This window comes from Mus caroli, chromosome 8 (genome assembly GCF_900094665.2).
Source record: "Mus caroli chromosome 8, CAROLI_EIJ_v1.1, whole genome shotgun sequence".
Classification (NCBI taxonomy): Eukaryota; Metazoa; Chordata; class Mammalia; order Rodentia; family Muridae; genus Mus; species Mus caroli.
Genome location: NC_034577.1, coordinates 115,666,677 through 115,723,593, shown reverse-complemented (window position 1 = coordinate 115,723,593; position 56,917 = coordinate 115,666,677). Strand labels below are relative to the sequence as shown.

Genomic DNA, 56,917 nt, shown 5'->3' with positions numbered 1-56,917 from the left:
GGGGTACTGGTTAGTTCATAATGTTGTTCCACCTATAGGGTTGCAGATCCCTTTAACTCCGTGCACAGCTTTTCTTAAAGACAAAAAAGATATATGCCCACTTAGTTCCCATCTAGTGCAAGTCTCTCAACTGTACATGCACTGACCTTGGGATTCAGGAAGCTCCAACAGTTGAGCGCAGGAAGGCGTGTGAGCCCATGTGTTCGGAGCATGGGCTTGTGGTTTCATATACATAGTAAACTGCAGTGAGACCCTGGAGCTAGGAAAGCTGTGGTACCTGGCAGGCATGGTGTGGGGCAGGTGGCTGGCAGCTGTGAGGGGGCCACTGGGAACACAAGCCAAGGGATAATCCTACCCATGGATGGATGCAAGGCTTAGAGAAACTCCTGGTCATAAAGAGGTCGGGAAGACACCATGGAGGAATGGGAGAGACTTGGTGTGAGCTAGCACATGCTTGTGTGGCGGGGGAAGCCAGCCATGGAGACCCTTGGATGCAGACGGAGGAAGCTCTGCATCTCTCTCACACTCTTTCCTAGCGAGTGAAGGAGCAGGGGGGCTGTGGGGGACTTCAGGCCAGTCAGCTAACCCCCTCAGAGCAGGCGGAGTCCATACAGCCAGCCTGGCCCAAGAGCCCTGCTGTCTGACTTGCCGCTGCATGGGTACTTGCTCCAGGTGGAGTAAATGAGCCTGTTCTCCGTGTGGACTGGGATGGACTGATGACCAGCTAGTAAAGACTGCCACAGAGGAGGCTTGTGCTCAGACAGCTTTAGTAGCAAGGGTTAACCACGCTCAGTAGCCTTCATCTACTGAACATCTCACAGAGGACAAAAAAGATGTTCAGTGAGCTGAAGAATCCAGTCTCAGAGCCCGAGAGGAAAGATCTTTCTATCACTATATTCATGAGCTCTACTCTTGTGTCCTCAGCACAGGGCTCCCTGCTGAACCCCAAAGCTACTAAGGCATCCACACACTCCTCAGGGAAATCTGTGCACCACTGGCCTTTCCTGAGCTCTTACTCCCTGCATACCCCTTGGACTGCTGGCATCGTCTTCCTTAGTCCCGAGTGCAGACTGTCACGGCCACAGCAGCCCTGCCTTCTACAGCTTGTCTCCCACTGAGATCTCTGGTAGCTATTTTACGTCTGTGCCCAGAGAAGGTTGCTCTTCAGAGCCCATCTCAGACTCCATCAAGTCCTGCATGGTGCATTTGCCTTCTAAGCTAGCGACTGCTCTGCCCACTCTCCCTTTCCGCCTCTACTTTCCCATGCCACTTTTGGGTGAAGGCAGGTTGTGCCTGTGTCCACATGGCCAAGAGATTGCTTGAAGTTCTGGATTCGATGCAAGCTAGTCGCCACCCATGGTAGACTGCAGGTGGGACCGTCTGCCAGGCCTGCTCCTGCTGTCTTCTCAGATCTCACCCTTCCTTGGTGTCCACCAGTCTCATCCCCTAAACTTTCACAACCATTCTCCACCCTCAAGGGAGGCGCTCCAAAACCTCCAACCTCCAAAACTGCTGCTTTCCGTCCACGAGCCCAGAACATTTTGTTTCAATATGGCTCCACCACAGTCAGAATTTCCCAGCCTAATCAGATGTGCTAGAAGTTCCGGAAGGCGCTTCCTACTGGTGATGTGTGTCCTCAGCCTGCTGGAAGCCCCTGTACAGAACAGGCAACTAACGTAATCACAAATGTCCAAGGTTGTCCACCCTGAGAGCAGCTGATGACGTGAGGTTCAGCTCCTGAAGGTGAGCCCCCTTCCTGGCATGCCCAGAGAGGCTTACGAGTGCATCACGAGGGGGCTTTCATCCCCAGGTCTGCATGGCTGGCTTCAGGTTGTCACAACCCACTCAATCCTGTGACTGTGGTCCTGGCTCCAGGGAACTGGGGTAAATGTGTAACCCAACGCCAGCCCATTTTTGCATGAGGCTCATCTGCCAGTAGGGCTTCCTGGAAGGGGCCCAGAGGAACATCACCCTGGCCCTGATCCATCTTGGTGAAGCCTGGATTCCCATGGTCCCCCGACCTGGGTCCTCCCCCAGCCTCTGTACAGAGTAGCCCAGAAATAGATCCATCTCCACCCCTTGAGTATAAATAAGCCTGCTTGGCTCACCAGGGGATAGCTGTGCTTGTCTAGGTTGGCGCTGAAGGTAAGCAGAGCATCTTGTCTTGGTTCTTTCATGGGATCTGGCCAGGCAGGAGCTGAGCTGTGGGTGGGAAGAGGAGGCCGGGACTGGGCAGAGACACTGGGAAGGGCTGGATGGCATTTGTTCTGGAGTGAGAAGTCTGTGGTAGCAGGCGCTTCAGATGTGCGCACTGACTGCTTCTCCTATTCCGAAAGGCTAGATGTCCAGGTAAGCTGTTCCCTGCGGGTCACCAAACTGGGCTCACTGGGAACTGATGGTCTTTCATTAGGGGATGGCCAGGTTCTTTTGCCTACTGTGAGTCCAGATGGGTCCTCAAAAGCAGAGAGACTCTCCCAGGGTCAGCACTAGGGTGGCCAAGTCCACTGGACCTCCTCCAACCTGAAGGGAGAACAAGGCTTCATTGTTCAGACTGCAAGCAGCAAGAAGGGACATGTCACGTGGTCATCTCAAGTAACTTCTCTATCCAGGCTCAATGCTGAGGTCTGTGTCTTGTGGCTCCTCACCATGTCCTGTAGAGCCTCAACTTACCCTTCAGTGAACAGGCTTCCTCATGGTTCTAAGGTTCTCTAGGGCTGGGGATAAGTTAGGAGCACCCAGTAACATGGAAGTACTTTGAAAAGTTAGCTTCTTCTTTGTTCTTAGTGTGTGTGTGTGTGTGTGTGTGTGTGTGTGTGTGTGTGCCGTGTTGTGTATGTGCATATTATTTATTTATTTACTTCTGGTTTTTGAGACACGGTTTCTCTGTTGTAGCCTTTGCTGTCCTAGAACTCACTCTGTAGCTCGAGCAGGCCTCAGATTCAGAGATCTGTCTGCCTCTGCCTCCTGAGTGCTGGGATTAAAGGCCTTTTTTTTAAAAAATTTTTTATTTGGAGACAGGGTCTTACTGTGTAGCTCTGGTTGTCCTAGAACTCATAAAATTCTGTCTGCCTCAACCTCTTGATTGTATCACCATACCCAGCCCAAGGTATGTATGTATTTATGTGAATGTGACATATGTGTGTATGATGTGTGTATGTATGTATGTATGTATGTATGTATGTATGTATGTGTATATATGAAGTGTGGCGGAGGAGCATGGAGACACAGGAGCCATGAACACAGATAGAGACCAGAGGAGGATACCAGGTGTCCTGCCAGCTACTGCCCTCCTTAGTCCCTTGAGACAGGGTCCCTTCCTGAAGCTGGGGCTAGGCTGGCAGCCAGGAAGCCCTGGAGATTATCCTGTCTCCTCGCTCCACATCTCTGGAGTTAGGGGAGTGTGTGGTTATGACTGGTCTTTCCCAAGGGGTCAGGGGACGAGAACCCAGATTTTCATATTTATGCAACAAAGTGTTCTTGCGTGCTGAACCTGCCCTAGGCTTCTCAGTTCCTTATTTCTTTCAAGAGGCAATGTGCGTCATGTCTAGATGCCACTCATGGATTCAAGTGTTAGGGCTGAGTCCCAGCTGTGTGACCTGGTGCAGGTCACAAGACTTGTCTGTTGCTGTACAAATGGCATTGATGATTCTACAGCTGTCCCTGGATGACCTTAGGAAGGTGGGCTAACCTGTGGCACTCAGGTACCTGTGGGAGGCAGACCAGGGGGGCACATAGTAAATACATCGATACAGGATACAGGGTGCTTCTGGTGGCTATGAGGTAGAGAGGAGGTGAGAGAGAGGTGTGGGGAGCCTGAGATAGACTTTGAGTGGTGAAGATGAACTATAGACAGAAGACAGCACTGGAAATGCACCCTGATAATGACAGGACAGGCAACATAGCCCTGAGAAGCCACAAGACAGGGACACAGAGAGGCGGCTGGTGGGGAGGGAATGGAAGGGGGGAGATCTCCTATGTCCTCAAGATCTGCTGCAATCACACTTGGGTGAACTTGACTGACAGACAGCAGCTTACAGCTAAGAACAAACAGTCACTTGTGCCTAAGGACAGTAGTGACGCATTTCCTGGGACAGCAGCCATGGCACAACCTTCTGGACGGAGGCCGTTCATAGGAACAGCAATCTAGGAAGTATTGTGTCCACCCCCACAGCTCACCCGGCCGCCTGGGCACCTGAGGCAGGTCCTGACCCTACTGTGTCTTGGTTTATAAAGCAAGGAAAGGCCAGTGAGTACAGGCAGAGCTCTCTATTCTGCTTTCCCAAACCTCTAAACTTTCTTTAGGAATGATGGGTGGAGCCAGATGTGTGTGTCAAAAGGATGAAGCACTAGACAGTCAGAAGCCAAAGGTTCTCAGACCAGTGGGATGACCAGAGCAGAGCAAAGAGTACCTTGCCTGTCTGTGGAGGATATTCTATGTGCAGCCTAGGCAAGCACGGGAATATGGGAGACCAGGGTGACCTCAGAGCTTCGCAACACCATAGTGACATTCTGAGATCACTAACTTATGAAGAGAAAGGTTTGTCTTGGCTCATGGTACTGGAAATTCAGGTCAAATTCAGGTGGACTTGTTGCTCAGGACTTCTGGGGTGTTGGCTGACAATGGCAATGACATCTGGCTAAACGAACTGTTTCCAATGTAGCTAGGAAGCAAAAGCAACGAAGAAGGAAAGACACAGGTCCTGCGACCCCTCTTAATGGCATGCCCCCAGTGGCCTTGAGCCCCCACTAGAACCTACACCTTAAATGTCTACAGCACCTTCAACAGAACAATACGGACATTAAGATCCTCACCTAGGGACCTTGCGGGTGGTTTGGTGGAGGGTTGTACGTGGAAAGGTGAAGCAGCACAAAGGAAGGGTCAAGGTGACCTCCAGTCAGGGTTGAGGTGCCAAGGCTCAGCAGTGGTGGCCACAGTGAGGTAAGGGGTTGGAAGCTACATGTCAGGTTGGTTCCTTCTATAGAAGCAAGCGCACGTGGTCTACTTGGTCAGAACTGAAGGATGGATAGAACTCACCTTCCCACACTCGGATCAGAGGAGTAAGAGGTAGGTTTTGCAGCGTCAGCTCAGGAGCCTTCCTCTGGGATCCCAGGCTAAGTCTATATACTGTGGGTGGTAGCTGAGGCTGGAGCTAACTCTGTACTGTAGGTGGTAGCTGAGGCTGGAGCTAAGGTTCAAGGGAAAAGGCTATCCAGCTAAATGGACCACCCCATCCCCTGGTCCATGACTGGCCAGAACCCCAAGCCCTTCCTGTGCCTCATAGCCATCTGGGTGAATCAATCCCTCGCCTTACCATAGACCACTGAAACCAATCACCAGTGGGTGAGCAGGCTGGGCAGATGAACCAATTATAGTCTTCTTTAGCTGCTGTGTGGGATCCAGCCTGCCTGGAGCATGTAACAGGTCTGAAGGACCTGGGCTTGGGCAAGGCCTTTGGCTCCCAATTCTGGCTGCAGGCTAGGATCTCATGGACACTAAAATCAACCCTAGGGCACACCCACATGGGTACAGAGGCTCCACAAAACCCAGTGGGCCATCCACATGTCCTCCAGGAATAAACTCTTAGCCTTTGTCACTTTGTCTACCAGGACTGTGCCACAGCCTAGTGTGATAGATAACAAGAGAACCTCCAGAAACCCAAAGCAAGGCATGGTAAGAGCCAAGTTCTTCTGGGGCCTCTCTCTGCCTTTGGCTTGCAAATTCCCTCCTCTCCCTGTGACTCTAATAGATTTCTCTTCCTGTATCCTGATATCCTTGTGTGTGTGTGTGTGTGTGTGTGTGTGTGCGAATGTGTGTGCATATGTGTGTTCTCATGTGTATAGCGACTGGATGACAACCTTTCATGTCGTGTCAAAATGGTGTTCATCTCCTTTGAGACAGGCTAGAGAGAACCCTAGGGAGTCAAGCCCCAGGAATCTATCTGTCTCCAGTGCCTGAGCTCTGAGGCTATATGCATATGCTATCGCACCTAGTATTTTTTTTTAAGATTTATTTATTTATTTATTTATTTATTATATAAGTACACTGCTGCTGTCCTCAGACACACCAGAAGAGAGCATCAGATCTCATTACAGATGGTTGTGAACTACCATGTGATTGCTGGGATTTGAACTCAGGACCTCTGGAAGAGCAGTCAGTGCTCTTAATCACTGAGCCATCTCTCCAGCCCCCACACCTAGTGTTTTTACATGGGTTCTGAGGATCCAGGTCAGGTCCTCAAGCTTGCAATAGATACACTTCACCAACTGATCTGTAGCCCTGTCCCTTGCTGCTCTCTATGTATAAGAATGCCAGCCAATTTGCATCCGAGCCCACTGGGGAGGGCTCGTTTTACCTTGTCTTTAAAGATGCTATCGCCAAATACAGTCACATTCTGATGAATGTGGTGGAGCAGGCCTGGATTCCAGCTATGGCAGAGGCTGAAGCAGGAGGGTTACAAGCTCATAGCTGCCTATAATATAGAGTGATTTCAAGGTTAAGCAGGGCGACTTACTGGACCTGTCTTACAATAAAAAGTCAAAAGAGGACTAGAGATGTAACTCATTGGTAGAATGCCTTCCAAGCATGCACGAGAGCCTGGGTCAATCCCTAGCCCACTTAGAAACTACAAGTGGTGGGGTGCACCTGTAATGGGGGAGGTGGAGGCAGGAGGATTAGAACTCCAAGCCATCCTACTCTATACATGGTGAGTTCAAGACCAGCTGGGGCTGCATGAACCTTGTCTGGAGTGGGCTGTAATGGTACAGCACCTACATAGCAACTCAAGAAGCCTCGGACTCCATCGTCAGACATTCACACCCCAGGGCCCTGGAGGTGGGAATGTTAGCATGGAGATCTGGGAGCAGTTCAGTGGATGAGTGTGCTTTCCACCTGGATCATCCTGGGTTCCCACGGATCTCTGACTGCTCTCCTTCACCTGACTGGCTCCCGCTGTAGACGCCGTCTCCTGGGCTATCTACAGCAGCCGCGCTTTTGGCTTTGAGTGAGTTCTTAAGTACATCGCAAACAAAAGCAGAAACAGACAGCAAGGGATGGATAGAAGCGCCAGACACATGGCAAACATCAGATCAGGCTCTGAAGACACCCAGCAGAGACCGACTGTACAAACACACTTGCACACCCTGGAATGGGATGAAGAAAAGTCAGCCTGACTCCCAAAGCCAGTAGCTCAGAGAGTGGGAACAGCACATGGCTGTTTAACCACAGGATGTACATTATAGCCACTGGGAATACCAGGGTAACTAAAGGTTTGGCTTCAGGGCTCTAAATAATCTCTTGTCACTCTCGAAAAAATGTTTTTCCAGGACACACAGAAGCAAATGCACAGATCAGAGATGACTCCCACGGGGGCAGGCCTGAAGGCCACCATCTTCTGCATCTTGACCTGGGTCAGCCTGACGGCTGGGGACCGCGTATACATCCACCCCTTCCATCTCCTCTACCACAACAAGAGCACCTGCGCCCAGCTGGAGAACCCCAGTGTGGAGACACTCCCAGAGTCAACCTTTGAGCCTGTGCCCATTCAGGCCAAGACCTCCCCTGTGGATGAGAAGACCCTGCGTGATCAGATCGTGCTGGCCGCCGAGAAGCTAGAGGATGAGGACCGGCAGCGGGCTGCCCAGGTCGCAATGATCGCCAACTTCGTGGGCTTCCGCATGTACAAGATGCTGAATGAAGCAGGAAGTGGGGCCGGTGGGGCCATCCTCTCACCACCAGCTCTCTTTGGCACCCTGGTCTCTTTCTACCTTGGATCCTTAGATCCCACGGCCAGCCAGCTGCAGACGCTGCTGGGTGTCCCTGTGAAGGAGGGAGAATGCACCTCCCGACTAGATGGACACAAGGTCCTCACTGCCCTGCGGGCCGTTCAGGGCTTGCTGGTCACCCAGGGTGGGAGCAGCAGCCAGACACCCCTGCTACAGTCCACCGTGGTGGGGCTATTCACTGCCCCAGGCTTGCGTCTAAAGCACTCATTTGTTCAGAGTCTGGCTCTCTTTACCCCTGCCCTCTTCCCACGCTCTCTGGATTTATCCACTGACCCAGTTCTTGCCACTGAGAAAATCAACAGGTTCATAAAGGCTGTGACAGGGTGGAAGATGAACTTGCCACTGGAGGGGGTCAGCACAGACAGCACCCTACTTTTCAACACCTACGTTCACTTCCAAGGTGAGGCAAACACTTGGGTCACTGGTCCTGGCTGGGACCAGAGGCAGCACTGGGTTTCCATGACATCCCCATGGGTCATGTGTGAGATGGACAGAGGTGACTGGTTTCTGCCTCTGTGTTACTGGTGAAGCCCTGGAGGCTTAAAAAAAAAGCAAACTTGGCTCAAGATGGCACAGCCTCTGCCTCCCTACCCAACTGCCTCTCTGGGCTGTGTCATACTCCTGAGACTAGGGTGGTTGACCCCCACAGGAACACCCAGCTCACCCGCTCACAGGGGGAGCTGCCCATATATCCCTGTCCAGGAAGATGCTCATCCATTCGATGCTCATCTCTTACTACTTGTAAGACCAGGCAGGGGTCTTTGAGGGGCAGGAGATCCTGACCCTCCAGGTTTCTTATTAAACATCAGCAAGTATGGAGACCCCCAAGGGCGAATGCCTGAGGCAGCAACTGCAGGGAACAGCACTAACTGTGAGGTGGAAGGGAGTGAGCTGGAACAGGCTGGAGGAGGCCAAGGGCAAACATCCTTGCAAAGCCTTGGGAGGTCAGGGTGGGAGTGAGGGTGGAGGGGCTCGAGGTGGCACACCCTGTGAGGATGCTCTTTCTCCAGTGGGCTGAGCAGGGCAGTTTTATTTCTAGAAGGTCAGACTTTGGCCCCTGACAGCACTGCAGGTGTGTGTGTGTGGGGGGGGGGTCGATATACCACCCAAAGATGTGCAGTGGTCCAGGGACACTGTTCTGGGAACATATGCTAGGGTCCTAGATTTTCAAATTGAGGTTATTGGAGGAGGGGTGCATTGGTGGGGCCAGCAGGAAGACAACCCGGCATGGGGTAGAGGGATCAGGGATGACTGGCCACTGTGTCAATATCTTTGCAGTTTATAAATTCACATGGGGAAAGACCTTGGCCTGCCTTGAGACTGGGAAAGGGGGAGGCCAGAATGTCGAGGGAAAGAGACAGCCCTGAGACTGGTGAAGGGTGGCTACACCTGTGTAAGTTGGCGAGGAGCCTGGAACTGAGCCACAGTCCTCTTGAGAAACCCTGGGAAGACGATCGCTGAGAAAGGAGAACTTCTAAAGGGCAGCAGTGTCGGTGATGGCTTGCGTAGAGGATGCCTGTCTTCACCCAGACTGCAGAACCAGCCGGGAGGGAATAGAGAGAGGTGAAGGGAAGGGATGGAGGAGGAATGGGAGGAGGGAGGTAAGGAGGGAAGAGGAGAAGGGTGGGAGGAGGAATGGGAAGGAGGAGGAAAAAGGGGAGGAATGGTAGAATGGAGGAGGAGGAGGAAGGGGAGGAGGAAGAGAAGGAGAAAAGGGGGAGGAATGGGAAGGAGGAAAAAAAGAGGAGGAATGGGAGGAAGAAAGGAGGAGGAAGGGGAGGAGGAATTGGAGGAGGAATGGGAAGGAGGAGGAAAAGGGGGAGTGGGAGGAGGGAGGAGGAGGAAGGGGTGGTGGAAGATGAGGAGGAATGGGAGAGGAATGGGAAGGAGGAGAAAAAGGAGAGGAAGGGGAGGAATGGGAGGAGGAGGAAGGAGAGGAGGAAGAATGGGGGAAGGAATGGGAAGGAGGAGAAAAAAGAGGAGGAATGGGAGGAGGAAAGGGGGAGGAAGGGGAGGAGAAAAGAGGAGGAAGAGGAGGAGGAAAGGGAGGAGGAAGGGGAGGAGAAAAGAGGAGGAAGGGGAGGAGGAGGAAAAAGGTCGAGGAAAAGAGGAGGGGGAAATGGAGGAAGAGAGAGAGAGAGAGGGGGAAGAAAAGGAAGGAGATGAGGAGGGGGAAGAGGGGAAGCAAGGAAGAAGGAGAAAAATGGGTTGTGCCAGCGCTCAGAGACCTGGATGCTCACCCATGCTCTGTCCTGACCTCACTGCTGCCTGGCCTTTTCTGCCTATCTCCAACTGCCAGAGGCCTGCCCTCTTCCTCACCCCCATGAGGTTGCACATGTGCCTCAGAAACTCCAGGTCCCCTTAGCAACAGCCTTGGGGACAGTTAAGTATTTGTATCTAGTGAGGCCTCGAGGCCTTGGGCTTGTGGTCTCTCCAGTGTTCTTTGCCCAGTACTTGATGTCCCCAGAGCTTGAATGGCCCTGGCAGGTTCCATGACACTAGGGGACATGACTGGGAGAAGTTTACGCAGCCCAGAGTAGGGCTGGTGAGCAGAGAGGAGTCTGGGGAGCACGGGAGCACGGGAGCTCAGGGAGAACGGGGAACAGACAGCTTCGGGTCGCTCTCGAAGCCATGCCCCATTTCTCATTTCTCTTTTATGCTAGAGACAAAAATTCAGTGTTTTCCCCCTAAACTGCAGATTCCTGGGGTCCCTGAAGTGATTGTCAGCGTCTCTCTCATGTGAGCTGCGTGTGTGACAGGGTCTCACTGAGTACCTTGGACTGGCTTGGACTCTGAAATACTTCTTACCTCAGTGTTCTGAGTGCTGGGATCACAAGTGTGAGCCGCTCTAGTGGCCTTCAGGGAAGGGCTCTTTTTTTTTTTTTTTTTTTTTTTTTTTTTAAGACAGGGTTTCTCTGTATAGCCCTGGCTGTCCTGGAACTCACTNTGTAGACCAGGCTGGCCTCGAACTNNGAAATCCACCTGCCTCTGCCTCCCAAGTGCTGGGATTAAAGCAGGTGCACCACCACTGCCTGGCTTAGGGAAGGGCTCTTATCACTCACCAGAGAGGGCTCTGAGGTCAAGACCATTCTACTTCCATGCAGTCGGAGCCCAGCAACCCCTTCTTGCTGGAGTCACACTGGGGACCCCTGACTTCACACAGCAGGACCAATCAGAGCTGGCGCAACGTGAGCCAAGCAAGCCGGCACCTCAGTCTCAGCCCTATCTCCTTGAACTCCTAAATGTCCCTTTCGTGGTAAACGGGAGGGCTGGGGGCATGTGTGAGCCGGAATTCAGCGCTGGGTAGGGCAATCATAAGGAGAATCCAACAGTGTCTGAGTGCAGTGCTGGCTGAGCTGGTGGCATCAGGCTGGGGTGGCTCAGCTTGGAGCGTGCTTCCTTCCTGTCCTGTCCCTAGTTCACTCCTGCCCTCAGCAGCTGGAGTGGGGGTGGTGGGGCTTCATCCCTGCCCCAAGGCCCTGTGTTCACTGCATTGGTCACTGTAGAGTTACACCTGTCTCCAGGGCAAGGGATGCTGGACAGTGGAGTCTTGCTTGGTCCAGGAGCCTGGGCAGCTGCAATCAAATATGCTGTGTGTGAGGCGGGGCCAAAGTCTCTAGCAACCGGTTGTGGGTAGGCAGAGAGAAATGGCTCTGGTGATGCCACCGAGTTGGGACAGGTCATGGCAGGTTTGTCTAATCCTGTTGAGTGTCCAATCAGAGCAGGCCTCATGTGATCCAAGGGCTCTGGGCACAGTTGGGGTGTCTGTGTCAGCCCACTGATGGCCTCAAAGGACTCCATGGTGACACAGAGAGAGCAGGACTCCGGAAGCCGAACCAGGGGCTCAGTGTTGCTGAGAATCGAATGCTGCTCTAAAAATATCTACTTTTTTTTTTTTTTTTGTATATGTGTGTGGTGTACGTGTATGTATGCTGTGTGCATAGAGGAACAGGTTGAGTGTCTTCTACTGTTTTTTTTTCCTTATTTATTTATTTATTTATTTATTTATTTATAGACAGCATTTCTTACCAAGCCTGGGGCTTACCATTTCTTCTAGGCTGTCCAGTGAGCTCCAAGGGTCCTTCTATCTCCTCATCCCCAGTGCTGGCATTATGGACCTGCATAACCATGTCTCACTGATACAAGGGGCTGGGGCTCTAGGCTCAGGTCATCAGGTGCATAGAGCAAGTAGTTATCTATGGAGCCATCTCTCCAGACCATAATGTCTAAGGTTTGAAAAAGTGAGTTTGCAAACCAGAACGGGTCTCCGTTGAGCTTGCTTGGACAGAGAGGAACAGACCGAGTTCTCCAGGTGTCAGATGTGAGATCTCAGACTCCATACCATTATGGGCTGTGTCTCCTGCTGCTCTTGGGGATCGCTGTGGGGGGATCACCCAAGTGGCTGCAATTTGCAAAAGTATCAGAGAACACCTAAGGGTGAAGTCTCCAGGGAAGTGCAGGCAAGGGAGGAAGCTGAGGCAGGAGCCAGGGTGGAGGAGTCCCATCCCTGCTTCCCCACCCCTGTTGAGCTTCTCTTTGGTCTCTGCTGCTTTCAGGAACGATGAGAGGTTTCTCTCAGCTGCCTGGAGTCCATGAATTCTGGGTGGACAACAGCATCTCAGTGTCTGTGCCCATGATCTCCGGCACTGGCAACTTCCAGCACTGGAGTGACGCCCAGAACAACTTCTCCATGACATGCGTGCCCCTAGGTGAGAGTGCTACCCTGCTGCTGATCCAGCCCCACTGCATCTCAGATCTCGACAGGATGGAGGCCCTCATCTTCGGGAACGACCTCCTGACTTGGATAGAGAACCCGCCTCCTCGGTAGGAAGTGTGCGGGGAACCTTGGGGAGTAGAGTTGCACGAATGGCATCTGCTGCATGCTCACGCATCAGTCTGTCCAGGTCTGTCCACGTAAACAGCATGTCCTGTTACCACCCCCTCCCTCCCTCCTGCCATCATGTGCAGTGTGGTTGTGGGTATGGCTGTTATCTGTGAGGCTACGGATACTCCCTTCCTCCACAGGGAGGCAGTGAACCAACTGGGGCTGGTTTAGGGTTTCTACTGCTGCAATGAAGCATCATGACCAAAAAGCAAGATGGGGAGGAAAGGATTATTCAGCTTACATTTCCAGATCATAGTCCATCACTGAAGGAAGACAGGCCAGGAACTCAAACAGGACAGGAACCTGGGGACGGGAGCTGATGCAGAGGCCATGGAGGGATGCTGCTTACTGGCTTGCTTCCCCTGGCTTGCCCAGCCTGCTTTCTTATAGAACCAGGACCACCACCCCAGGGATGGCACCACCCACAATGGGCAGGGCCCTTCTCCATCAATCACTAATTAAGAAAATGCCCTACAGGCTTGCCTGATCTTCTGGAGGCATTCTCTTAGCTGAGACTCTTAGTTTGTGTCAAGTTGACATAAAACTATCCAGCACAGATAGGGGCCATTATCTTATTAGCGTTTTGGTTTTAGAGAGGGTCTAGCACGTGTGGTAATCCCCCTGCCTCCACTTCTCAAGTGCCAGGGTGATAGGGATGAGGTGCTCTGTCTGGCTAATGGCCTGTTAGTCAAAGGCATCTTTGGCTTTTCCAGGGAAGGTGTTCCTTATGCAGCCAGGCTGAGAGCACAGGGCACACAGCTGCCCACCACCAGCAAGCTCTCCACAGTCGATGTTCCTGGTCCTCCTCCTGTTTCAGGAGGTTTTTGTTGTTTGTTTCTGAGAAGTTCCTTGGGGTGACAATGTCCTGTATTGTTGTGTGATCCTTCCTGGGGAGACACAAGCAAATATATATTCACTCCAGATAGGGCACCAACTTCAGACCCAAGAATCAATCTCTTCCAAGTAGAATTCGGTCATTCAGAGCATTCATTGCAGTTACTTCATTGGGCAGCATGGGCGACCACTCACGGAAGCTGCACCCCTGCAGCTCCCTGCACAACCTGGAGGCACCTCTACCATTCCTCTTTCCCCAGCAGTCATTTCCTGATTATACCACGCTGGGAGGAGCCTGTGCAGCTTCCAGAGCATCTTTCTCCAGCTGTGTCTTATGCACCTCCTTCCCGCAGGGACTGTTTCAACTCAGGACACTGACTGAGCATTTAGTCTCTTTTTTTCAGTGGGTGGGAGCTTCCCAGCCCCCTAAAGGCTTTATCTCCACAGGGCCATCCGCCTGACTCTGCCCCAGTTGGAAATTCGAGGATCCTTCAATCTGCAGGACCTGCTGGCCGAGGACAAGCTGTCCACCCTTTTGGGTGCAGAGGCAAATCTGAGCAACATTGGTGACACCAACCCCCGAGTGGGAGAGGTGAGTGCTGCTCTGGCTGTGTAGCAGGGGAGGGAGGGTGGATGGCCACACGGAGGAAGCTGTGCCCAAGGCCAGCAGGGCAGGAAGGAAAGAGCAGCAGGCACTGCCAGGGCTCTCTGGCTCCCAGTGACATGGGGAACAGCGGTCTCCCTTGGCTCTCTTGGTATCTCTAATTCCAGGCCTATCTCTGTTCCTGCTTAGTCCAGCCTTGCGTCCTCCATGAAGCTGTAGTAGATGGGGAATGCCCCATGCCCTGGTCTGCAGTTTCTTTGGGGAGCATCTCAACCATAGACAGAGAGCTATGTAAAACAGAGGATGTGCCTGGATACTGTTGGCATTGCCAAGGATGCTGGGAAACAGGGGAGTCACTGTAGAAAACATGACCCCACTGTGCTGTTTAGTCAAATATGGGAGAGTACCAATATGGCAGGTGAAGAAGAGGACAGGGACATGTTGAGCAGCAGCCTCTATGGGAGCTGGGTGTTGGTGCCCAGCCCCCACTTAGAGGACAGGTGTGTCCACACTTCCTTCTGGCAGGCTGGACAGTGTCCCCCTTTGGGGTGGTTGAGCCAGTCCCTGGCCTATAATCCCTCCTTAAGGAGAGATCTCTCTGCTTTGCAGGTTCTCAACAGCATCCTCCTTGAACTCAAAGCAGGAGAGGAAGAACAGCCGACCAAGTCTGTCCAGCAGCCTGACTCGCCGGAGGCACTGGATGTGACCCTGAGCAGCCCCTTCCTGTTCGCCATCTATGAGCAGGACTCAGGCACGCTGCACTTTCTGGGTAGAGTGAATAACCCCCAGAGTGTGGTGTGAGGCCTTGTGTCTAGCCATGGAGACAAGGCCGGTGTCGGAGAACCATTCTGGGCAAAACTCAGTGCTGTCACCCCTGGCTCTCCATCACTCCTTGTAGCGCGGCAGAGGCCGTCTCCTTGGAGACCGTGCTGACAGAGAATAAATGATGAGCAGCAGAGCCTCCTGGGATGTGGGTTTGTTTGGATACTGGGGTGACAGCCAGAAGCTGGCACTCTGCACAGGACTGCCACTCTGGAAGAAATTTGGACCAAACAACTGTTTGTGACACCAAAAAGCACCCCCCCCTTTTTTTTTATCTGAGAACAGAAATTGGGCTTTAACATTAAAATGCACATTATCCCCTTATTTTGGGTCTGTAATTAGCTCACTGACGTCCAGAGTTCTACAATGTCTTAAGATTTCTTATCACTGGCACCATGATTTGAAAACATATTCCTCACTGTGCTGAGAGTTGTCTTTCAGTGATAAGCTAAACACAGTGTTATGGGCAGAGCAGACATGCTTAGTTTAGCTGACAGGCTGAGCAATGTTCCCGAGGCTCTTGACAAGGAGGCCAATGTGTGCCGGCCAGGTGGGAGAGGAGAGGGCTGGCACCAAGAGACACTGAGAAAGGACCTGGGCGGAGGGGCCTTCCTTTACTGCTACCACCTCTCTGCCTGTCCCCTTGAGATGAAATCTGCAGCTTCCAGGCCGAGGTAGTGGTGTGTGTGTGTGCGTGCGTGTGTGCGTACGTGTGAGCATGTGCGTGTGTGCATGTGCGTGTGTGTGCATGTGAGCATGTGCGTGTGTGTGGCAGGCTGCCTCCTCCCTGTATAGACTGGGAAGCAGGTGAGCAATGTAGTATGCTAGCCTCAGGAGAAGGCCAGAGAGTACAGTAAAGCCCACAGGGCACAAACAGTGGGGAATCCTGTGTTAGAACATGGAGTCGCCTCTCTGGCCTAAGCTGGAGTTTGACTCTGTGTGAGCATAGCCTAACCTCACAGACAGCTTCTCTGGAGCTTGGAGCTGAGACCACAGGGTCCTGTAAGTACAGGTGGGGCATAAAGCGTGTTCCTGTGACCAGGGTCGACTCTGAGGCTCGGCTTCTCTCATCCTCCTCCTGTTGCCTCCTGAAAACTCCTCTCTGGCTTCCTGTACCTCGAAGGCACTTTACCCTGTGAGTGTGGCAATCTAGCTAGTCCATCCCCTGCTTGTGCCAGGTAACATAGTGTGAGACCTGTGTACCGTGGTTAACTAGAGGCCAACTCCTCACTCTCCCTGGCCTATGGGTTTACAGGGATGCTAAGAAAGGCCCTGGTCCAGAGGGAGGTGGTGTGAACTTCTCATGGCTGTGACAAAATAGCAGACAAAGCAATGTAAGGGTTTATTCTGGGTCATGCCTGAGTGGTGGGGAGAGTGTAGGCGGGGCACAAGACAGCTGGCCATTTATAGTGAAGACACACCCATGAACTACACACACACACACACACACACACTATACCACAGCCACACATGGGGAAGGGGAGGGGCCGAGGCTGGTGTTCAGCTCATATTCTTAGCCCATGGGATGCTGCTGTCAAGTCTTACGAGGTGTCTCCCACATCACTTAACCCTACCTAGAAACTGCCTCACAGGCAAACCCAGGGGCTTGTTCCTTGGATGACCCTAAATTCCATCAGGCTGATAAGATGAACCATCCTAGGAGTCCATGGGTGTCTTAGTCAGGGTTTCTATTCCTGCACAAACATCATGACCAAGAAGCAAGTTGGGGAGGAAAGGGTTTATTCGGCTTACACTTCTATACTGCTGTTCATCACCAAGGAAGTCTGGACTGGAACTCAAGCAGGTCAGGAAGCAGGAGCTGATGCAGAGGCCATGGAGGGATGTTCCTTACTGGCTTGCTTCACCTGGCTCACAAAGCCTGCTCTCTTATAGAACCCAAGACTACCAGCCCAGAGATGGTCCCACCCACAAGGGGCCTTTCCCCCTTGATCACTAGTTGAGAAAATGCCTTACAGTTGGATCTCATGGAGCCATTTCCTCAACTGAAGCTCCTTTCTCTGTGATAACTTCAGCTGTGTCAAGTTGACACAAAACTAGCCAGTACAATGGGAGACAATAGTAGTGAACGGATATCCAGGCTCTGAGGTTGGCCCCTTAGGGTTAGTCCTTACTGAAGACCACCGGTCCCTACAGCAGCCAGGCTCGTCATGAGTAGATTTGGTTGTTCCCCACTCTTTATAGGGCTTGAGCCTGCACCATCCTGCTAATCCACCTGGTGTCAGTGTCCTGGTGGGACACAGCCCAGCTGAGGTCTGCCTTGTGACTAAGCTAGAGGCCAGCACAAGTCCTGCTGCTCACAGAGACCTGCAATGCTTAGCATGGATGGCTCTCCCCAGCTTTGCTGGCTTGGCCCCTCAGTGCTCCATGGGTCCTCCCAACAGAGCACAGCTTGAGCCACAGGTGGTAACACGCATGGAGTTTGAACTTCTGCCTCCACAACAGAATCACTTCTTCGCAATCAGCTGCCATATTCGTGGTCAATGAGAGCAGCTTGAGGTTAATAGGAGGGAGCTGGTGGGATGGGGGCCCCTGAATGACAGACTGGCCTCCTCCTTACAGCTCTCTTATACCAGGAAGCAGTGAACTGCATGGGAGACGGGTTTTGAGTGTGTATGTTGAAGCTGGGAAAATGTATAACCAACTTTAAATCTGTCTGAATAAAACTGACTCTCAACAGGGAAACTATGGAAAAGGAGCTGTTTTGGGGAGCGAGACCCAAGTCTGGGACTGCTAGCTTTTGCCTAAACCTCCTGCTCTCAAGGACAGAAACATCCTAGGGAGGCTGGAATGTAATGGTCTGGAGTCAGAGCCAACAGGGTAAGAGATTAGGCCTTTAGGGCTGAGGCCATTGTGTCCATTGAGTACACGGGCTGGCAGTTTGGGTTTGGAGCTATTTTGCTTGGGCTTAAATCCCACCTGCCGGCCACCTACCCATAGATGGGAAATCACAATGCCAGAGTTGGGCTGGGCACTTTCTGGGAGCAAGTGACAAAGCCATTGGACAAGGATAGGCAGGGCTCCTTGGGTATGAAACCGTGTGTGTTCAAGATGCAGCTATGACCTCCCACGACTACCAACAGCACAGCTCCTTGGTAGAGTACCATTCTACCCACCTGAAGCAGCTAGAGGGAGACCTACAGAGACAGCATCCTCCCATCTGTGCCACAGGGAGTGTGTGTCACTGAAGGCAGGCAAGAGGGCCACTGAGACTGGATACATAACTCACACATCTGCAGTAGCTACTTCTTTTATTTAGGAAATGAATCTTTACTGCCGGCTCTGGCTCTGACAGAGGTGCAGACTGGCAAGATTGGAAGTGCTATTCTTCTGTGCCCAGATGGACAGACCACTTTGTAGTCTCTAAGGAGGCATAGGGCTGACAGTATCTCCCAGGTCGGAGGGTTGGGGACAATCAATGTTCTACTCCATTGGTGCATCCTGCCCTGTGCTTGCCCTGCAGGGCCAGGATAGCCCGCCAACCACACTTGTCGATTTACTTTTACCATATTGTAGACATCAGCTGGTCTACACTAAGATTTACAATAAAAATAAAACAATTTGTTCTGTAAACTAGAGCAAAAAGCTTCGAATGTCATAAAAACGATCTTCCATACAATGGAAAGGCTTTTGGTTCTTTCTTGGTGAAAGATGGCCCACATAAGTGGGCGGAGGTACAGGCTGTTGCTGGGTGACCTGGAGGACAAGGGTTGCTTTCTTCCCCACTCCAGGTCCTGCCAGGATGCCTAGGGCTGTTCTGCAGCCGCCTGGTCCCTGGCAGCAAGGACGAGCTCCGTGAGGGCTGGGAAGCTCTTGATGTCGCTGGTCTGCAAGCCCATCCTTTGTATCTGCAAAGGCCATGAGAATGAGTTGTCACTGTGATGAAATCTGACTGGGAAAGGAGGCTGCCATTAAAGCCAGGACAAACTGACCCTGCCCCACTAAGGCACAAAGTGTTCCCAAAGGAAGGAGGGAAAGGCTTTCCATTAGCACAAAGAGCTGGCTCGGTGCAAGCCCACGTAGCACGGGCCGCGCACTTCATATTCTAAGGAGCTAGCCCATCATGCTGGACTCTAGCCAGGGCAGAAGGCTCTTCATATTCTAAGGAGCTAGCCCATCATGCTGGACTCTAGCCAGGGCAGGAGGCTCTTCATATTCTAAGGAGCTAGCCCATCATGCTGGACTCTAGCCAGGGCAGGAGGCTCTTCTGTGGGCTTCAGAAAATGCTGGGAGAGAAAACCCACGTGCAGAGAATAGAAAAGAAAATTCTTCTTTAGTTAGAGTTTCCCACAAAGCACAGTGAGCTCTCCTTTTTCTCCGCGCCGTCTCGAGAGCAAGGGACTAAGACACACAGCATGGCAGCACTCTGTGCTACCGGGTGTCCCGCCTGAGCAGCAGCAGGGACGGCATATCCCTACTTGCTCTGCCCTTGTCTTGCTTGGGAAAGACTTCGGATTCCTTATGGAATAAACATGGTGGCAGGTATCTGCAGGCTGTCTATTTCACTATCGTTTTTTGAGACTGGGTTTTACAATTCCACTTGTGGCAATCCCCCTGCCTAGGTATCCTGAATGCAGGGATAACAGGCTATATAGAGACCTGACTGTCAAGAAAGGCAGTTGCCTACATTTGTAAATGGTGGTATTGTGGATGTCACTGCACCCTCGTGGGAGGTTTACCAGCTGCCATCAGCCATCTACCATGATGTCAAAATCGGTGCTCTATATGGCACAGGGCAGGAAGCTGCAGGCCCTGCCGCTGGCTCAGGATTTCAGGCAGTAAGGGCAGCTCTGCGGACAGCCTGAGCAAGTGCTGAAGCACCCAGGGCACCTGCTGTTGGGAGGGAGGGGACACTCGGGATCCCTCTGCCTTTTCTATTGTCTACTTCCTGGCACACACCCTTCTTCACAGCAAGCAGGGCCTGACTCTTTTCTATCGATGGCCCTAGGGAGGTGACACCTCAGCCTTGCAAGCCTGGTCCTCAGAGCAGGCGCACGCTCCCAGTACCTGTTCTCCCAGGTGCTCCACGTCCAGGGCCAGCTGCAGTCGGATCTTGTCGTCATCACTCATACCGCCACCGCTGGAGCTGACAGGGTTGGTGGCTGGGGATCTCCTGGCTTGTTTGAGGCGCTTCAGGCTTTCCTCCATCTTCTTCACTGAGTTCAGCACGTCCGACACAGTCTCAAAGTACCTTGGACACAAGATGGTAATGGCAGGTTGGTAACAGACACTGGTGACACCATGTAGGAACTTGCTTTGTAAATAAGAGATTCTTTTTTGTTTTGTTTTGTTTTGTTTTGTTTGTTTTTTTTGAGACAGGGTTTCTCTGTGTAGCCCTGGCTGTCCTGGAACTCACTTTGTAGACCAGGCTGTCCTCGAACTCAGAAATCCGCCTGCCTCTACCTCCCAAGTGCTGGGATTAAAGGCATGCACCACCACTGCCCGGCGTAAATAAGAGATTCTTAAGATGACGGTCACATACAAAACAGCTCAACTGGAAAACGGGCTGTCATGTTTCCTAAGTCTCTAGCATGATGCTCCCCGAGAGTGCATGGTGTCTGTTTAAAGCCCTAGTCCTGGGGCTGGGGAGAAGGCTCAATGGGTGAGGAGTTTGCTGTGCACACACGAGGACCTGGGTTCGGATCCCCAGCACCTCTGATGCCTGCCTGTAATCCTAGCACTGGGGTGCAGATAGGACAGTCACTGGGGTTTCTCCAGATGGCCAGCACAGTTGAATTCATGAGTTCGGGGCTCAGTGAGACCCTGTCTCAACTAGGTGGAGAATAATGGAAGAAGCCACCTTCGGCCTTCCACGTACATACAAATAAAAAACGCTAGCTCTAAGTACGGGAACTGAGGGCCAGTGTCCTTTCCAGGTGCAGGACTCTCTACAGCACATCAAGGCCAGTCAAGCATTCTGCCTCTTAAAGTACAAACATATCTCAGGATTTTCAACAAAGCTCACTTATTCCCAAACTTTCACATAACATTACAAATCAGTCACTTTCTTGCCTGGTTGACAAACTGACTGTGTGGCACTGGGAACTTATTTGCCTACAAAACCACGGGATTAGGTACTGTTGTTTCTAAACTGACCCACACAGCAAGGTGGGGGCTCGGGGGTGAACTCAAAGTGAAAACAAACCCTACTGTAAGATGGTGAGTAATAAACCACTAGTAAAACAGAGCCACAGGCCGCTTCCCTCTCTCCTGTGCTGCAGACGGAACCCAGGGCTGTGAGAATGCTAGACAAACTCCACCAGGAGCCAAGAGGCGATTCCACCAGCCAAGAGGTGGCTAGGAAGTCATCCAGTTAACTGCTCCTGCTGGGCCTTCTGCCGATCTCACTTTACACGCACAGTCAGTCCTTCCCGTCCATCATCTAAGGGACCCGCTGGAGGATACTCTGTTACTGTGGTAATTCTACTGCACATCTGAATCTGCTGAGGAGAGGAAGGACCTGGCTGTGCTGAGCGGGGAGGGCAGTAAAGGTGCCCTCGGGGTTCAGGTTGGGGACTCACTGAGCCCAGGTCAGCCTGACTGTACTGCAGGTGGAGGGGGGGGGGGGGGGGGGGAGGGATTGGATCAAGTGCCTGCCCACACCTTGCCCATTCACAGCTGCAGTTTCTACAGGCAACCCAATGCTCCAGGAGCCCTTGCCCAGGGTGCAGATGGGCAGCTCTCTAGAGGTCACACTAGCTTACCTGTGTGTGCTGTCTGACAGAGCTTCCTGCAGCCAGCTTTGCATCACTGCTGGCTGCACCTTGTCCCCATGTCCACTCTGAAGCTGGTACAGTGGCTTCAGCGCACTGTCCACATATGAAGAGGCTGTGCTGGGGACCTCCTGGAATGCCATTGTAAGCAGGAGTTAGGGACAGAAGGAAATAAATAGTCACCATACCATTAATGTTCAGCAAATAGCTCCATCCCTCCCAGAAAGCAGCCAGGGGGCCACAGAACCACCTAGGGGCAGCAGTGTGCCAAGGAGACACCCCCCTGCCTCTGCTGCAGATTATGCTTGATTCTGAGGCAGGATGCACGGGGCTAAGCCCTGACTCTTCCCACTAGACAGATGCCCAGGGCTGGTTCTACATCTTGTTTAAGTAGCAGGATGGCACAGAGGACTTGGTTCCTTGCCCTGCAGGTGAAGACTGCCCCAGGGCTCAGTGGGGGCTGATGTGCTGTGCATATTAACACAGACACAACAGAAGGAAGGAAGGCAGCTGGGAATGTGCCCAGGCCCCTAAGGGGGCTTCAGGTCCAACAAGAAACAGCAAAGCAGGATACTTTGTTACAAGTTAATGGTATTCTATTAATGGTGTTCTATTGCATATCTAGATCTGCTTGGTTGGCTTATTGGAGTCAGAGCCTGACTTTGTAGCTCTGGACGGCATCAAATTTGTGATTCTCCTCTTAGCCTGCCAAGTGCGGGGACAGCGAGCGGTGTGACTACCACATAGGCTTTGCCAGTCCAAACTTTAACATGAAAGGGGACAGCTGGACATGGTGGCTCACACTTGTAAGCCCAGCACTTAGAAGGCTCAGGCACAGGACTGCCATGAGCTTGAGGGTAACCTTAGCTACACAAACAATTCTAAGCTAGTCTGGGATACAGAGTAAAGCTCTGTTCTCAAGGTGACAGTAACAATGGTGATAGTAATGGTGATGGTGATGATGACGATGACGATAAATGAACAAGAGGAAAGCAACCTCACACAAACTGTGGTCAATGTAAGTCCAGCAGCAAGGAATTCCCTCCTGTACTCCAAAATTCTTGCAACAAATGGGTAATGCTAACGGGAGCTGCTTAGCACCTAAGCAAAGGCAAGGTCATAGATCACTGCTACAGTTCCTGAGTCTCAGGTAAACAAAAGGGCAGTAAACTAAGTCTAGCACTTCACCATGACCGTGAAAGACAAGCAGAGGAAGAACCAATCACGAGAGAGCAGGAACGAGGAGAGAACGCATGGAGATGAGTGGAAAAGACCCCCGGTAGCTCTGCAAAGTCTCTGCAGCGCCAGCGAGCCTGTGCTCTTGGCAACATGCACCCTGCCCACTGGGCTACCTCACTGGCCGCTAACATATTCCTAATGCATGCTTTCTAATGTGCTCACTAAAACAACAAGGAAACCCAGGTATTTCCAATAAAGATTTGCAGGAGTAAGGTTAATTAAAACTTGGGGGGACTATATGGAGACAAAATAAAGTTTAAATGAATAAACCGTTTAACTATTAAACCGTTTCTTGGTGCTGGAAAGAAGACTCAGCAGTTAAGGATACTTGTTGCTCTGGCAGAGGACCCAGATTCCCAGTATTCACATGGTGGCTCACAACCATCTGTAACCCCAGTTTCAGGGGATCCAGCAGGCAGGCACACGGTGCTTATACATGCATGTAGGAGACAGTCATATATATCAAGGAAGCACTTATGGCTGACAAGGCAGTTAACATTCAAACAGAGTCGCTCCCAATAATTACTTCCTTCCTTTATTTATTTTTTAAAAAGAAAGTACTTTTCCAGACAGGTGTGGCCCTGCACATCTTTAATGGCAGCATTCTGAGGCAGAGAGAAAGGCAAGCAATGTCTGTGCAACTGAGGCCACCCTGGCTTACAGAGTGAGTTCCACATCAGTCAGGACTCACACACACACACAAAACGTAGTTTTCCTTACAATCTAAAGCCCACAGGGCCAAGCACACACTGTGAGTTGAACTGGCTCCTGACCCTCCTGAGTCCTGTACCTCAGTCCACCCTGTGATCTGACTGTGGTCCACATCTCCCTGGCCCTGCACACCACAGAGCTTTCTCCACAAGTGACACTGACCTTATTGGTCCTGCGGTAAAGCCTGGGGACCTCTAGGGCACTCTTGAGATAACTGAAGCAAGCCTCGCTCAGGTCCTGGGCAATCCTGCTGCTCAGAGCCGGCACATGGGCAGACAAGGCGCTCTGGGAGTCTTCCAGGGCCGCTGTGACACAGGGCAGTGGAATGAGTCACTGGTCAGCTAGGGTGAGCTTCATTAAAATGTGACCGTGGCGTTTAGAGTGTGCTAGCAAATCAGTTCATTAGTACAAAACAGCATCTCGCTTACAGACGTGAAATCAAAGAGCAAAACACTGAGACAGCTAAGGATTTACACTGGAGTCGAGGTGTTAGTCTAAACGTCCCCGAGTCTACAGCCTCGCACTTTACGTTATTTCTTATTCAGAGTCTGCGTCTAAGTTCACTTCTTACCTGAGATAGATGAAAAATTCTTAAAGCCAATCATTTCGAGTTTCTGCTTGACTGTCTCCAGGAGGTCTGGAAGCTGAAACACATTTTGGACATTAGTTCCTTCTTTGAATCAGAACGAGCAGTCCTGCATCCACAACCTCAGACTTGAGTAACAAGTGTGGAAACCTAGGGCAGCGCCCGTAGGTAAAGTCCCCACCAGGCGGGCCAGGCTCTCACTACAGCAGCCACTGGGCACAGTGTGGGGCTGCTGGCTGCACAGCCACTGAAGGCAGAAAAGCAAAACCTCATTTTACAGCTCTCCATGACACCAGAACTGCTCACAGTAACTAGGCCATGTTCTCTCAGAACACACAATATATTTATTCAATCATACAAAATATAAACCGTGAAAAGCAAAATCTATTTGGAGATGTAAACTTTGTGTGTCCATAAAGTTCTCTAAATGCTGGGAGCAAAACAGGGGCCCAACAGAGAAAGTGGTGGGGACTTTGATTGCATCAGCACTCTCAGACATCTGGGGCCGTGAAGTGAAGATGATTACAGGCCAGCCCACTGTGCCCAAGCAGAGCTGAGCTGAGGAGGAAGAGCGGAGCCTGCTTATGCTGAGGGTCAGCTTTCTCCTGACCCTCAGTGGAGCAGTGGGCACAGCGCATCACAGCAGGGACCAAGACCCAAAGTGTGGCCCACTCAGAGGCCACTGTGGAGGGAAACATCCCATAGGACAGAATGTCCTCGTCGGCTGCATGGGGCCCACCCACAGTTCACAGATCCAGTGTCCAGTGCAGCGAAGCTCACCCATTCCTGTAGCCTGCCCAGGTCTGAGACCACATACACCAGCTGAGTGCTAGAAATGGACGTGGCGCCTGCTTCTGAAGGATGGCTTCCTTGGTCTTCTGAAGGGTCTTTGCTGCCAGTCAAAGGCTTTTTAGTCTCCTTGGCACTCTCATTAGAAATGGGCCTGACAGAAAGCTGAAAAGGGATTTCAACGATCAAACACTCCCTCGGAGACATAGGGCGTTTGTACATGCTCAGCAGCTCTGCACACACATAGGCTGCAGGGTACAGCATGTCTATCTCAGGTGGGTTTGAGCCCTGCTGTTCTTAGAACTGTGTCTTCTGGGACAGCCAGTGGGGTAGGAAAGACTGAGGAAGTCTGTGAGCAGAGGGGGGAGGAGAGACACACCCCACCTTCCACAGAGCTCCCCCTCCTCCTGGCACCTCAGCTCACAGGTATATTTTCATCACAGTCACACGCAGAGGCCATTTTGCCAATTTACAGAGAACCAGAGACTCAAGTCCACAGGGCAAGGGGCGGCAGAGCTACGCCGGACTGCAGCTGCCCTAAGCCTGCACTCTGCTCCGGAAAGTGGATGGGCCTGCACTGCACTGCTCTCCGTGGTGTGCTTCTTTTTAAAGACTGTCTCCCTGTTTCTAGACTTCTGCACTGTGAGGACTGGCTTGTGCGTCTGTCTCTGAGGGTGTCCCTGAGGTGGCTCTGAACACTGATGTCTGCAAGGACCTAAAGCTGTCGCTCAGCTCCTAGAGGCACCAACCTCCTGGGGACAAGAGCCATGGGCTTCATGGTGTGCAGAGAGCTAAGGCACTGGCTGAGAGGGTCAGGAGAGCCTAGCATGCAGGTGACCACTTCTGCTTGGATGATCACCTCACTGTTTAAAACTTAAACCTAATATTTCTCATTAAAACGAACATCTTATTTTCAGGGTGCTTTAGGAATCTGATTTTGAGGAAGTCACTAGGATGGGAATTCTCAGTAATTAACCCTGAGCATGTGGCCAGGTGCCCACCGCTGGATCTGACCCCACAGGACACTCTGGACGCCCTGTGGGTATTTAGCCACAGCCCCTCCTGGTCCTCCCAGTGCTAGCTGGGTAGAGGAGGCTGCATGGTACCCACTCACCTCACTGACAAACACAGAGAATCTGGCCAGAATCTGCAGCGTGAGCCTCCACAGACGGTGTGCCAACAAAGGTAGGAACATCTCATCGGACCAGCATTTGCCCAGGCTGATCCATGTTCTGTGAGAAGCCAAAAGGCAATACGGACTTCCAGCTGGAGAAAAAGTGTGGACTCAGGGCACACTGTCCCGTTACAGCTGCCGTCTAACTCTAGGCATTGGCACACAACTCAAAGTAAAGAACAGGGCATGCTGTGGACCTGCGGCCAACAGAGATGCTAGAACAGCCCCAGACCACGGGTCTTCACTGTGCTGTTTGGTAACTCACCTGACAGGTTCCAGGCATGGGAGTTAGCATCAAACACGATGCTCACCTGTCTTAACGGTGCTGTCTACCACACAGCACACGCAATGGCAATGGTGTGTGACAGCATGCAAGCTTGCATTTCAGTTTTTACTTTTCCCGACCTCAGTTTGGCTCCTACGCACACAGAGGAGGTCAATCCTTACAGATGGACAGAAGAGGCAGCTCCATGACTCAATGAGGGGTTTCAGGATAGACCTGGCTGTGTCAGAGCCGGAGAACCTGGAACCTTTGTGCCTCAGAAATATTATGTATCTCAATGGCTACCAAGAATGGTGTCACGAGTCTCAACACCTGCAGCTGCCATCTGCCCAGAGCCCCAAGAAGCCTGAGCTGTGTTCCAACCGAGTTGTTCTTAGGAGGGGACAGGAGCATGCAGACCATGTGCTGCCTTCCCATAGCTGGGTTGGGGGCAGGAAGGAAGGTGAACTGCAGACGTCTACAGATAGCTGATTGAATGTACAGCCATTCCACACAAACGTGCGCAATCTCGAGAGCTGATCACAGAGTCTGGAGGGCACAGCGGCCGCACGCACCAGGAGGAAAAGGCCTGCTTGGAACTTTATAAAGCATCCTCTGCCACCATCTCTCTGAAGCAAGAAATTCAATGAACCAAGACTGCTTTCTATTGGTTGCATAAAAAAGTAAAATGTCTGAGAACTTAGCTTACTAGCAGAGTGCTTGCCTAGCATGTTATGGGGTCATGGTTTTTTTGTTTCTTTAAGATGTTAAGCCAGTGTCCTTACTGCACAAATCCCTGTGTGGTGGGAAGAGGCAGGAGCCCGCTCAGACCTGGGACACCTGCTGTCTCCTGCCGAGCTTACCTGGGGCGTCCTCGAGCCCGTCTGTGAGGGCTGCTTCCAGGGATCCTGCCACTTCTCGGAACCTGAGGAAGAGGGAAATGGGTCAGTGTCAGGTGGGAGGGGCCTGCAGGATGCTTCTGCCTGCACAGCCTCCTCTCCTGCCCACTGACCCAGTGTTCTCAGGATATCCGGACGCTCTTCTCCCTTTTACTGTATAAGAAATAAACTCCAGATGAAGCCACTGTCCTGCAGGGTTCTCTGCTATCTGCAGCTAGTCTCAAATACATGCCATCCATGCCTCGCTGAGAGGATCCCCTGAGTTCCACTGTGTAGTAGCAGCTCAAGGCTACACAGCGTTATCTCCAAACACCCTCCCCCCCCCATGCCAGCAATACCACAGTGAAGAAACGGCCCAAACTAAGACACAGAAAGCCGGCTTGACACCTGCCTTTGTCACCTGAAGAATACCCCAAGTCCCCAGTCAACCATGGGCTCACTGCACACGCCCTTCATCTCTGCCGACCTTCCTGCTGCAGCCTACACTCTGATGGCAGCCAGTCCCTGCAGCCAGCCACCCATCACACCTGGGTTTCACTAACAGAGGCAACATGTTTGACAACTGCCTGCTTTCGTGGGCACTGTTTCTAAGCTGCAACCTCTGCACACTCTTGCCAGTTGCTAACCCCATTCCACGCAGACACAGGGACCCAGAGGGTCTGCGGCACTAACTCCCTCAGTAATGGGGAATCCTGACTAACGTTCAGGATGAGTTCATCTCAGCGACACCTGAGAGCCATCTGTGGCAATGAGCTGAGCAGGTGCCGGGGAAGCCTACAACAGGCTGGCCTTGGCAACAGCAGAGGGAAGACACAGAAGGAACATGAAGCAGAGAGAGAGAGGTGGTGAGAGCCTGAGGGAGCCGCCCAGGAAGCAGCATCCAAGTGCAAGGACAAGAGGAAGGGCTACGGGTGGTGGAGGTGCACGCCAGCCTCGAGGGCTCTGCTTCAGCCCACAGCATCTTTCAAAATCTACACAAAACACAGGAAAGCAGACTGATGCAGAGGCTGAGGTCCTGGTTGCCCTGTCCACAATGGGAAGGTGGAGCCATGTAAGAAGCCCAAGAGAGGACGTGTCATTGCTGTGGTCTTCAGTGGCCTAGAACATAGAACCCAACAGAAAGCATGAAGCTGGACAGGAAACCAGGTTTAGTTAGCAGACTTGGTAAAGGCACGAGACCCCAAGTTATGTGAATGCTTATGCCAGGTCACAGAAACCATGGGAACAGAGCCCTGACAGCTCGCACTCCACAGAGCAGAGAGACATCTGCTGCTGAGCCAAGGAACACAGCTCAGAGGGAAAGGTCCAGGCATAATGGCCTTATGGAGGCTAAGGTGATCACCATGCAAAGCTGCTGATCACCATGGTGAGCCCCGATCGGCCATGCTGTACCCTTCAGATGCACTGGAGTGTCACCGTCGTCTGTGGTGTCACCGTCTGTGGAGCTCAGGAGAGGAAATGTCCAGCTTTAGCGTTTGGGTTTGGGGAAGGACTCTACTCACATCTTTCCTTAAGCACCATGGTCTAAGGGGAAGCAGAAGCACTCTTACAAAATGGCCCCTGGGGCAGCCCAGCGTGGAGGGTGCTGCTTTCCTCTGCTCTAAGTACCAGACAGCAAGAAGCACATATGTGCTGTGGACGTGGAGCTCTGAGGAGGGACAGGGAGTAAAGATACCTAAGCCTCCACATCACGGAGTCCATGTCGCAGAAGGAACTGCAAACTGTACACTCACACGAATGCTCTAGCATGTTCCAAAAACTTCAGCTCTCCTGTACAACCTGAAGCCGTCTGGGCCATGTGGGCATTTACTTTCCCCACCAGGGACTGAACACCTATTTTCCAACATCTGTGGAGGGGTAGAATTGGGTGAGTGACTGACCTTATCTGAAAGTAAACAGGCAGGTTCCACTTATTGCTGAAGCTGTGATAGGCAGGGTGTGCTCGCAGTCGCTTTACACTGGCCTGGGATCCACACTGCCGCTCAAACCTCTGCACAAAGTCCATGCTCACAGTGTATTTCTAGAACAAGAACAAACGGTGGGATTTTCTCCATCAGCCAGGTAGACAGACAGTCAGGAGCACATGCTCAGACTGCAGCTGAGACTGCAAGGCCACCACAGAACCAGGCAGGAGCGACTGTCCTCAGGGCAGCCTCCTGATAACTCCAACTTCCCCGTCCTTAGAGCTTCAGCCCTGACCACAGCGATGTGTGCTGCTGTGAGGGTGAGGTGTGAGGGAAAAGCCCATCTGAAGCCAGGTGTTCCTCTACAAGTCCAGTGCTTTCTAATAACACACACTGCTTCCGGGGCAGCCATGACCCTCACACGGGATCACAGACAGATGACGTAGGAGGAGTCATCTCTCCTAGCAGAAGTCTTTTAAAAGGAAATGAGGAAAGAAAACCTACCGGAGGAGACACTGTGTGATTCCTGTGGACGAAAGACGACAGGACAGACGGACACACTAAACATATGCACCGTCACCATGATAACCTCCCTTCCCCCCCAGGCACTGCTAGGAAACACAGCAAGCTGCGCTTGGCTTCTGAGGGGTCTCCATTCTCTAAGTCCCAGGCTCCCTGTAAACTCTGCTGGACGTTCTCAGTTAGACAGGGCTCAATCCCATGTCACCAAATTCCTAAACTCTCTTATTCTCTGGGGGTGGTCAAGATGTAAGGAGCGGAGACAAAGGCACCTGAACTGTCTCTGGAGATAGCAAGGCTGAAGGAGTACAGAGGACCACGCTTTCAGAAGAACAGTGGTGTGGACTTCAAGCCAGAGGCATTTCTTCAAGTGATAGAGACCCACAGAAAATGCAGCCACTAGCCCTGGGCCAGAGGCCTGCTAAGAATTTGGAGTTCAGGTTCTCTCAGAAAGGTTCTCTTCTGAGTCCAAACCTCTGCTGAGCCACCATGGTCCTTAAGAGTCTCTGAAGAACACAGCAAGATAGAAAGACCCCTGATCGGCTCACATCCACTGCTCCTTCACCCCACGCACAGTATCCAATCTAAAACACACCATTTCTAAAATCACAAAACCTGCTTACACAACTTACGGAAAACACAAGTCACCATATCATTCAATATTCTAAATGCAGGACAAACAGCACAGTGGACAGACGGGTTTCTCTGGTACAAGCTCCATACTTGTCTAAGCCAAAGTTCCCACTAAGTCTCCTGTGCCTCTCCAGATGGTGGGAAGCGCTAACATTAAACAGCAGATTAGCAAACCAACAGTACTGGAAACGACCATGGAGGTCATTAACAGCGAGCACTCAACACTCAGGAGAGGCCGTTCAGACACTGAAGAGGCAGTCACTGCCCGGAAGGAAGGTGCCAAGCATCATGTGGAGTGAAGCAGCAGCCAAGGGGCCGAGGAGGAAACCAAAGCCTGGGGAGACGACACACGTGACCACCCCAGCATGGATGGAAATACTTGTCTTCACTCAAACTTCAGAGTTTGACCTCTTAGCAAACTTTCTTCCCCAAGGAAAAGCAAGGTCATTATGTGCAGACAGACAGACTGACTTTATTATCAAGACATGGCATGTGCTGTCAGTAAGCCTTACTATGAAGCAGTGCTTCTGAGTCTCCCTAATGCTGTGACCCTTTAATGGGGTCCCTCATGTTGTGGTGACCCCAGCCCTCAAATTATTTTGTTGCTACTTCATAAGTGCAATTTTGCTACTATTATGAACCACAGTGTAAATATCTGAGATGCAGGTTGTCTGATATGTGACCTCTGTGAAAGGGTCACGACTCCCACAAACAGGTTGTGACCCCCAGGTCAAGAACTGCTGCTGTAGAGCTTTCAAAGGACTGCAATCAGGAAGAAGACAAAGAATGTGCCGGTCCCCAGGGAGCAACAGTCAGCAGCAGGAGGGGAGATCTGCAGCGTGAAGACTCCAAACACCAGGAAATGCCTAGTTTTAAACATCACACAGAAGTGGCAGAGCGTGACTTCCCCTGTAAGTTTATTGAGTGAGGAGGGAGGACACACCTGCCTCTGTAGAAGGAAAAATCAGTACACAGGAGAAAATCCTCCAAAGCCTAGATTACTAAAGGGCAGGAAAAGAGGGAGAAAGAAAGGGGAGGGGGAGGTGAAGCTGAGCAGAGAGGAGCAGAGTTTACCCCACCACACCTTTAAAGCCACACAACTAAAATAAATACTGCTTATGGGGAAAGAGCCCGCCAAACCAGGCTCCAGAACAAGTGCTAGGGCAGGGCTCGCAGGCACTGCCATGCCCAGACACCTGTGGTGCAGCAAGACACCTGTGGCTCCTGCGATCTTCACTGCTTGCTCTTTTCCCCCATGGTCCACGCCTCACATGTGGGAGACGCTGGGAATCAGAACTCAGGTTTGCAAGCTTTCCCACACCAGGAGCTCTTACCAGGCCCACAGCTGAATTCTCGTGTAAAACAACGGCACGGATACTGGGCTTTGTGAAGTCTTGGCCTCTAGACTGAATTATGACCACAATCTAAGATGGGAACGTGGCTTGGAAGGACAGCTCAGCAGTTAACTGTGCATACAGCTCTCTTCTTTCTTTTTTAATGGGCATGGGTGTTTTGCCTGTATGTGTTCTGTGCCACTTGCATGTCTACTGCCTGAGGAAGGCAGAAGAGGCTTCAGATGCCCTGGCACTGGAGCTATAAGCGGTTGTGAGCCACTATGTGGGTGCTGGGAACCTAATCCTGGTCTCTGGAAGAGCAGCCAGTGTTCCTAACCACTGAGCCACCTCTCCATTTCCCTGCATATGGTTCCTGTAGAGGGTCTGAGTTTGGTTCCCAGCACACACAACATGAGGCTGGCAATCTACTGTAAACCCCAGCTCCAGGGGACCTGACACTTTCTTCTGTGGACTGCACTCAAGCACATAGACCCATCTCCTCACACATACACATAGATAGAAATACAATCCTAAGATAAAATGAGAGCACTCTCAGTCCTCCAAGTATCATATCCACACTTGAGAGAAGCAGTGTGTGTCCAATAAAAACACTCTGTCAACAATCACAGTTTTGCATTTCTGTAGCCTGAAACTACGTCAATCAAACTGTGACTTTCCTGAGGCACGGGGTATCTTCCAAATCACAAGCCATTACCTGGTGAAAGGTGTCTGGGTCCCCAGGATTGAAGAGCGAGGGTAGCTTTTCCTCTAGGCCTCGAACTATTTCTGGCCACACAGAATTCACCAAGAAATCATAGCCAGGAACGATAGTGCCTTTCTCACTGTGGGACAAGGAGACAGGATTGGTTAGTGCCACCCCACCTCCAGTAGGATCTGTGTGACAAGTTCCACAGACTGAGGCAACTGACCTCATGGAACCGGTTGTGGAACTCTTTGCTGGAGAAAAAATATCGAGCCTTAGTTCTCATGGCAATCTATCTGTTTTGTTTTCTCTTATTCCTTTTCTTATTTACAAGTTCCTGGTAGCCTAGGCCAAGATCTTAAGCGAGAATAATGGGTAAGAAACCATCCCTAGAGAAGGGGCCACTAACATGACCTTATCCCCAGAAAAAACTATGCTTTACTTTCTAAATCATTTACAAAACTATTATGATAAAAACTTTCCCAACAATAAAATTTCATATGGCTACACGTGTGTCATCTGAAGTGGATTTTGGTATATGGTCAAGAAAGCCTTAATTAGAAAGAATTAAAATAGTTTAAATTGATACATTGAAGATTTATAAAAAAATCAGGCACTAGATGTTAAGTAATAATTGACCATGGGGCTGGAAAGTTAGTTCAGTGGTTGAGAGCACTGACCGTTAAAGATTTATTAACCTGCTCCTGGGAATATGCCACTAGCCTTGGATGACTGTCCCCACTGACTACATCCTTTTAGAATTGTTATATTTTGATGATTTACAATGATGTTACCTGTTCTGTTGTGATCCACTGAACACATAGTTTCAGAGTTGTAACGCTTGGATGATTTTTGTGCTTTACTGTGTCAAATGATTTTTATTGGTATTTGTGATTGTCTCACTGGATATAGTTTCTAAGAGATGTAATGTTTGTTTTTTTTTTAGTGTATAAACCCCCTGTTTGAGTGCTGCAGAATACACTCAGATTCAAACTGCCTCTGTTTGTTTCTGTTGTCACTGCCGAATCCTTACCCACCTAGCTTCAAGGACCCTCATTCCAGGGGCCCCCATACTGGACTGGGGTGGTCTGTGGCAGGTTAGTTCACCCAACTTCTACTTTCTGCACTGTTTACTAAAAGAGCCTCAGCCTCATCTTATTTTAACTTTTTTTAAGACCATATTTTCTGTCTGGATTATTTCGATTTCACTCTGGGTCTCAGTGTTACACTGACCCTGACACCCCCACCCACCCTTCCCAACCCTGTCAGATACAACTCTCCTACTCACAGGCCACCACCCAGACTCTTAGCTTGGGAAACAGCAGCTGTAAGCTAATCGTGCCACAGGTCAGCTCTCTCAGCACTCAGGGGACAGAGATAGAAGAGTTACACACTCAAGGCCAGCCTGGGCCACAAAACAAGACTGGGTATTAAAACCAGAAGCCTTAGACTACAGGAAGTAACATCTGCATTCAAGTAGTTTCCTGCAAGGCATAGAGGAAGGGTCACTAACTTATCTGTGCTTGGGAGGACTCAGCTCTGAAATTCTGTTACCTTTCATGTCAAATCTCGGTCCCAACCCTGGTGTGAGAAGACACTAAGCCAGTCTGTGCGCTTTGCTCTGTGGTGTCCTACAGAGCTGCTGGTTTTCTAGTTTGAAAACTCAGAACCAAGTTCAGAGCACACACTCAAGCTCACAAAGAGGGTTCTATAAGATGTAAGTCAGAGGGACCAAACAGCTAAGGCCTCCTCAACTGTGCCAAGGAGGCTGCCCCATCCCCATGAGCACTTTGAAGTCCTGAGAACCAGGAGAAGGCTCAGTATGCTGGTCTGAGAAAGTCTACAGCTGAAACCAAGAGGCCTGGAGCCTAGAGCCTGCTCAAGGTCCTCCTGAGTCAGACCACAGAGCCGTCAGCTGGCAATGGTTAAAGCGAACCAGTATTTATTGAAGAACAGAAACTGACCAAAGGGAGAACTGAGGGCAACCTGAGGTGAACTGTGGCAGCTGGGACAGCTGGATGGTAGCTAGGAGTGATGCCTGCCATGGACATGGCCCTGGGTTTAAGCTCAGCACACAAAACCAGAAAACTGTTCTGTATACAGAATGGGATGTGGGCCATGAAAGAACGCACTCTCAGTTTAAACTGGACTTGGGAGGAAGGCAGCTGAGAAAAGGAATGTGGAGGGGCATGGATGGAGGGGTGTGGAGACTCCATCCAGAGACAGCCGGAGCCCTGGCTTTGTCCTGCACTTGAGCTCAGACCTGCTTTCCAGCCAGCAGGGCAGGAGCAGCAACACACAGGACCTGCTCACTGAGGGTGCAGCTCAGGCTGAGGCCTTTAGCTCACCTTGACACAGCTCCTCCTGTGACTTCCCGGAGAAGGCGGCAGTGGTGAGGGACGAATTCCAGAAGCTTGTTGTACATGAGCTGAAGGCCACTGGGATGAGACTCAACGAACTGCTCGACAATCACCTACAGACAGACAAACAGGAACTGCTCAACATCACCTACAGACAGACAAACAGGAACTGCTCAACATCACCTACAGACAGACAAACAGGAACTGCTCAACATCACCTACAGACAAACGGGAACTGCTCAACATCACCTACAGACAGACAAACGGGAACTGCTCAACATCACCTACAGACAGACAAACGGGAACTGCTCGACATCACCTACAGACAGACAGACAAATGGGAACTGCTCAACAATGGCATTTAAAAGGGAACCAGGAGCCAGGCACTATAGAAGTGAGAAGGACACTCAGGCGCTCTCTGTTTAGATGTTATTGTTTGCTTGTTTTCTATTTATGTATTTATTTATTTTCTTTATGTATGTGAGTACACTGTTGCTCTCTTCAGACACACCAGAAGAGGCATCAGATCCTATTACAGATGGCTGTGAGCCACCATGTGGTTGCTGGGAGTTGAACTCTGGAACTCAGTCAGTGCTCTTAACGGCTGAGCTTTGTGTCTCTCCAGCCCTTGTTTTTGTTTTTTAAGCCTCTCACTGTATAGCTAAACTGAAATCAGGCTGGCCTCAACCTCACAGAGATCTGCCTGCCCAGAGCTGGTAGATTAGAGGTATGGATCCTCACATGCAGGTCAGCTGTATATTTTCTAAACAGAAACACTATACTGGTCACATTCAGAACCAGTTGCTATGTTTACCCATAGCTCTGACTTGAAGTAGCGAAGGAGGAGGCAGAGACTGGCCTGAAGTTGGAAAATCTGCTTCCCCCAGAACAGGCCTAGGTCAGAGCAAGGGCCCATTTCAGTTCCTCACAGGCTGACCCTGGCCTCTCCTGTCAATACTGGGCTTAGGACAGGGTCTGAGGCAGACAAATAAAATATATTTCATGTATTATTTTATTTTTGGTTATAAGATTGAAACTCATAACAAAAATCCATTAAGTTTTAAAAGATAGGTTGTAAGTTACTCAGTGGTATCTGTAAATGAGAAATGTTGCCCACAGTTCATGTCTGAGTGCTCGGTTCTCAGAGGCAGAGCCTTATAGAGAACATACTTCACTGTGGGCATCCTGTGAGGGTTACAGCCTTACACTACCTCCTGATCCTGCTCTTTGCCTCCTGTCTGGATAAAAATTCGAGCAGCCATCTTCCCACTCTTGTCAGCATGCCTTGCCCTCTCTGCCTTTACCAACTCTGTCCTCCCTGGAAATGTACGTTAAAACAGTTCCTTATTCCTAAGTTAATTCTGATCATGGTGTTTTACCATAGCAACAGAAAGCAAACGAGTGTACTCGGTATGCCACACACTCTGAGTGCTGCTTTATGCCAGCACTCAGCTTGTATCTGTAGCTGAGAGGTCCCACTTACTGACAAACACCAGCACAGTTTGTTCTCTTCCCTCCACAGACAGCTACAGAGTGTAACCAGGTAAGAACATGGGAAACTGAAAACTCGTTCTAGCAGTTCTAAGGTTGCCCAGGATTAAAATGAATCTCTGTACTTACTGACAAATGTGTACAGTGTCAGGCTGGAGATGCTGACAGATGCTGACAGTCCCCAGCAGGACACACAATCCCCACCAAAAGCTGGTCCAACAGGCCACGTCCTTTACCTCTGATCAACCCCACCTTCCCAGCCCCACAATTCCTCCCCGTTTCTCAAGCCTTGACCAATGTCTTCTGTTCCCTGAAGAGCGGTGGGCAATTATCCTACTCATCCCTCGTATGCCTCACTTCTCTGGACCCTGCCAGTGCTATATCAGCCGTTAGTAGTTAGTTAGTAGCACTTAGTCTAGTCCACCAATAGGACTGATGGTTAAATTGTTTTCTAGTGACTTAACTGGGTATCTAGCTCACCATGTTAACAGAGCTAACATGTCCTGACCCTGGCCTTCTTTCTGGGTGGAACTAACAGCAGAGCTGAAGGCATCTCCAGGCTGTAGCAGGGACAGCCATCAGAGTGCATTCAGTCCCAGCTGTAACTGGGAGCAGGACCCTCTCCTACACGCATGCAGACACGCGCTCCTTGCATCTCTGGTGTATCCAGCTCTGCCCCTTACACCAGCAACACAGACCTCATTGACATATGGCTTCACCAGGACTTGGCCAACCAGAGCTTCTGCATCCCGTGTCTTATCAATGGTGGCATAGGTACGCAGGCAGTGCCGGATGATGTCCACATCTGAGGTCTGCAAACCTTCCAGCAGGAGGCCTTCCAGAGACTGCTGCAACATGGCTGTGATGCCAGCTATACGCTGTGGGAACATCAGAAAGCTCACACTCATGGCTCCCAAACTCCAAAGGGCTGTACACACCCTGATGCGTAACCTCACAGAAGGCAGCATGTGGACAATTAAGAGGGAACCCTGCCTGGGGTACCAGCCAATCTCCTCCCATGACCTGTTCTCCAAGTAGATCACTCGCTGGAAGAATTTATGGAGAGACTGTCAGAATGAGAAATGTCACTTTTCTCTGAAGTTATGAAAAGAGTTCGGCTCAGTGCCCTCACTGCGTGACTTACACCCACCTCTAACTCTAGTTCCAGGAGTCTTAAAACCTTCTTCTGGCCTCCATGGACATCTGCAGACATGCAAACACACCCACACCCACACCCACACCCAGGCTAAATGGTTAAAAACAAAGCTCAGTCTAGGTCTTTGGGAAAACTCAGCATTAACTGTGCCACATGGTGTCAGATTTAGAGTGCTACCCTGCAACCTGGAGCGTGAGACCTAGAGTTTTCACAAAACCTGTAGGCATTGACCCTTGGAAAACAGAAGTCTCAAAGCCAACCCCAAGCCTGGGGTCACCATCCATAACTCAGAGTCAGTGCCAGGCGCCAGGCGCGCTTCGAGACAAGACCAGGCTGAGATTCTCTGCAACCCACAGCCCAGCCCCCACCCCACCCCACCCGCACTTACGGGTCTCACTTTGTCCAAAAGGGGCATGCCCTTGCTCTGCACAGCATGAAACTGAAGCTGGTTAAACTCTGTGGCAATTCTCTCCAAAACCTGTCCAGTCAGGAGTGGGCTGGGAGAAACAAGCAGAGAATATAGCTGCAAAGGTGTTGACTGCCATGAGTTCAAACCACAGTGCTCAGCTTTGAGACAGTGGTGATCAGCTTTGAGACAGTGGTGATCAGCTCTGAGACAGTGGCCACCTTGCCACAAGGTCAAAATCAATCCTTATGCCATCTCTGTTTCCTCCCAATGGACATGCCCCGACCACTCCAGTTGCAGCGGGCCAGTGCTAGCGTGCACGTGACTGGTGCTGCTGGGGTTTGTGCCTCAGGGCTGCCAGCTAAGTTCACAGGGTGCCATGTCCCATCACCTCTCTCCAGAGCCACCCCCTCCAAGGCCCTCCCATCTGCCCTCATTGCCTCTGTTCTGAATGCATGTCTCTGCTTCTGTGACCCCTCAACCTTCTCTTCTTGTTACCCACATAATTCCCTTCTTCTAAACTCCCTCTGATACTTCTTAAACCCCTAATACTTTTGTCATTTTAGTGAAGGTGGCCTTCTAGTAGCAATAAATAAAGCCTCTGAAATACCTTCCAATGTAAATAACTGCTTAAAGTCATGTGACCACAGCTAAAGGAGCACTCTGCATGCTGTAGGCCCTAGAGAAGGCATTTAGTCTGCGTCTAGCACAACATACATATGAGCACCAGCCCCCTGACACATGCTATAAGCACCAATGCCATCCATCTGAGGAGAGGGAAAGCAGTGAGGGACAGTGTGGTTTATTGGAGGAGCTGAGCTAGGAAAAACGTCCCTAGCATAAGGACATGGGAAACAGCACAGTGAGGCCATTGGACAGCCTGACCCTGGACTGGGCCATGGATGCTAGTTCAGCATGAGGAGAAAGGCTGCCCGAAGATGCTCCTGTCTTTAGTGTCTGAGAAGATGCTCCTGTCCTCAATGTCTCAGAAGATGCTCCTGTCTTCAGTGTCTGCAGCTCTTCTCTCTCTGAGGGAGCCTGGATTGCTCCTGTCTAGTGTCTAAATACTAACTGTTCACTAACATGACCTTGCTTTCCCTCTGTGACAATGATAAGTGATGATCTGAGCTAAGCAAACTTCCAAAGGTGACACAGAGTAAGGCAGGCACAATGTCACAGGTATAGTTACCAGGAAACCTACTCTTCCCTAGGGGCACTGCCTGGCACCTTTATTGGGAACCTGCCAGCAACTGGCACTGGCCATGAGGACCAGACCCTGATGCCAGGGATCTAACAATCTGGCAGGAAAGGACTCAAGTCAACAGCTTCTGTTCCTGCTGGGGGTCTGCAGCAGGAAGGTGGAGCCAGGGGAGGCCTTCTGTGGTGACTTCTGTGTGTCTGTCTGTCTGTACATTCCCATTCAGAACTGCATGAAGCTTTCCAGAGCAGGAGAGACCAACAGGCTCTCAGAGACAGAGGGAATGTCACCAAGCCCCACACTTTAAGCTTTTCCTTCCCCGTGCACAGAGTCACAGCAGCTTGCCTTGCCTTGTGCATCTCCAGTGAACTGGGCAGTCATGGGGAGGTGAGAATGAAAGAGGCCCCAAGGAAGGACGGGCCTGGACACTGGGCTCAAGGCCAGACCTGCTGCTGTCACGGAGCCACAGCAGGGTCCAGGAACTCTGGAGAACTGTGTCATGAAGGGAGGCCTAGGGGGTTTGAATTTACAGACTGACAGGGTGGGAGGCCAGGCCTAAATCTGGCATGGAGGAGAAAGTAAGAGAAGGCAGATGCAGCCGTGACACAGCATCAGCCCGCAGTGCCAGCCTCGTGCACAGTGGGAGTCTGCTCCTCCAAGACTGCAAGCTGGCACCAGGGTGGAGCAGGCAGTTCTAGAGATGAGAGACAGAAGGAAAGGGGAAAGAGCTGTTTCACCCTGGAGAACAGCGCACTCGCTTCCTGGGATGAGGGAGGAAGGCACGGGTGGAGTTCTTCTGCCTTGGGCACATCGAGGAGAAACACAGCGTCCATGTCTCCTCCACGAGTGCACTGTCTGAGAAGCCACTGCAGCCTCTCGGTGGGTCACGCTCATCCCAGTCTGAGGCTGGAAGAGCAGCAGACAGTTCAGTGTCCCTTGAAGGTCACAGAGGCCTCCCAGGGTGTGTGCTTCGGGCAGAGTTCCAAGACTGTGCCGTGGACTCAGCAGGGATGTCAGGAAGGGCAGGAGAACAGGTGTCCAGGAAGGAGGCTGGGGGATGGGGTCAGTGCCGACCAAGGGCAGCCTGGGAAGGCCTGTCCCTGTGCTGCAGTGCAGGCAGAGCAAAGTCAACACCACTGCCCCCTCAGCCTGGCATCCACAAATGCTGGCCTCACAGGCACGTGCCACTACACCTGGCTAAGCCGCTTTTAAACTAGACTCAGATTTTCTCTATTTTCCAGCAACAAGTCCCACTCAAATAAGTTTTAGACTGGATGTGAAGTTCTCAGCAAAGACACTTACCTGCTTGCTTCTTGGGAAGATACATCTTTAGAACTTTGAGAGTTTAAGATTTTCTCAATTTTCTCAACCGATCGAATAACTTGTATAAGTCTCAACACACTCATCTATAAAAGGACGTTAAGCAAAAAACAAACCAAAATGGAACACTTATCAGGCTGCCGAGTCTTAATTAGCTCCTTTCCTCATTTTAACAAGGGAGAGGCAAAGGTCGGTCGATATTATACATTTTAAATATTCTTACCTAATCCTCAATTCCCAAGGATGTAAATTCTGACTTTCCTACAGTGAATTTCAAAATTCTATCATAGTTAAATGGCACAAAATAAGATGGCAAGCTGTCTTGCCAGCTCTTATATTTATTTTCTTAAAATGCATTTCCACATTTTAGTTTCCAATAAACACATCTCTCTTTAACCACATGAGTAACCACATGAGCACAGTAACCTACATCCTCAGGTGTTGGGCCAATAAACACACTACTGACAAAACAACATCCATAGCGGTACAGAGGGGACACAGGGCTCACCATAGCAGGGCAGAGGGGACACAGGGCTCACCATAGCGGGGCAGAGGGGACACAGGGCTCACCATAGCGGTACAGAGGGGACACAGGGTTCACCATAGCGGGGCAGAGGGGACACAGGGCTCACCATAGCGGGACAGAGGGGACACAGGGCTCACCATAGCGGGGCAGAGGGAACACAGGGTTCACCATAGCGGGGCAGAGGGGACACAGGGCTCACCACAGGGGGACAGAGGGGACACAGGGTACACGAGGTGACACCCAGAAGGATGAGCTGCTGGCAGACCTGAGCTCCCACCTCTCACAGTGCACAGGGACCCCCTCCGTGCTGGGGACACACGGCATGCTGAGAGGAGCTTCACTATTACTACCTAACTTACTTAAGCTATGTCTGCGATGCTGTCTTACTTCACTAAGTCCCGACTGATGAGCATGAACAGCCTGGGGTGGGGTGTTTGAAGCATGTAACATACTGCCTTAAAACATTAACATTATCCTCTCTCCTTAGTGAGGCCAGGGATGAGAAGACACGATATCTGCGCAAGCACTGATGTCAGCAGAGTGCCCAGGGAGAGGGAACCGCAGGCCCCACAGTGCTGATAAGCCACGACACTGAACCAAGGTTTAGGATAGACACCATAACGTACCTTTTTCTTCCTAATGTCTTCTTGCTTAGACATTCGTTCATCTACTGCCAGAATTCCTTCACTGACAGAGGACCTAAGACTCTTGAAAATAATAAAAACAATAGTTGGCAAATATTAAATGTAACATTATAAATCTGACACATTCAATTCTATTGCATAAGACTACTACACCCAGGCCAGTACTCAGACATCAACAAAGTCAAAAAGCATGGGGTAAATGAACCCCTGTAAGGCACCTAGGACATGGAGGCACAGTGAAACGCAAACATACACGAGAGACCACAGTCAGCTGCAGTGGAGGAAGGACAATCAAAGCCTGTGTTCGGGAGCATCTGGGATTTAAAGAGGGTGCGATATGGGGAGACCTTGCAAATCTGCACACACGCATGGGGGGATTCTTAGTAGGTCAGAGAGAATGGGGACAGCCCACTCCTGGTGGGAGAGGCACAGTCTGGCATCTGCAGGCTTCTCTTTGAAGAGAAGGAGAACTTGGGGGGCAGGGGGCGGGTGTTGGCTTCTGCAGACTAGAATCTACTCAAGCAATAGGGGAAAAGCACGGTAAGAATGGAGAAGCTCAGGACAAGAGGCCAGAAGACCAGAAACACCAGCATATCCAGGAGCTACTAAGTTAGGCCAACTGGGAGATAGTCATGAATGAAGGCGATGAAAACTAGGGTAAGTGGGGAAATCACAAACATTCTATCGAGAAGTAACTTCTCTAATGTTACAAAGCACTGTAATACTGGCTACTAACCAGGCAAACAACAACTCCCCATCTCAGGATCTCAAAGGCCAGCTTCAGGGTTGAGGATCAAACCAGCCGAGTCTGGCTGATGTGTCTAGGATGCGGTGGCAAGGTGGACAGTGGGACAAAGGGAAGGGCCGAGGAAAGGAAGAACAGAGAATCAGCCAGCATGAGAGCTGGCTGCTGGCAGAGTCTACAGAAAGCAAAGATGGGGCTGTGGAAGCTCCAGGAAGTCACAGGGACGTGGAACCCAGCAGTGGACCACAGAGTCGCTCACTTTGATTCTTTGGAGAGTAACTCAGAAGAGCTTCAGAAAAGCCACGCAGTACCTCAGCAGCCAGAGCTCCTCTTGAGCTCAAAGCCAAGCTCAGGTGGCCCTGCAGGCCACCTTCCTTTCTCCCCTCTCGATGACGCCTGACATGGGCACTATTTCCCCCAAACCAGATGCATGTCACATGTTCAGACATGGTCTAAGGCTTTTCACAATCAAGGTGACATGCACAGGTCTCCTTGGGACAGAACACCAAGCATGTGAAAACCTCACAGTACCAAAGGGCCTGGCAGTCAGGGGACCTGAGACTGTGGGATGAACCAGCAGACAAAGGACAGGGTGACACCAACCTACACTGTAATGCTCACCTAGAAGTCCACCCCTTGGTGGTTTTCTTGTGCCGTACAATACATCAGAGAAACATTTAAATTCTTGTGCGTTGGGTATTCTGTTAAATTGGTGTTTTCCTTCAGTTGCTTGGGGTTTAAAGAACTTTGTGGGTTAGGACTCTAACTACACACCATTTGTCACCTGGGAAAATACCTATAAAATAACAAATACTTAGGATATAAGCCAGTCCCAGCCAGGTGGCTGGTCACTAACAGGCTGAGGCTTTAGCCTTCCTTCCTCCAGCCACTTTAAAGCCATGGACTTGAAGACTGTCCTCAGTCATGCTGCCAACGGCAGTATCACATGCTAAACAGAGAATCAGTTATCTGCAATGTCTGAGATGAAAACTCTAACTACTGACCACTAAAACCAACAGACAGACTAGAACCCTGGATCCCTAAGCAGACAGGAGCATTGTGCTTTATAACAGATCACTTAGTAACAGCTGGGGAACTTACCAGAACCTCTTCTCGTAACTGTCCCAAAGGCACAGAAAGTTGGTTGAGGGCTCTGTCCATGCCAACCTGGAGGCAAAATCATGACAGCTCAAAATCCTCAGTCCTAACCCAGTGTAACAGTCTAAGTGCCGGTGGCCGCTGCTGGCAGAGTGTGGCTACCCGGGAAGACCATGAGAAGAAGGAAGTCACACACAGGCCTCCTTAAAGACGAGTGAGTATCTCTGGAGGATTTGGGGTGAGCTGAGGACAAGTGCTAAGTCCTGGCGGCCACAGCAAGTGTAGTGACTGTCACCTGAGCATGCTGGTGCCACAGTCTAATAAAGAGCATCTCACCTAATCTGATAACTCTTGGGGGGAAAATCCAAATTATATACAGGGAAATAATCTTTGAGTTCCTAAGTCTATTGGAACAGTCGCCTTAATAACTACAGTACATTCACAAAGCAAACACAGTTCGTTCATTTTCCTGTTTCTTAAGATTTTCAGAGGCTGTGCTTTCTATACTTCTTAGGACTAACACTTAAAAGCAAAATAAGATATGAATAAGACTTAAAAAAAAAAAAGAAAGAAAGAACTCTTTGAGAGTATTAAAATCAAGCATTCCACGCTGCTCTGACCAGCCCCTGGCATGTCCTCCCCATTCATGAAGGCCAGCCTCCTGCGGATCACTGCTGCCACTCCCTGCTGGCATGTGCACGTGTGTCATGCCAGAAAGTAGGCTCTCCGCAAGAGTGGCTGTCACGTGCTCTGGCACAGTAGCCTAACCCATGGGACTTCCTGCAAACCCGTCAGCACCCAACAAAGATGGCCTCTCGCTGCCCCTCCCTTTACTGCGCTCACAGCTAGCACCCAACACCAACTCAAGAATAATCAAGCCACGCGGAGCATGGGAATGCACACCCATAACCCAGCACTCTAGAGAAAGAGGCAAGAGGCAACTTTGTGGCAGTCTGTGACCAGCCTAGGCTACACATAAGTCCCAGGACAGCCAGGACAACAGATAAAGATCCTGTTCCAAAAGTCAGGTTTGGTAACACACACCTTATTCCAGACCTTGGGAGGCAGAAGCAGGTGGATCTCTGAGTTTCAGACGAGCATGGTGTATACACCAGGGCAGTCAGGGCTACAGAGAGACTCTGCCTCAACAACAGCGCCCACCAAGCCCATCTCGGGAAAGCCAAAAGTACAAAGAGAATCCTACAACTACACAGTTTTATGTGAGCAGGAACTAAAATCAAAAACGTGGTTCAAGCTCAGTTCTCCTGGGACTGACGGACTTTACTGAGTGCTTGAACCCTGAAACTATATGGTTTCTACAATGCTGCACTGTTAGGAACCAGCCCATGGGACAGAGCACCTGCCTGAGGCATCACCGGCAGGCGCAGTGGAGGACGCTCACCAGGTTTGTTGAGAGGTTGACAAAGTCGGCGTAGTCCTTGTTAATGAGCTCCACCATGGCCGTCTTCAGCAGCTTGTAATACAGCTCGAGGTCGTCTCTCAGCTCCTCCAGCTGCACCCGCTTCCTGCAGTCAGACACAAAGTGGTCCACGTCGAAATCCTCCTGGAATGAGCAGGAGAGCCAAGTTAGTCACACACACACACACACACACACACACACACACACACACACGAGGACAGGAGGCGGGGACAGGCCTGTCACTCACTCAGGTGCCTACAAGGGCCAAGCGCGGCCTCCTTGTGATCGCATTCTACAGGGAACTTAAGTTTCTCAATGGACACAATTCAGTTAAGGCTCTTCTAAAATCAGAAACCGCTTTCTTCCCTCAATTTTAAAAGTATTAAGGGTTCAGTGTAAAGATTTCAAGCCAATAGACTATGAAACTCACTATAGAAAGAAAAAAGAAAATGAAATCTTTTTTTAAAAAGATTTATTTATTTATTATATGGAAGTACAGTGTAGCTGTCTTTAGACACCCCAGGAGGAGGCATCAGATCCTGTTACGAATGGTTGTGAGCCACCATGTGGTTGCTGGGATTAGAACTTAGGACCTTCGGAAGAGCAGTCAGTGCTCTTAACCACTGAGCCGTCTATCCAGTCCAGAAAATGAAATCTTTGTGCTTTACAAGATATACACTGGTCTGTTTCACACCACTCGACATTGTGGCTCACATGCACACCTGCACACGCACACCTAATGCTTCTCCCAGAAAACAACTCACCTCTGGTGTATTTGGTAATGTTGAGTGTGTACTCAGGAGTCCACAGCATGGGCTTCCATGGTACAGGCATGGAGCCCAGCCCTTACCATTGTGGACTCTCAGGCCACCCGGGCTCTCAGCTCCTTCCCCCAGCATCAGAAGCTCCTGGTAGGCGGATGCACCTACAGCTAGCAGGTTACTGCTTATCTCACCTCTGACTGAGCCTCTTCCTAGTGGACCTGCTCCATCTAGTGTCACAGCACAAGTGTAATGGTTCCCAAACTTGTTAAGGCCCAGAACGCATTGCTATGATCACATAATTCCATTAACAGTGTGTAAAGCAAGAGTGTGACTCAAAAGCCGTGATCATTTTCCTGAGACATAAAGTAGGCGTTGGAAAGACTGGAAACAGGCAGTTTGCTAAGGCCGATTTTACTGAATAACGAAGGGGTGATGTAAACCCAGCAGGACAGGGGTGGGGAAATCACAAAGCCAGAAGACCCCGCAGCAGACCCTTTGCAAATGTCCACGGGTCCTCCCACCACTGTGAGAAACAAAGTGAACACAGAAGTATTTCCATACTGAGAAATGGAGCCAGCAGTGACTTTAGAGTCATGGCAGCAAAGAACAAATGGAGACTCATCCATCTTAGACTGAAATCCTAAGGTCTGCACACACCACTTCTTCAGGTACCAGTTAACACTTCAGTTAGCCAGCCAAATACCCACCATGATCATCTAGGCAAAAAGACTTCCTCCAAACCAAAGCATCGCAGCCACCTACAGAAAAGCCGTCAGCTTCTCCTTCTGCAGCCATAGCCAGAGGCTGTGGGAGAGCACGGCCCACAGCCCCAGCTGAGTATAAGCAGGTCTATGACCTTGGACAAGACCCTGACTGATGAACTAGGCGTCTTATTCCAAGTGACTTTTACTTAGGGTGGCTCGTTGTTATGGCAGAGCTACTTGATGCAGAATCAAAGATATCCTAAGTAGCTTGGTTCTAGCCTTGTCTGTAGCCCAAAAGGTTAAAAGTCAGTAGTAACTTCGTTTACTAAGGTAGCAAGATCAAGAGTTCAAGGCCAGCTTGGGCAAGACCACTAATTACTGTTTAAAGGGAAAAGAAAAAGAACAAAGGAAAAGAGTGTCCGGTGTGCACGGTCACAAAGGAGTGTAGGTGACTGCATAGCTGTGAGGAGACAGAGGAGGGATGCCCTGCTATGATGTCACCAGGGAAGATGAGCCTGACAGTTGATCCTGTCAGCTCAACAGGATGAGTCACTCTGGAGACAAATCTCGGGGCATCTCTGTGAGGGGGTCTCTACAACAGAGTGAACTCAGCATTAGCACCCATCACTTTCCACCCCTAGCTGCAGGTGCGAAGTGACAAACTAGTGACCTTAAGCTCTGCCACCATTCCTTCCTGCCATGATGGTCTGGCTGCAACCCCTTAAACAAGCTGAAACAAACACTTTTCTGAGTTTCTTTCTGTCATGTATTTGGTCCTAGGACTGAGAACAGAACACAGCGAGACAGCAGTAACAACTCTCCAGCCGGAAACTGTGAGCGATAGGGATTAACACAGAGAGAAGGGAGGAAAAGGCTAGAACCAGGCAAGGCAGAAAGCCAGCGGGAAGGTGGAAAGCCAGCGGGAAGGTGTAGCAGAGAGAACAGAGTGGGACTTGGGCATGTGTGCCGTGGAAAGAGACGATCATCAAGCTTGTGAGCCTGCGAATGTAGAGGCTCAGAGTCTCAGGGCAGCTGACGGCACAGGAGAGGGTCAGGCCACAGCAGCCACAAGGAGGGGACGCACAGATGCAGGACTGAGGCTGTCATCAGCAAGGTGAGGATGTTCTGTGTTTCCTGAACAGGAATGACGTCACATGCTGGCTGCAGACGGGAAGGATGTGATGCCGGTGTGCTCAAGCACTCGGTCTGACCTCTGTCAGCAATACCACCTTCTACTGCCAACACCTTCTATCCTACTTCATTGGCTGGACAGCAATCTCCTTCACCAGCTTCTTCTCATACAATGATATAATCCTGTAAGCTCCCGATCAAAGGTGACCCCAGCTTCAGGATGAACACTGGGTGGAACACAGATCCCTCCTATGACACTCGGGCACATCAGTTCTCATCCGGTCCCACCTCTATTTCCGGTCTGGATTCTGGCATTCCTCCATACTCTAACCACCACAGACCAAGCGCAGTTTCTGAACCCGCATGTGCTTTCTCATGTTCAACAGCCAAGCCACACCTTTCTGCCCTTGTCTCTTCGAATCTAGACTTGGAGTTGGCACACAGTAGGGTGGTCCATGAATGAGCAAACATCTGCTACCACTGCCCAGCAGGCTGTCAACATCTTGGCAAGACAGCACATTTGTAATCAAATGACTGCAATCCACGGAGCCTCAACTCTCCTAATGTGTATCTGATATCCCATCCTTGTTAAAAAACAAAAAACAAAAAACAAAAAACAAATCTATGCCACTGAAAATTATGTTGAATACAATACAAATGTACACATACAATTTGGATAACAGGCACTCCTCCTGCCCTTTCTGCCACGAAACTAACTCATAAAACGCTTCTTTGAAGGAAGCACAAATAATAAAGGGCCTTAATTTCTGGCTCCACCTAGAAAAACCAACATCACACACAATGGCTGTTCCATGTCGTTTCCTCTTCAATGGAACTGGCCACATCAGCAGAACTACAAACTGCGTGGCACACTCAAGAGAGCTGACTGCATCAAAGAGCGTGGAGCAGCCTGGCCATTCCGTCCCCGTTTGCTGATGTTGTCTCACTAACTACTTACATTGTGTGCCAACTCCTTGCAGGCACTTATCACCTCGGTGTGAGCGAGGGAGACACAGGCAATGCCCAACCCTGAGGCAATGGGCCAGAACGGCTGCTGGCACGAGGCCTCGGCCGAGTTAAATGGTGAACACAGTAAGTTTTCTCACCTAAAGTCAAAACAGGCCATGATCCCTGGGCAAGCTTTCTTCCTCCAGACTCTTGTCCCTGTCATGTACCTTTGGCTCTTTTTTTACCCTCTTTCCAAGGTATCCATAAGTCACGGGATGGACCAGGGGCTTTCTGAATCATTCTTTCAAGCGTCCCACTTGGACCTCGCTTATTGGAGATGGCTCAGCAGTTAAGAGTGCTTACTACTTTTACAGAGGGCCAGAGTTTGGCTCCCGGCACCCACATGGCAGCTCACAAGCTCCTGTAACTCCAGTTCTAGGGAATCCCACAGTCTTCTGGCCTCTGAGGGCTTCTGCACACACTGTGCACATAAACTCAGGAAGGCAGACACATACACACAAAAAAGCCTCTCACACATGGAAGCCTACGTGGGCACAGGACAGAAGACATATAAATTAAAACCAAACACCAAAACCTCAGCTCTTTCTTTGGCCATGTCAACTAAATGCAAATACCAGAACGGAGATAGGCCAGTTAAGTCAGAGGGAAAAATTCGAATGTGAAAAGGGAGCAGGGTGCACATGCAAACACAACACACACACATACACACACACTCTATACAGTAAGACGTAGACTCATTTGCTTAGTATTTTATGTGCCAAAGAGACAGAATTTCTAACTTCCTAACCTCGGAACCAGCTTTGAAATGGTCCCTCAAATCGCAACTATTAAATGGCACAAACTTTTAGCTCACATTTGCCATCTCATCCTTTGAGACAGGAGGATCGAGACCTGTCCGGGCTACAACTCAAAACCCTCCCTGTCTCGAGAAAGAAAGCGGGTGTAAATATGTTTGAGGTTGTTTTAAGTGACAACAGCGGAGAGGTACAACTAACAGGCTCAAAGCCTGCGCCGTTCGGAGGCTGTGCCCGCTCGGTGAAATGCTACCAGCCAAGTGTTTTCGGTTTGGATTTGTAAGCAGGGCCGCTGCTAGGTTGCAGGGTGGCGAGGCTGTCAGGTTCCCACTTCCTAATGTCAGAGCGATTTCAGCCTGGACACCCCTGCCACCTTCCATCCCGCGTCCCTGACACCCGCCGGAGCCTCTGGGAACCACCGGGCCTCAGCATCCGGCCAACTCAGCGGCGATCTGCCGGGTGCCCTCACCTTCATGAACTCGTCCTTATCGAAGCACAGCGTGTCCGGCCCCGTGGGCAGGTTCATCCTGCGTTTCTCCATCACGCCGGCCGCCGCCCCTCAAGGCCAAGACTGCAGGGGACGCGGCAGCCCAGCCCACCCCCACCGTCCCAGCTCCACTTCCGCTTCCGCCAGTATCAGCTGCGAGCGACAGCCAATAGACGAACGTCGCGGGCGGCTGCGCACTGTTGGTGATAAGAGCGGCGCCCTCGAGCCCTAAACTCGCAGCCTGGCGCTACTGCCTCCGAGAGTCGAGCGTGGTACTGCAGCCTCACGCAAGCACCGAGGCAGCTGGCCCGGGAGAAAAGTCAAGAACCAGGACAGCCTTGTTCTTTTCTCCTGGCAAGAGTCTCAGAGCGGCCGCCTCCGAGGAGAGAAACGTCACTGCCCTTAAAGATGGTCAGAGGAAAGTGATCCCTTTGCATTTCAGTTTAGTCCAAACAGGACACCATCCCTCTAACTTAATGTTGGGGTAAAATTCAGAGACCCTATCGCCAGAGCCTGTGCTGGATAGGCTGGACTGCTGCTGATGTTCCTAGCATGTTGGTTTGTGTGTAGCAAAGAAATCTTGTTTTCTTGTTAATATTTTATTCTTATTACCAAATCTTTCACCCTCACAAGTTTAGGCAACGTGAACTCGCCATACCCTGACCATGCTCTAGTAACCGCCAGCCTGTCTCTAGGTCCTCTTTACCCAGGCTACCACCACCATCATAGCTGTCATGGGAAGATATTGTTAGAACACTTCACCAACACCTTATTTAGCGATTCCTCCTGTAAAAGATCAAACAAAGCCCTTCTTGCCAACTCAAAGTATTATCCTCGAACCTAACAAAGCAAACAGTTCTCTGCTGTTATTATTAGTCTGAGAGATGTGGCATTCAGCCTCTCGCTATAATTTCAGAGTGGCAAATTGGAAGTACCAAGGGAGGGACCCAAGGTGCTCGCCAAGAGAGAAACAAAGACTCCTGGGAAACCTGCCGGATTCCTAGAAGCTTGGGGCTAGAACTTGCTGTTCCCTTCTGATATTTTCCTCCATCCTTTATCAAAGAAAGTAACCTGAACGTGTACAGCCTAGTGTGCTAACCCTGGAATTGCTGCAAAGATTCAGTGGTGTACTGGCTGGCTTTGCGTGTCAAATTGACACAAGCTAGAGTCATCAGAGAGAAGAGAGTCTCAGCTGAGGAAATGCCTCCATGAGATCCAGCTGTAAGGCATTTTCTCAATTAGTGCTCAGTGAGGGAGGACCCAGCCCACTGTGGGTGGGGCCATCCCTGAGCTGGTGGTCCTGGGTTCTATAAGAAATCAGGCTGAGCAAGCCATGGGAAGCAAGCCAACAAGCAGCACCCTCCATAGTCTCTGTATCAGCTCCTGTTCTAGGTTTCTGCCCTGCTTGAGTTGCTGTCCTGACTTCCTCCAATGATGAACTGTGATCTGAAAGTGTAAGCCAGAGAAACCTTTTCCTCCTCAACTTGCTTTTTGGTCATGGTGTTTTGTTGAAGCCATAGAAACCCTAACTAAGACATGGTGTTTTGTAGCAGCCATAGTTAGCCTGGTACCCTAACTGAGACAAATTGGTACCAGGAATGGGGTATTGCTGTGACAGACCCAACTTCAGTGATGTTTTGGGGAGGACTGTGGGAGGACTTTGGAACTTTGTGCTAGAAGAATCATTGAACATTAAGAGCTCAGTGGAATGTTCTGTAGACGCTTGGAAGATAAGAACATTGAAAGCAGACAGAAGATGGAGGGGTCTGGCTGGTGAAGTTTCAGAAGGAAGTTTAAAAACTATTAGGGCTGTTGGCTATTTTGATGTAAGTCTATGGTTCTGGTTAGCTGGGGCTGAAGAATCAGCTGTGATTAATAAGATACAAGAACTACCGAAGTGAAACCTTTCTGACTGGTTATCTGGACTATTGATGCTGGTTATCTGGACTATTGATGCTGGTTATCTGGACTATTGATGCTGGTTATCTGGACTATTGATGCTGGTTATCTGGAGTTAAGAAATCAGTGATGATTAAGAAGAGACCAGTATCCCTGAGGTGAAAGCTTTTGGGAAGCATTTTCTGAGAGCACAGAGAAGCTGTGTTCCAGAGGTGGCCAAGGTCGTACCGTACCTCATGCTGGCAGTTGGATTTGGTAATGTATAGGAGTCACTCAGGTGGTACTGGTTTTAAAGACATGAAGGGGTCATGGAGAGCAGCTGAGGCTTAGCATTGTGAGAGGCCATTATTGAAGGTGTAGCATAAGTGGCAGTTGAAGTTGAGACTTGGAACCATGAGGTGCCAACAGGTTATTGGTCAAAATACAGCCCAGTTATAGCAGAGACCCCAGCATTTTGGAGATGCCAGTGCCATGGAAGGACAACCTAGAACAGCAGCAGCAGTGGGGAGGAGCCAGCCAAAACCTACAAGACACTGTGTGTGTGTGTGTGTGTGTGTGTTACAGAGGACAGAGCTGGAGGAGTTAACCAAGCCACTTAGGGGAGTCCAGAAAATCGTCATTGGATCCCAGACATGGTACAATTGGAGTTTAATTTTGCTTTGCTTTGATTATGACTGTGCCCTGATTTTTTCCCCCTTGAAGTAAGAAAGTATTTTACTGGAGACCACAGTGGAGAGACTTGGAATTTTAGAAGACTTTGAACTTTAAAAGAGATCAGATATTTTAAAGGGACTGAGGTCTTAATGTTGGAATTTGTGAAGACTGCAGGACATTTAAAGTTATTTATGTTTTCAATGTGAGATCCTGGGGATGAATAATAAATGAAGGGTCGTGGCTTAGTGATGTGTATCAAGTTGGAAAGGGGTCAGCTAGACTGGCTGGTTTTGTGTCAACCTGACCCAAGCTAGAGTCACCAGTGAGAAAAGAGCCTCATCTGAGGAAATGCCTCCATGAGATCCAGCTCTAAGGCATTGTCTCAATTAGTGATCAGTGGGGCCCAGCCCATTATGAACAGTGCCATCCCTGGGCTGGTGGTCCTGGGTTCTAAAAGAAAGCAGGCTGAGCAAACCATGAGAAACAAGCCAGGAAGCAGCACCCTCCATGGTCTCTGCATCAGCTCCTGTCTCCAGGTTTCTGTCCTGTCTGAGTTCCTACCCTGACTTTCTTTGATGATAAACTGTTATACCGAGCTGTGAGTGACATACACCATTTTCTCCCCAAGATGTTTTTTTGGTCATGGTGTTTCATCGCAGCAATAGAAACCCTAACTAAAACAAATGGCAGAGGAGAGTGGACCAGGGTCCTGGCGTCTGTTCTCTCCCCAGAATTTGGTAGGGAGCAGCCTAGAACCCATCACATGGACTGCCATTCTGTCTCAACACAACATCCCAGCAGGAGCAGCAGATCAACTTTGGTGTTAAGAATCCTGATGGCAGTGGGAGAGGGTGGAGACAAGACCTGCCCAAGAGCACGGTCTTGACATCCACTCAGCCGACGACTGGCATGACCATTCTCTGCCGTGTTACACAGTGCATACCGCACCTCCTCAGAGGTTGGTGGACAGCCTCTCTCCAGAGCTGCCTGCATCTCTGCTGTTTGTCCTTATTCCTCTTGCCTGTGAGCAGCTATGAGGTGGCCATGCCAGCCTCCCACTTCCTGGTGCCTACTCTTTACATCTCTTTCTTCATATTTAAGTACATGGTTAATTCTGGATTTGCAATCTCCTACCAGACCCGCCTCCAGGCCTGTCTGTGGCAGTTTCCAGAGACATTTAACTGAGGTTCAGCCACCCTGCGGGAATAGTGAGTGGCACCATTCGTCTCTCTCTGCTTCCTGACTCTGGATGTCGTGTGACCAGCTGCTCTAGGCTCCTGCCGCCCTACCTTCCCTGTCAAGATGGGCTGAACACTCAAAGCTCCTCCTTTAGTTATTTATTATTTCATATTTGACCACAGCAACGAGAAGATTAATGAACACAACATAATCTCTAGTAATAGTGAGGCCTCTCTCACTGCACTTGAAGAAAGAGTAATTAGGACACAAATAGGAAGTTAACTGAGCAGTGGCAACCCAGTAAGTGGCTGACATTTCTCTCATATCACCTGTCCCATCTCTGATCTACATCGTTCCTCGGGAGACTTTATGCTGACCCATTTCCTGTCTTGTTAGGTCTCCTCTGCTCCTCGGTCTCTTCCTCTCTTACGAAGCACGCACCTGCTACTTGATTTCTACATAAAGAGCCACCCTGTTTCGATTTGCCATCTCTGGAAAATTCTTGGTTCCCTACTTCCAGTGGCATTGTGACAAGTCCCATTTCTTTCTTCCCACTCTGCCCTATTTATAGGCTTCCCATTTTTGGCAGGTTTGCAACTGAACACTCAAAAACTGCAAAGTGAAATATCACACTCAGGAAACTCATGTGGGCATTTTCTTTGGCCATGACCACACAGAACTAACTCAGAGGCCGGCTCACTGCTGATGACAAAGGATTTTCCAATTTTAAAGGAATTGTTTACCTACCCCCAAAGACTGAGTATGTAGCCTGACCTCAATGTCCTTAGAGGAAATCAGGGAAAGTGGGGTGTCATAGTTAGGGTTTTACTGCTGTGAACAGACACCATGACCAAGGTGAGTTTTATAAGGACAACATTTAATTGGGGCTGGCTTACAGGTTCAGAAGTTCAGTCCATTATCGTTATGGTGGGAAGCATGGTAGCATGCAGGCAGACATGGTGCTGGAGGAGCTGAGAGTTCTACATCTTGATATGAAGGCAGTTGGAAGGAGACTGGATGTGTTTCACATTGAGCACATGTTGAGCATTTAAAACCTCAAAGCCCAACCTCCAGAGACACTCTTTATCTAACAAGGCCACATCTCCTCCAAGAAGGCCACACCTCCTAATAGTGCCACTCCCTATGGCCAAGAGTTTAAACACATGAATCTATGGGGTCCATACCTATTCAAACCACCACATGGGGTTATTATGGGGAGGAAGATCACTCTCAGCTCCCATGTCTACAAAGTCTTGGGGAGCTTGTGAGGATGCATCCAATTCCTATGTTAAAAGTCTTTCTTGGATCTTACCAGGTCTTCATCCAATTTAAGCACTGGGGATTAAATGAAGGCTCCCATGAACTTATGTGCTGTATCACGAAACTATCTATAGCCTCAGTCTTTTTTTAAAGTAGTTTATTTTTAATTGTGACTGTATGTGTGTACACATGAGTACAGGTATCCTCTGACTGAGGCCAGAGGCATCAGATCTACATGGAGCTGGAATTACAGAGTCATGAGTTGTCTGACTTGGCCCCTGGAACGGAGCTTGGGTCCTCTGCAAGAGAAGTATACATTCTTAGTTACTGGTCTAGTCTCCAACTCCTCCAAAAACCTTTTTAGTTTTTTATTTTGAAACAAAGTTGCACTAACTTCCCCAGGGCAACCATGAACTCACTATGTAGCAAATGTATCCTTGAACTTGTGATCTTCCTGCCCCAGCCTTTTGCAAGTAGCTGGGGTTGCAAGCTGTTCTCGTTAGACTTGGCTTGACCCTGTATGTTTCCCCAGTAACTCCTGTGTCTCTCTGCCCTCCTTCATTCACAGGACAGCTGCTGAAATAGGCTGTAGTGGCCATGTTGAGCTATCCCTGCAAGCTCCCTGAAGAATACTGTGCAGAGATACATTTGCGTGAGTCCCACTTCAGAGCTTCTGGTTCTATGTGCGGTTGTCAGGAAAACTGGCAGAGATGAGGCTGGGTGCTTGTGTGGTAGTACACACTTGTTAGTTTCAGTACTCAGGAGTTTGAGGCAGGAAAATTGGGAGTCAGAGTTACATTGTGAATTCGAGTTCAGCCTGGATTTTCAGAGAAAAACCTTGAAACAAAAATAAATAAATCATAAACTAACAAAACAAGTCTCTGCCCAGAGAACAAGCAGAGTGAGGGTCTCCTCAGCTCGTGCCTTGGGCTGATACCAAAAGATGAATTGAGGCCACACTTTAGGTAAACGCCCTCTAGAGGACAATGTCAGTACTGGCAGTCCTTAATTCTGCATCTCTTTTCATGTGCTAAAGATTTTTTTCTCTCTCCTTATTATTATTATTATCTTTAATCTTTTTTTTCACAGTTCAGTTGTTATCCCCCTCTCGTTCTGCCCTCTGACAGTTCCTCATCCCATCCCTTCTCCCCTATCTCCAAGAGGATGTCCCCGCCCCTCCCAACCTCTACCCCTCCTACTCCTTCACCCCACCAGCCCCCTCCATTCCCTGGGGCCTCAAGTCTCTCAAGGGTTAGGTGTGTCTTCTCTCACTGAAGCCACACCAGGCCGTCCTCTGCTGTATATGTGTCAGGGCCTCATATCAGCTGGTGTATGCTGCCTGGTTGGTGGCTCAGTGTCTGAGAGATCTCAGGGGTCCAGGTTAGTTGAGACTGCTGGTCTTCCTATGGGATCGCCCTCCTCCTCAGCTTCTTCCAGCCTTTCCCTATTTCAACCACAGGGGCCCTGGACTTCAGACCATTGGTTGGGTGGAAGCATCTGTGTCTGTCTCAGTCAGATGCTTGTTGGGCCTCTCGGAAGGCCACCATGTCTGTAAGCACACCATAGCATCAGTAATAGTGTCAGGCCTTGGAGCCCCCCCCCCCTTGAGCAGGACCCCAACTTGGACCAGTCACAGGACTTCCTTTCCTTCAGTCTCTTCTCCATTTTTGTCCCTCAAGTTCTTTTAGACAGGGGCAATTTTGAGTCAGTTTTTGACTGTGGGATGGAAATCCCATCCCTCCACTTGATGCCCTGTCTTTCTACTGGAGGCGGATTATACAAGTTCCCTCTCCCCACTATTATGCATTTCATCAAAGGTCCCTCCCTTTGAGTCCTGAGAGTCTCTCACCTCCTGGGTCTCTGGTACATTCTAGAGGGCCCCCCTACCTCCCACCTCCCAAGGTTGTATATTTCCATTCATTCTGCTGGCCCTTCCCCCCCCTGCCCCTCCTTCTCCACTGTCCCACTCAGTTCCCTCCCTCCCTCCCTGATGGGATCCAAGCATCCTCACTTGGTCCCTATGACTTGTTAAACTTTTTGAGTTCTGTGGATTTTATCTTGGGTGTTCTAAGCTCTTTTGGCTAATATCCACTTACTAGGGAGTACATACCATGCATATCTTTTGGGGTCTGAGATACCTCACTCAGGATGATATTTTCTAGTTCCATCCACTTGCCTGAAAAAATTCATGATGTCCTTGTTCTTTTTTTTTTAATTTTTAATATTTTTATTACATATTTTCCTCAATTACATTTCCAATGCTATCCCAAAAGTCCCCCATAGCACCCCCCACTTCCCTAC

The 56,917-nt window shown here is 50.3% G+C and overlaps 2 protein-coding genes across 4 annotated transcripts; one reads left to right on the top strand and one right to left on the bottom strand.

The window, feature by feature from the left end:
* The first annotated feature begins 1,969 nt into the window (after window positions 1–1,969).
* On the top strand, window positions 1,970–15,251 carry Agt (angiotensinogen). 3 transcript variants are annotated; one of them, XM_021169328.2, is made up of 7 exons: window positions 1,970–2,145; window positions 4,983–5,065; window positions 5,608–5,671; window positions 7,324–8,182; window positions 12,339–12,606; window positions 13,949–14,093; window positions 14,715–15,251. In XM_021169328.2, exons 3-7 carry the CDS (start codon window positions 5,669–5,671, stop codon window positions 14,904–14,906), a joined length of 1,467 nt encoding a protein of 488 aa, XP_021024987.1. In that variant the 5' UTR covers window positions 1,970–2,145; window positions 4,983–5,065; window positions 5,608–5,668; the 3' UTR covers window positions 14,907–15,251. The 3 variants fall into 3 exon arrangements, with proteins under 3 accessions (XP_021024987.1, XP_021024988.1, XP_021024989.1); XM_021169329.2 differs by lacking the exon at window positions 4,983–5,065; XM_021169330.2 differs by lacking the exons at window positions 4,983–5,065; window positions 5,608–5,671.
* A 2,928-nt stretch (window positions 15,252–18,179) lies between these two features.
* On the bottom strand, window positions 18,180–49,789 carry Cog2 (component of oligomeric golgi complex 2). The gene is made up of 18 exons (XM_021170856.1): window positions 49,607–49,789; window positions 44,758–44,919; window positions 43,359–43,424; window positions 41,495–41,575; window positions 40,325–40,428; window positions 37,807–37,915; window positions 36,961–37,140; window positions 34,760–34,884; window positions 32,424–32,550; window positions 29,199–29,338; window positions 27,283–27,344; window positions 26,098–26,249; window positions 24,975–25,148; window positions 24,180–24,252; window positions 23,771–23,913; window positions 21,650–21,789; window positions 19,953–20,136; window positions 18,180–18,793 (listed from the first exon to the last, which is right to left on the bottom strand). The coding sequence occupies exons 1-18, from the start codon at window positions 49,676–49,678 to the stop codon at window positions 18,692–18,694; spliced, it is 2,196 nt and encodes a 731-aa protein (XP_021026515.1). The 5' UTR covers window positions 49,679–49,789; the 3' UTR covers window positions 18,180–18,691.
* Between the last annotated feature and the right edge of the window lie 7,128 nt (window positions 49,790–56,917).

Excerpts from the sequence above, each read along its gene's own strand:
- Agt (XM_021169329.2), top strand. Across the intron at positions 12,607-13,948 it reads ATAGAGAACCCGCCTCCTCG|GGCCATCCGCCTGACTCTGC; the intron begins GTAGGAAGTGTG and ends TTATCTCCACAG. Across the intron at positions 14,094-14,714 it reads CCAACCCCCGAGTGGGAGAG|GTTCTCAACAGCATCCTCCT; the intron begins GTGAGTGCTGCT and ends TCTGCTTTGCAG.
- Cog2 (XM_021170856.1), bottom strand. The coding sequence starts at position 49,678 with ATGGAGAAACGCAGGATGAACCTGCCCACGGGGCCGGACACGCTGTGC. Across the intron at positions 29,339-32,423 it reads ACCCAGACACCTTTCACCAG|AAATACACTGTGAGCATGGA; the intron begins GTAATGGCTTGT and ends TTCTTGTTCTAG. Across the intron at positions 27,345-29,198 it reads CCTGTTTACTTTCAGATAAG|GTTCCGAGAAGTGGCAGGAT; the intron begins GTCAGTCACTCA and ends CCTCTTCCTCAG.